This window comes from Spinacia oleracea, chromosome 3 (genome assembly GCF_020520425.1).
Source record: "Spinacia oleracea cultivar Varoflay chromosome 3, BTI_SOV_V1, whole genome shotgun sequence".
NCBI lineage: Eukaryota > Viridiplantae > Streptophyta > Magnoliopsida > Caryophyllales > Amaranthaceae > Spinacia > Spinacia oleracea.
In genome coordinates this window covers 50,101,659-50,173,747 of record NC_079489.1, presented here as the reverse complement: position 1 = coordinate 50,173,747, position 72,089 = coordinate 50,101,659, and the positions used below count along the sequence as shown (strand labels likewise).

At 42.0% G+C, this 72,089-nt stretch overlaps 1 protein-coding gene and 1 pseudogene across 1 annotated transcript; one reads left to right on the top strand and one right to left on the bottom strand.

Moving 5' to 3' along the window:
- Nucleotides 1–45,418: 45,418 nt before the first annotated feature.
- LOC110801984 (uncharacterized) lies at nucleotides 45,419–69,601 on the bottom strand. The gene is made up of 3 exons (XM_022007399.2): nucleotides 69,348–69,601; nucleotides 46,768–48,023; nucleotides 45,419–46,320 (listed from the first exon to the last, which is right to left on the bottom strand). The coding sequence occupies exons 1-3, from the start codon at nucleotides 69,599–69,601 to the stop codon at nucleotides 45,419–45,421; spliced, it is 2,412 nt and encodes an 803-aa protein (XP_021863091.2).
- Nucleotides 47,385–47,485, top strand: LOC130470959 (uncharacterized; annotated as a pseudogene).
- Nucleotides 69,602–72,089: the final 2,488 nt, after the last annotated feature.

Here is a 72,089-nt window from a genome sequence, read left to right as displayed (position 1 = left end):
GCATCATAGGATGGGAGTGTTGGTTGACCCTCCGGCTCCGCATCTTTTAGGTCCTCCAATTAATAGGAGTATGTCAGTTGTAGGGAAATTTCATAGTCCAAGCTCTCCTCCTTTGTCGGTGGTGCAACACGTAGCAGATACTCAATGGGTTAAGAGGGGACCAATTTGTGTAAAGAAAATAGGGTTGTTTTTTGTGTTTATATGTTCGAATATGGTGGATAGAGAAGCTTTGTTACAAATTCAAACTGCTGTTATGGATGGTTCTTTGATATCCTTTTGGCGAGGTCATGATGAAGTTGTTCCAGAATTGCTGAATTTTGATAAGGCCAAGCTATGGGTTAGGGTGCATGGTCTTCCCCTTCGTTTTCTTGATATTCAATGGGGAGTTCAAGCACTCCGTCATGTTGGAGTGATAGAGCAGATTGGTGGTGGCAATGAGGATATTCCACCAGGAACGGAGATTAGAGCTTTGTTGACAGTCGACCTCTCTAATCCTCTTATCCCAGGTTGTTTTTTACCTCTCTCTTCTAATCAAGCTATGTGGGTGAATTTTTGTTATGAAGGGATTTTTAAATTTTGTAAAAAATGTGGAGGGGTGGGGCATTATACTAGCAAGTGTTTGTTAACTGACTATGCTGCTAGTAGAAAAGTTGGAGATTTCTTTGATAGATTAGAGGCTACTGGTGCTACTATTATGCATGGTTCTTTATACCAACCTCTTTATTCGAACATGATTCAAGGGCTTTCAGATCGTTTTTCTCATCGAAATACTAGGCTTAATTTGCTAAACTATCATTGGATTGATGACTTTGACCCTAACCAGTTTAATGGGGATGATGGAGATGATGGGGATGAAGATTTAGGGGGTAATGGGAATGATCACTACTACAAAAATGACATAAGAAACCGAGCGAAATAAGGCAAAGAAACCGTGTATTATGTGGTGCCTGCTAAGAGACCAAAATTTTGGCCTGGTTTCTTTGGTGCATCTAAGAAACCGCTGATTTTATATAACTGGTTTCCTAGACCCGTTATTGTTAATTTAAATACAACGGGTAAGAGACTGGGTTTATGAGATATTCGGTTTCTTAGATTGCTCTAAGAGACCAATTTTTTTTTATAAAGTGTGGTTCCTAAGATTCGTTTAAGAGACTGTAGTTTTAACATATGTGGTTTCTCTGATATTCTTTGGATGTCCGGCATGTATATTAAATTGAAATGTATATTAAAACGATCTCGGCTCTTGATCACGGAGGTTCATCTATCGCTGTCGATCTTATTAAATTGAAATGAACTCCTTCGCAACTGGTCAACTGCGAACGCATCGCTCACCTTATCACGAGTCTTAACTCTCTCATTGCCGATTCCGTCAAAATTTGAATTCTTAGGAGTACCAACCATTCTCGCCATCACCGTCGATCAACTTCATCAATGACTTGTTATCTCGCCAGCCATAAAGAAAAGTTAATCATAATAATCAAAAGTTAATCCTAAAGAATTTCAGCAAATAATTTCGGTTTCTTCACCAGAATTTCTGGTGTTCTTGAGGTTCAACCTCTTTCTATATTTCAGTGTTTGTGTTGTTCCAAGAAAACGGCAGCAAGCCTCATGCTGTCTTATATACAAAGGCTACAACTAAAACCTAGTGACAGCTGTACAAAAGGACAAGTAGTCACATGTATTATCTACCTAGGATCAATACAAGAAAGCAGCCTTTTACCAACTCCCATGTGATGATTGCTGAGAGCACACAACTACATATACAACTACACAACAACATTCTCAATACCCCCTCCTCAAGTTGGAACTGTGGGAACCATTCCCAACTTGGATGATAACTGCTTGTGTTGTTGTTCACTCAAAGATTTTGTCATTAAATCTGCCAATTGAAGAAAAGATCGAATATGAAGCACATTCAAGGTGCCATCTTGTAAGTGATCTCTTACATAATGACAATCCACATTGAGGTGCTTTGTTCTTTCATGAAAACCTGGGTTGTGAGCCAAGTGAATGGTTGACTTGTTGTCACAGAAAAGATCAATAGGTTTAGGGATAGTGAACCCAAGATCTTCAAGAATCCCATTTAACCAAACAATCTCACTTGTGGTGTGAGACATGCATATGTATTCTGCTTCTGTTGATGATTTGGAGGTGGTTTTCTGCTTCTTTGTCTTCCATGAGATCAAAGAATCTCCCAAGAAAATGCAATATCCAGTTAGGGATTTGGCACTAAAAGCACAACTACCCCAATCTGAATCACAGAAAGCTGTTAACTTAATCTCAGAGTGTGCAGGATAATACAAACCCCAATCCAAGGTTCCAACCAAGTATCTCACCACATGCATAGCAGCTTGCAGGTGTGGCTTTCTTGGCTCATTCATGAACTGGCTTAGCTGTTGTACACTGTATGAAATTTCAGGCCTGGTTAAATTCAAGTAGAGAAGTTTTCCAATGATTCTTCTGTATATCTCAGGGTCTTCCAACAACTCTCCTTGTTCAATAGACAATTTGATTCCTTTAGGAAATGGGAATTTAGCAGGCTTGTAGTCTTGTGTTCCAGTGGACCTCATAATGTCTAGAATAAATTTTCTTTGGTTCAGCATAGTTCCTTTTGAGTTCCTAGCAACTTCAATTCCAAGGAAATACCTTATATCACCAAGGTCCTTCACAGTGAAAGCTTTGTCCAGTTCTTTCTTTATCAATCCCACTTCTGCTTCATCATTTCCAGTCACCAATAGATCATCAACATACACAAGAACAATGGTCTCCTTTCCATTCACAGATTTGGAGAACATTGAATAATCTCTCTTGGATTGAGTGTACCCATGTTCAATGAAAAACTTGGTCAATTCAAGATTCCATAGCCTTGAAGCTTGCTTCAAACCATACAGACTCTTTTTTAATCTGCAAACTTGACCTTCTCTTCCCTTTTTGTATCCTTTTGGAGGTTTCATGTACACCTCCTCATCTAGGTAGCCATTCAAAAATGCATTGTTGATGTCAAGTTGGTGAATGTCCCAATTGAGAGCTGTGGCCAAAGAAATTAAAGTTCTCATAGTGGTGAATTTTGCCACTGGTGAGAAGGTGTGCTTATAATCTTTTCCTTCTATCTGTTTGTCACCTCTTGCCACCAATCTTGCTTTCAGTTTATTAATGTCTCCCTTCTGAAGAAACTTGATCTTATAAACCCATTTTGAGTCTATAGCCTTCTTTCCTTCTGGTAGATCTGTCATCTCCCAAGTGTCATTCTCTTCTAGAGCTCTCAACTCATCCTCCATAGCTGCTACCCAACCTTCATCCTCACAAGCTTCACCATAATGCAATGGTTCTTTAATACTCAGTACATTATTCAGAGAAGCTAGATATTCATCTGAGTAGTATTCTGATTCCATCAATCTTGCTATGATCATGTTAGCTGAGTGCCTTTCTTTCTTCCCTGGTAGATCAATGATGAAATCATTGAACTTGTTGGGAACACCTCTCTCCCTTGTTGACCTTCTCAAACTCTGCTGCTCAGCTTCATGGTTTTGCTCAGTTTCAGTGATTGTCTCAGCAATTTCTTCATTCTCCTCTGTCTCCATTTCTCCTTGATCAATGTTTTCTTCTTCAATTTCTGCTTCCTGTTCAGCTAACTCAGGAAGAAAGTTAGCAACATCAGAATCTAAATTATCAACTTCTTGGTTAAGGTCTCTCAAGATATTTCTTAACCCTATGCTCTCATCATCTTTCCCTTTCTTCAACAAGAAGGGGAAAATGTTTTCTTTAAAGACAACATCCCTGCTGACAAATATTTTTCTGGTTTCCAAATTTAACAGTTTATATCCCTTTTGACAATAAGGGTAACCCAACATGATGCACCTGATCCCTCTTGGGGCAAATTTGTCTGTGGGTTTCTTATGGGGACTTGCATAACATAAACTCCCAACTACTCTCAGATGTTCATAATCTGGATTCTTTTTCATCAACCTGAAATATGGTGTTTCCCAGTTAATGCACTGGGCAACATGTTTATCAAATGGGTGGCAGCCAAAATGCATTCACCCCATAGGTAACTTGGCAAACCAGCATGCAGTTTCAAAGCTCTTGCAGTCTCAAGTAAGAATCTATGTTTTCTTTCCACCCTAGCATTTTGCTGTGGAACCCCTTGCACACTTCTTTGGTGTATGATTCCTCTTTCTGTAAACATCTTACCACATTTAGACTGAAATATTTCAGTTCCATTGTCACTTCTGAGTATCTTTACTCTAGTGTTGAATTGGTTCTCTACATGACATAGAAAACCATTTAGGATTTCCTTCACCTATTCTTTGTTGGACAAGAGATGTGTCCAAGTTGCCCTGCTAAAATCATCTACTATTGTTAAAAAATAAGTTGCACCTGTTAGTGCCTTAGTCCTATAAGGACCCCACAGATCAACATGCAACAAATCAAACACCTTTTCTGCAATGGATTTACTAGCTGTAAAAGGAAGTTTGTGATGTTTAGCAACACAACAGATGTCACAGAAATACTCTTTAAGGTCTTTACATTTGCAAAAATCCAAATGTTTCATTTTTGACACTGAAGCATGACCTAGTCTAGCATGTGTCAAATTCAAAAATCCTAACTTATTACAATTTCTTCCTTCTTGACATCTCTTCTCTCCTGCAGCTGCTAACACCTTCTTTCCTTTCTGTTTCTCCCTTCTACTCTCATCTTCTTCATTCCTACTAATCAGTGTGTAAAGATCATTCACATTCTTCCCAAACTTCAGATTCTGTTCAGTGGAGAGGCCCTGTAACAAACACCCATCTTTATCAAATAAAAGCTTCAAGTCACTTCTCTGTAGAAGCTTGCTGACTGATAGCAGATTATGCTTGAAATCACTGATGTAAAAAACATCATTCAGCACTAGTTTATCTTTCAGTTGGACATTTCCAGCTTCATTCACAGTCTTAATGCTCCCATTAGGCAACCCTACCCTAACTTTACTTTTTAGGGTCCTAAGATTACTTAACATGTTTCTATTTCCTGTCATATGGTCACTAGCACCTGAATCTATCAACCAAGTATTGAAAAAGCAAGCATTAGTATCATCTACAGCATTGGAAGCTTTCATATTACCTGCAAAGTTGCTTTGGCTGCTTGATCCTGCATTCTGTTTCTCACCCATGGCCTTCAGCATCTCTTGGAGTAGAGTTGTGAGTTTCTCACCACTGCTCTCAGTCTTGTGTTCAACAAAGCTCAGTGGTTCATCAGCAGCATAGTTTTCCGAGTTCTTTGTGACATTTGCTGCTTGCCTCATACTTCCCTTTCCTTTGGGGTTGTTCTTGAACCATTCTGGGTATCCCACAAGCTTGAAACATTCCTCCCTCAAGTGACCTTTCATTCCACAGTGCTCACACCTTTTGGCATCCTTTTCAATCTTCTCTATTCTCATCTTCTTGTATTCCTTCTTGTTGAAATTCAGGAGAGGTCCCAAGCTTTGGGGTTGTCTGTTTGCAGCCATTGCACTCATCTCATTTCCAAGGCTTATCTCACCAGTTATCTGCTTCTGTTTCTCAACTTGGAGCACCAAGTTGTATACTTTGTTGACTGGCAACAAAGGGTCCATCCCCAAGAAGTTTGTTTTCATTTGGTCATATCCTGTGTTTAAACTCATCAGAAATTTCATCAACCTGTTGTTATTCTCAATCTCCACCATTCTTTTCATCACACCGCATACACATTTTGCCATTGCACCACATGCGCATTCAGGAATCTCTTCCAACTCAGCAATCTGATCCTAAAGCTCCTTCAACTTACAGTAGTATTCACCTACTGACAGATTGTTCTGTTGAAACTCAGAAAGTTCCTTCTTGAGAGCAAACAGTTGAGGTGCATTTGTCTGTCCATGCCTCTCAACTATTTCTTCCCAACGTCTCTTGGTAGACTGCATGCACACAAGACTGCTTGCAATTTCAGGTTTCATGGTGGCCAGTAGCCAAGACCTAACCATGTAGTCACATCTGGTCCATTTTTGGATCTCATCAGCTCCAGTAGATGGCTTGGGATGCTTTCCTTCTAAGAATGCTAGCTTGTTCTTTGCTCCTAGAGCAATGCGTATGCTTCTACTCCAGTTGAGAAAATTGTTCCCATAAAAAATGATGCTTCCCAATGGTGTTGCAGCATTCTCATTTATAGCAATAAAAAGGGGATCTTTGTAAGGGTTAAGGTTTGTGTTTTGTTCTGTCATGATTTTAGAGGAAAGATTCAAACTTTCTCAGGGATTTTGGGTTTAGTTTGTTTGCAAAGCTCGAGTTTCTTTAGGATCTTACAATTCCTGCTCTGATACCATAAAGAATTTCAACAAATAATTTCGGTTTCTTCACCATAATTTCTGGTGTTCTTGAGGTTCAACCTCTTTCTATATTTCACTGTTTGTGTTGTTCCAAGAAAACGGCAGCAAGCCTCATGCTGTCTTATATAAAAAGGCTACAACTAAAACCTAGTGACAGCTGTACAAAAGGACAAGTAGTCACATGTATTATCTACCTAGGATCAATACAAGAAAGAAGCCTTTTACCAACTCACATGTGATGATTGCTGAGAGCACACAACTACATATACAACTACACAGCAACATTCTCAATAAATCCCCATATAGATAAAAAAGTAAGATCAACTACCGTTGATTAAAACCGCAACCAGAATTTTTAAGAAAATGCATGTGATATATAATTAACATTAGTTAGAAAATAACAATAGAATGTTAATAATAAAGAGAAAGATGATTGATAATGTGATGAATGTTTGTAGTTGTCTTACTTTCAAGAAGATGATTAGCGTGTAAAAAGAATAGAGAAAAATGTTGATGGAGCAAATGAAACAATGAGAGGTATCAAAGTAAATGAGTAAAATGGGAGTTCCTGTAAAAAAAAAAAAAGGGAGTTAAGTTACGAATTATTTTTGGGCGTTCCTAATAATAATTTTTACTCATAATACGAATTATTTTTGGGCTTCATAATAATAATTATACGAAGTAATTAAAATTCCAATAAAATAAAACGGCCTATGGAGTGATGGGGCTGCGTGCGGTTTACGGAAATTCGAACTGGCCATTATGTTTCCCTTATAGTTTAAAGTATAGTAATAAGAGACTAAATTTCAAACAAATTCGGTGCCTTTGATTTCTACATAAAATTATTATATCTAAGGAACCAAATATTTCAAGTTCTGGTCTCCTATATTTTTTCTAAGAAACCACACTTCTTAGATAATTGGTTTCTTTATATAAAAAACCTAATAAGTGAGTTATGCGGTGCTCAAGAATTGGTTCCTTAGCCCATTTTTGTAGTAGTGGATGGAGGAAATGGAGGGAATGGGGGAGGTAGTAATGGTAATAATCAGTTTCCTCACGGGTCTTCTGATGGGTCAGATAACTCCTACCACCCTGCTTCAGATCAGTTTTTCGAGAATGATGAGGATACTAATGATACTGGTAATCAAGGTGAAAATTCTTCCCCTAGGAAAAATGGGTTCTTTGACCCACGAATGATTCACAATACAGGACGCGTTTTCAGTGGTTCAGTTCGAAGGCAGGAGGACACTTATTTTCCTGATCAAATTAGGAACTATTTGGAACCAATTCCACCAACTAATTTCTTAAATGAAAATAGAAGAGGTACCTTTAGAGTGTCTGCTCCAGAGTTTGATGAGCCTGCATCAACCATTCAACACGGCTTTACCTTTTGTTTTGGAAGGAATAACGCAAAGTATGAAACAGGTGGTCCTTCGAGACAACCTGTTGTTGAGCATGTTCCATCATCCGTGTTCTGTTCTGAGCAAGTTGTAGAGAACTATCAATCGTTTCCAGTTGTAACTGTTGTTCCTAATGCTGTTATTACTCCTGTAATGGCTGCTATGAGTGAGCCAGTTTCTACCTCTGTAGCTGCTACTGTTGTGATGAATGTGGCTGTGCCTGCTGTTCTGAATTCTCCTGCTTTTCAGCGTACTTCGTAGAGGTTAACTGATAATAGTCAAGGGTTCGTTGAAGGCAGACCTCAAGTACTCTATGAAGGTGTTTTTTCTGCTACTTCTAGCCCGCAAAGAGGTTTCATTCACTCTCCACCTCTATCAGTTACTTCTAATCAGCCTCGTATGTTTTCTGAAAGTTTAGAGCTTCGAAGTGTTCATGTAATGATTCCACCTCCTTTAATGATACCTAAACCCTCCTCTGTAATTTTTAGCACTAGTTTGTTTGATAAGAAAGTGCACAATGATACACTCAGTAGCTCCAAGGATCCTTCGACACCAACTGATCCTAAGAATCTAGTGTATTCTCCAACTGATAGTTTGACTTCAAAGTTTGAAGCTAGTTGGCCAAAGAAACGGTCGAGGCCACAAGGATGTGAAAGTGAGAGGGGAAGTTCTGTCAAGGAGTTACCATCTCAACGTCTCTACTGTGAGACAAATTGGTATCTCAAGCGTAGGAAGCTCAGGCTTAAAAGACTAGAACTTAAAGGGGGCTTCAACCGGTGGATAAAGCGTAATGATAAGTGTGTGTTACAATCAAAGTGTGTGTCTGATGTAGATATGGCTAGAGATTTGGGAGTGAAGGTTCAAGAGAACTTGTTGTCTGTTTGTTCTCGTGGCAACAGGGCTGGCAAAGGGAAAAGAGGAAACGAACAAATTCCTTCTGGTTTTTGTAAGAAAATTTGTACTGAAGCAGTGGGAGGCAACTACAGTGGTAGCAGATCAGAAGCTTTTGTTCAGCATTGCATCTCCTCTTCTGATCATTCCTCATCGGTTAATCAAGCGAAGGCTATGCCTTCTTCTCCTATATGAAAGCTATAAGCTGGAATAGTAGGGGGTTAAATGGCATCGACTCTCCTAAATTACCGTATGTTTTTTGGCTTTTACAGGTTCACTCGCCAATGCTTTTGTTTTTGTGTGAGACTAAGATGTCTGTCTCAAATGCTGTAAATCTTTTTAGTTGTACAAAACCAACCTTTTGTAATGGTGTAGATGCAGTAGGTAGCAGTGGGGGTTTGCTAGTTCTGGGGTGGAGTAGCCTTGTTATCACTTGTATTGCAAGTTCCCCTAATTTTGTACTTTGTAAAATCGTTGAAGTTAATGGAAATGTTTGGTATGTGGTTTTACTTTATGGAGCTCCTCTCATTGATGATAGGAAGAGAGTTTGGGATCAATTGTTGCAAATTCTTTCTTGTTATCCTAAAACTTTAATTCTAGGTGACATAAATCAGGTTGAACATTTTGAGGATAAATTAGGGGGAAGAAATTTAATTGAAGGTTGGGATATGTTTAACCAATTTCGCTTAGATAGTAATCTCCTTGAAATTCCTTTTTCGGGACCAAGATTTACATGGAGTAATAAAAGAGAGATTGACCATCTTATTATGGAACGTCTTGATCGAGGTTATATGTCGAATGACTGGTTTGTCGATTTTCCAGATAGTAAAATTTCCAACCAACCACTTGTTGCCTCAGACCATTCTGCAATCGTTTTCAATAACGATGTTGTTTCATTTAAAAAATCGAGACCCTTTCAAATTGAAAATTGGTGTCTTCAATTTGCGGAAGTTTGTAAGCTAGTTGATGAGGTTGGGAGAATCAATATTCAAGGTTCACCCATGTTTTTGCTATCTCGAAAATTGGTTAACCTTCGTCTAAAAATTAAATCCTGGTGTCTTAGAAATAAAAAATCTTGGGGTGTTAATTAGAGGGAGATGAATGACAAACTTTCAACTAGTGGCACAAATGTGGGAAATTTACATCAAGGGGAAGAGTACATTGGCAAAGTTGACAAGGCGTTCTCAGAAGCTTCTATCAAAGTACTTTTTTGGAAGCAAAGAATGAAGGAACACTGGCTGACTGAAGGGGATTTACCAACCTCGCTGCTTTATTCTAGAGTCAAGGTCAGACAGAAAAATAATGAAATTTTAACTCTTAAAGATCAAAATGGGGTATGGGTCGAGGGTCAACAGCAAGTTCAGGGTTTAGTTGTTGATTCCCTTAAGGATGTTTTCAAAAGTGATCATGTTCTCCTGCAAAATGATGCTATTGAAATGGTTATTAGGGAGTTAGATTTACCTCGGCTTTCAGCTTCACATGTTTCTATGCTGGAACATGCCTTTACTGATAAGGAAATCAAGGATGTCATGTTTGCTATGAATGATTCGAAATCTCCAGGTCCGGATGGGTTTACTGCTGGTTTCTTCAAAAAACACTGGGTCACGGTAGGGTTTTCGGTGTGTGATGCGGTTCGTAGTTTCTTGACCATAAGTTACCTCCTTAAAGAGTGGAATCATTCCTTGTTGGTTATGATTCCAAAGCGGGATATTCCAGAGGATACTGGGCATCTAAGACCGATAAGCCTATGTAATACGGTGTATAAGTATGCTTCAAAATGTTTAGTTGCAAGGTTGAAATTGGTTCTGCCAAGCATCATTTCTCCTTCTCAGCATGCTTTTATTTCTGGTATATTCATGACGGACAATATTCTTCTGAGTCATGAGGTTATCGAAAAAATTAATGGTCACCGCAGAGGTGGAAGCTACCTTACCTCATTAAAAATTGATATGAGCAAGGCCTATGATAGGGTGTATTGGGATTTTCTTCTTCGTATCCTTAGAGCGTATGGTTTTCCGCAGCATTGGATCAACCTGATCTACCAGTGTATTTCAACAGTTTCTTACAAAGTCTTAATCAATGGTCATACGTCAGAGCAGTTCAAGCCTAAGTGCGGAATTCGTCAAGGTGATCCCTTATCACCCTTTTTGTTTCTCTTCTGCATGGACATCTTGTCTCGAATGCTTCAATTAGGGAATGATTTAAAGCAATTTAAAGGTATCATCCGTACTAGGGGAACTCCACAAATGACTCATCTTTTCTTTGCGGATGACGCCCTATTATTCTTCTCGCCTACTAAAGATAGTTGTTCAGCAGTTTCCAAAATTCTCCATCGTTTTTGCGGGATTTCGGGGCAACAGCTTAATTTACAAAAATCCTTTTTCAAAGTAAGTCCCAATACCCCGTCAGCTGAACGACAACAATTCAAAGATATTCTGAGAATGGATCTGGTCCAAAATTTTGGTACACATCTTGGGGCTCCAATAGACCTAACGGGGAAAAAACATTCTAATTTCCAATTTTTAGTGGACAAGGTTGCGGGGAAAATCTCAGCTTGGAATTCTTGTCCCCTGTCTCAATGCCAAAAATTAATCTTGATTAATTATGTTCTTATAGCCATGGCCTCTCATGTTTTTAGCTGTATGGAGGTTCCTGCGTCCATTTCTTCGAAATTGGATTCAATTATTACAAGATTTTTCTGGGCAGGTAAAGCAGGTAAAGGTATGCATTGGGTTAACAGAGGTATTCTGCATTTACCTAGGGGGCTTGGGGGCTTAGTAATTCGGAGTACTTCATGCCTAAACAAAGCTTTACTTATGAAATTAGTTTGGAGGTTAAACAGTAAACCCAATTCCATGTTGGCCGAATTTGTTGATAAAAAGTTTAAAAAGCCACTAAGGACTGGAGTTCAGGCTTCTCTGGTAGGACGTAGGTTTTCTTGGGGTATGCGAGGAATAGGAAGGGCTAGCAACCTCATTCTCCGAGGATGCAACTGGAAAGTTGGTAATGGGAGAACAATTGTGGCAGGTAGAGATAGATGGTTGGATGGTGATACGCCTGTTTTTAGCTCTACGGTAACTTTGAGGCACGCAAAATATTGGAAGGTTCATCATTTCATCCATCCGTCGGGTACAGAGTGGAAGCATAGGGAGATTAGGTCTTGTTTTGAATTCTCTGATGCTAGAAGAATAGTGGCTATGGAACTTCCATTTAATGGGGCTGAGGATTTTCTTTATTGGAAGTTTCATAAATCTGGGGTTTTGACAGTTAAAACAGCCTACGCCATGCTTGCAGTAGAAGATGCAAATGATCGGTGCAGTGATTCAGGAAATGAATTTTTCAAAACTTTATGGTCTATGAACATTCTTCCTAAATGGAAATTGTTCCTCTGGAAACTTCTTCATAACGGCATCGCTACTAAGGTTAATCTCGGGCGAAGAGGAATTCAACTCTCTATGAGGTGTGATCTTTGTGATGCAGGGGATGAAGATATTCAACATCTTTTTCGTTTTTGTGACATTGCTCAACGAGTTCGGAGGAATAGAGCTTTAGGTATCCATTCAGAAATCAATGAAACCATGTCCTTCAAAGAATGGTTTCTTTTTTATATCCGACTATTCCAACGCCTGGATGGTAAGAATAGCCCAAGATGTATTTACTTTATTAGTACTCTTTGGGGTTTGTGGCTTGCTAGGAACAATCGCATTTTTAGAAGTGAAGCTACTTCTACTTCCGTTGTTCTCGCCTTCATTAAGATTGGCTTGGATCAGCATGAAATCTTGCAACAACATCATATGCCTTTTCTAAGATTTCTGCACCCACCAGAGGTTTGTTCTGTGTTCCCGCCAGGTTTCTTTAGGGTCATTTTAACTGGTATTGAAGATCAAGGATCTATTACCACAATTGTGATTGATGGCTCATAGCACAAGAGTACTAGGAATGCAGGTATGGGTTGGTTCCTTGAGGGACAACATCTTCCGAGTAATAGAATTTTAGGAGGGGCCCAAGCGGGTGCTACAGATTCTGCTTTTCATACCGAGGTTATGGCTTGTCTTCTTAGTTTACGTTGGGCGTCTCAGGCGGGTTTCGGTAGAGTTACAATTTTGTCAGATTCTCAACGACTGGTCCAACTGCTTAGATCGGATCTTGAGACAGACATTCAACTCATCTGGACCTTTGCTGAAATAAGGAGGATCGGTAAAACCTTTAATTGGTGTTGCATCAATAAGGTAGATCGGGACCGTGTTCGACATGCTCATGACCTGGCAACAGCAGCTTCTACTTCTCTTTTGTCTTTTATTAATTTTCCGTCTTCTTCTTGTTGTACTTAGTTTCCTTCCTTTAGCTCATGTCAAAAAAAAAAAAAACATTTACGAAATCAAAAATAATTCCAGAATTTGATGTCGAAAAGAATTTGAATTACGAAAACACGATTGAATTTGGAAAACAATCATAAGCGGTGTTGAATTCAAATGCTAAACTAAATCCTATTCCTGGCCCAATTGGGTGAAGCCCAAAATAATAAACCCAAAACCCTCTCCTTTCCTCTCCTTCAATTTTACGTAAAAAAACAAAAAAACAACAAACACTCTCTCCTTCAACAATTTACGTGAATCAGCAAACCCTCAAACCTTGCAGCCGCCAGCCACCGCACATCGCCGGACCACCACCATCCTCGCCGCCGGTAATTCTTTCTCTTCCTCCTCTCCTTCGTTCTCCTTCTCCTCTTATTCGTTCTCCTTTTCTTGATTCGTTGTCCCTTTTCTTCCTCTCCTCCTTAATGCTCGTGGTTCTGTTGCAGCAACCACCACCCACCTGCGAAACCGGTCGCGACGACCACCAGTTCCCGTGTCGTCGCCGACGAACCAACACCAATCTTCGCAACCCTTCCACACGCAAGCAGTCCTCCCTTTGGCTTGCTTCTTGCTCACGACACCGCCACCAGCCGTAGCAACCGCCGCTAGCCACCAACAACCAGCCGCGCCGCCGCCGACTGCCCAGAACCAGTCCCTGTTGCCGCGCCGCCAGCTACCTCTGGCCATCCACCTCTCATTCTCTCTTTTGGTTAATTCTTAACCCTTAAAACTAATTAATTGTTTTAATTACGTTTTATTAATATAATTCGTGTTTTTATTGAATTAAATTATAGTTTTATTATTAAGTTATGAATTTCAGATTATATATTTTGCATAATTAATAATTTAATTTTCAGATTTATATAATTGAATTAAAATAAGGGTTTTAATTATTAAAAACATGAATTTTAAGGTTTTAATAGTTTTAAAATCATAGTAGGATGATTATAAATTATGAAAGTTATTATTTTTATGATTTTAAGAATGTTGGATATATTTTGGAGTAGTTTGAAACTATTTTATATTGCTGGAAATTGTAAATTGCGTGTTATATTGGAATTTATGATAATTTGTGATCGTTAGTGAAGTAATCAATATGCTAGGAGATTTAGTAGTTAAGTTTGGATATTGAGGAATGTTCTAAATATGTTTAGGATGTATTTAGAATACTTGATTATTGCTGTGAATTATTGGAAGTTGATTGGGAACTTTTATTGGTTGTTTTAGGCGGAAAATTATGTGTAGACGACTTTTGAAATCGTTAAAGTGGCCTCTCAATTTGTTTACACAAGGTACGTACATACCTGTGTGCTTGGCGATATGTGTTATTATTGAAACCATGTTGAATTTGTCGATGAACTTGGTTATGTTGGAATTTACATGTTTAATGTTGTTGGATGAACATGTTGAACATATATTTTGTTATGAGAATTATAACATGTTAGTATGGATGATTGATGCAAACATGTTGGTTGGGAACACTAGATTATTCTATATATATTGGTTTAGATCAATTGATCGTTATTCCCTTTTAGCTTTTCACTACTTTATGAGGGCCGAGGACCTTGTTTAGTAAGTTGAAACCTTATACCCATATACAGGGGTTGATCATTGTTAAAGGAAAGTTTGAATTAATTGGAATGAGTCTTGATTGATACTTTTGTGATCACTTACTTAATTCCAAGATAAAAACAGTTGTGAATAATTGTTGATTGTATGACTTATGTGATTGTTGAGTCATAACAGAGTTTTAATCTGTAACCATGTAAAGTGAAACTGGGTAGCAATAGCTTTAGATTGTGCACGTCTGAAGTAACGGACAAACATGAGTTGGGGTTCATGGTGGTAGCCCATGGCCTTTTCTGGGACCGGATTGATCACCGTGTTATATTTTTATTCAAAAGTTCCTCGATATCGCAGGTCACTGAGTTTACGGAGTCGCGCCCGTACCTCGTCTTCCTTAGTGAAGTTTCTAGCTAGACAACTCGGTCCATTGAATATTTCAATTAAAGTAATATTAATGTTATAAAAGTCTAGTCCAGCCTAGTCTAGTCTAGTCAAGTGTGGTATTCAAGTTAATATATTTTTGTTGTCCTTACTTATGTTTTATTAGTATCATGTTAGGATTGTTCGGCTAATAGAATCATGTTAGGATTATTATTGATTTAGTATGTAGTACTCAGCTTTGCTGATTGCGTGCTTTGTTTGTGTGTGTTGATCATGGCTATGCCTTATATATCCTGTGATGACCCATTTTGGTGAGCAATCTCTAAGGATCAATAAGAATTGTCCATCTACAGGTTTGAAGATGATGCATCATTGGGATCGGGATTAGAGAACTTGTATTTAGTTTGCTTTGCTAAGTTGACTTTGATTTGTTAAATTGGACTTTAAACTTGTCGCACTAGCTACATTACTTTATTTTCGTTAATTGGTTTTAGAATTAAATCTATAGTTGATTATTTATAAACTTAAAGTTAGTTTTATGTTTTTCGCTGCAAAATTCTGAATAAGCCGATACGTTTTCACACGGGCGATAATGCCTTGATAATTCTCTACGTTTTATATTAAAAAGGTTATTTTAGAAAAGAGAGAATTGTTGGGGTGTTACAGACTCGGACGGAGAGCAGGTGGAGGTTACTGTTCCGGTGGTTTCTCCTCCACATCGGATGGCGTACAATATTGTACCAGAGTATTGTGCGGCTGTAAGTAACTTTGTATTTTCTTGAAATTGATTGTAATCTTGTATCTGGGAATTGATTTTGAATCTTGTATGCAGGCGCCTGAGGTGAGAGTGCATCGCTGGATGCTTGTGATTGACTCCCTAAAGAGGCATTGCGTCAATCTGACCAAGAAGCTTACTGGCTTGGGTGGAGAGGTGCGTTCATTGACTGTGAGGGTTTTGTATTCTTGAAACTTGCACGTAGATATCTGATGCTTGAATTTTGAATTTTGTATAGGAGCGTCGTCGAGGCCGCAGGGATTCCGTGGACAGGGGTTCCCGGTGGGTACTTCGAGAGAGCAGGCCGGGCATAGCTTAGGTCTGGGCCCGGGTCCTAGTACTGGTGCCCGTCAGAGGCATTCTGATGTTGATAGGGGAGCTGTTCCGCGATCCCTTAATTTATGCTGAGCCTACCAGGCATTCTGTTGGAGGTACGGGCAACCCGATGCCTTTTATGCCTCCTCCTGGTGCTTATTTCGGAGCGAGTGTTTTGGGCAAATTCGACTTAGAGACGAGCTTGCCTTGATGATGGTGCTAACAATCGTTCGAGCTAGATAATTGAAAATGGTGAGAGCAAGTTGTAATAGCATGGAATGATAGTGTGTCTATTGCTTTAGAAATCGTATATGTAAATAGACAAGATTAAGCCATTTATAGGCATTTACAATGAAAGCGTAACGTTTGTGCTTAATTGCACATAATTAGACAATAAATACGTAATGAAGGCCGGCTTCATCAAGGGTTTGTAACGGCTGTTTTGATCCCAACCGTTAAGAGTGAGTTCGAACGATGCCACCACGTGCCTTGCTGGCAGCCACGTATGCAATGCTTGCCACGTTTGCCTACGTCACCAAGAGGGTATTTTCCCCCCTAACAATTGTCCCCAAACCCATTTTGAATTTATTCCGGGAAGTTCAAAAGGAAAAATGGGTTTCACGGAAGGAAGGGTGGAAACTGCCCCTTTAACCTCCCCAATGCTGACGGCGTTAGAGCAATGATGATTTTGCCTTGGAAAGATCAACCGCTCAATCTGCGCCAATAAATAGGGCTGTGCACCCAACCACCCGTACTCCTGCAATCTCTCTCTCTCCTTTCCCAGAAAAAGCAATCGACGCTCTTTCTCTCTCCTTTCTTCAGGTAACTGCTCGGCTTCCATCTTCTTCCCTTCTTCTTTCTTTCTTCAATTCTTTCTATGTCGCAACGAATGGGAACGAAATCCACCCGTGCGAAGAACAAGAGAGCGGTGGTGGAGTGCGATCTGGTTGAGGGACCAATCTTCAGCCCTACCCACATTCTGGACAGAAAGAATACTCGGCAGGCCACTTGGGGGAAGCAAGATGTGGAGGCGCTCAAGGAGGAGTGTGGTTTCCCTCCGTCGGCGGTAATTCGGTTGCCGCAGCCCGATGAACGGGCCGATTGGGTATCGGACGGTTGGGTGTGCTTTTATGAGTACCCCTTCAGAATTGGGTACACTTATCCTTTCTCGCCACTGGTGCGAAGAGTTCTGAGGGCACTGGCGGTGCCGCCGGCGCAACTGATGCCGCAGGTCTGGAGGGTAATGCACCTGGTCGACTATTTGGCCGGCAAACTGGATATGCAATTCCGGGTTGAGGACCTGGGTAAACCTACAAGGTCCTGAATTATGGGGCTGGTAGATACTTGTTGCATGTCAAGGATGACAGGGAGGCTCTTCTTGGTGCGGACAAATCGAACGACCGCGGGTGGATGGGTCGGTTCTTTTTTGTGGAGTTGGCTAGTTTAGGGCCCGACTCTGACTTCTTGATGGGGGAATGGATGGCTAGAGGTATTTTGTTTGTTTTTTGTGTTTTTTGGGCTTGTTGATTTGACTTTGTTTCATTTTCTTGTTTTTGTAGGTGCATCCTTTGACATAGTTGGAGTCGGTGCCGAAGCTGTAGAAAAGACTGCCATGCAGTTGGGAGTCCCTCTAAAGGACAGAGCTTTCATCGGCATCAAGTTCGATCGTGAGGAGACCTCTCAAGAAGAAGAAACTTCTGAGCCTGCAAACATGTCGACGTCAACAGGTAAACATAGGTTAGGGTTAGTTTACAGCTTTGGGTTCGTTGCCCTTTTCAAAACAAATATAGATTACAACTGTTGTGACGAGACTGAGTCGTAAAAAAATGTTGTCAACAGGAACTGGCCCATCGACACGCTCTGACAAGGCCCCGTCTGCGGACGCGTTGCTGAGGAAGAGGCTGGAGTCATTGGGGAGAGTGTCTCAAGCCAAACCCATCACTGTGCTGTCACCTCCGAAGCCGCCAAAGGCTTCAATTGACGCCACGGTGACGGGGGAGACCAACTCGCTCATGCCTGCTGAGAAAAAACTGCCGCCTCCATCTCGGAAGAGGAAGCTCGCAGTGGAGTTTCCTGACGACTACGGGTCGGCAGATGCGCCACGGGTCCAGCTTTGGCCTGAGGTCGACCGTCTATGGATGCCGTCAAGCCGGGAGCGTCAGGAATCGTTGTCCCCAGTTGCTGCAACTGTTGAGATCGTCTCGGATGCATGAAGGGTATGTTTTTGCTTCTCTTTTTTTTTTTTTTTTAATTCTTCGTCTCCTTATTTTGCTGCATGCCATCTTCATCTCGTCATTTTAGTGACTTAGAATTATTTTCTTTCCCTGTTCAAATAGGCCCTGCAATCTTCTTTAGCCACACGTCATCATGTCATAATGTTAGAAGATCAAATAGTAAAACTGAAAAACGACATGAAGAAGGCAAAGCAGGAAGCTGGTCGTCTTGGCGGTGTGGCCAAGGAGGCGACGGCCAGAGCTGAGGCGCTGCAAGTGGCGCAAGAAAAGGGGGCTGCTGAGGTTGCACAGTTGAATGCCGAGAAGGAGACGCTGGTTGCTGAGGTTGACGAGCTGAAGACGTCTCTCTCCAAAGTCAAGGCGAGGATTTATGAGTGTGCTGGTTATTACATTTGGAAGATGAAGGCCGAGATGATGGAGGAATTCAAGGCGGGCAAACATGTGAACTGGACTCCTGACGAAGACATTGCTCAGTTCAACACTGCATTCCCCGAGGACTATATCCCCCCTGGTGCCGTTAGCGATGAAAAAGACGTTGAGGAGGGTGCAACTGCAAACAACCCCAATGCCGAGACGGTGGCGGCACCAGGCGATGGCGAACAAGGGGAGAATGCAGGCCCAGCAGATCCTCAGGAGTAGATCTGTCCCCCCTCCTCAAAAATTTAAAATTTTAATGGTGTGTGTTTGAAACAATGGTTTGTATTAAACAATATTTTGTGTGTTCGGCCTTTGGAAAGGTCGAAAAGATATTGTGGCTGTGTTTCGCCTTGATGGCGACAGTCTTTTGGATGTTCTTGTCCAAGGGGGCAAGTCATGTAAATATTTTGTGGGTTTTTAATCCTGTGTTGCTTTCTTGTGTTTGGAAAAAATATGTTTTGGTTTGGTGTTTTGTTTTGCAGGTTGGGCACATACCTCGAGTTCGACTTTGGAGACGTCTCCAGCCTGTCAGAGGAGAACCTGCAAAATGTATACTGTAGGAAATGTAGATCTGTATTCCATTGTGTATGTAACGTACATTCTAGTGTACCAGGCGTTTTTGTAATGGCCTAAATTGTGTTTTGTAGTTTGTAAAATTGTAATGTGTGATGTATACAATCATGTTTGAATAAAATTAACAATGTTTCCTTTCACTTCGTTTCTTTAAACATGTGTGCTCCATTTCGAATTTTGTTTTCCTGTATGCTGTGTTGTATACTTCACTTCATCCGTTCTCCCCTTGTCGAATTCGTCATCACGTGGGCATCATACTGTCAACATAGCAGAGCATGAGGATTGGCTGTTGGTGGAGCCAACGGCCCTCCGATGCTTAAGTCAGTACAGAGCGACATGAAAATGAGAGGAAATTACGACAAGGAGAAAAAAGAAAGAAAAGGTTAAGGAGAGATACTGGACGAAGTCTAGTCGAGTGCTTTATGTTTGTCAGTCCTTCTAAGTGTATACTTATGTTTGCGTCGTGTTATTGTCTGCAAAACAGAACGATGGCGTGAGGATTGGCCGTTGGTGGAGCCAACGGCCCTCCGATGCCTAAGTCAGTAATGGTAATAACATGTAGAGAGGAAAAGAAGTAAGAAAGATAGAGGAGAGGGACTTAACTTCTTGTCCCTTGTAAGTGCATACTGTCCGAGATATTCTCGGTTTCATGATACGTTGTGCCCACTCTGTGTTGGGGGCGTCGACACAATGGCGACAAATGCTAGAGTGCCTGTGTGTTAGGAAAAAACTAAAAAGCAAGAAAAAAGGTTTGGGTGTTCAGAAATGGTACAATTTTAGGTGTGTTGCGTTCCAACTTCTTGGGATGGATGTGCCATCTTTGTCAACCAACTCGTACACGCCATGACCTGCTCGTCTTACGATCTGGTAAGGACCTTCCCATGCCGGGGCCAGTTTGTCGTATCGAGGATTCTTTTTGTTTGGGAAGACTTTGCGCAGAACCCAATCTCCCTGCTGAAATACTCGAACCCTCACATTCTTGTTGTAGCTGTTTGCAACTGCTTGTTGGTAGGACGCCATCCTGACCAATGCTGCTTCTCTGAGTTTGTCGACAGTATCGATGTCGTAAGCCAAGACTGAGTCGTTCATTCCTGGAGCCATGAAACTGCTTTTTGCTGTGGGGAGCTCGACTTCGGAAGGGATGACTGCCTCACAACCGAAGCCTAAGGAGAAAGGAGTGTGATTGGTCGCCGTCTTGGGTGTCGTCCTGTCGGCCCAAAGAATCATAGGTAATTCGTCTGCCCATCTTCCTTTGGCGTCGTCGAGGCGCTTCTTGAGGTTGTTGATGATGATTTTGTTGCTTGACTCGGCTTGGCCATTTGCTTGAGGGTATCTTGGTGTTGAGGTATGCAAGGTGATGTTATATCTACTGCAGAATTCCTTGGTTTTGTTGCTGATAAACCGAGAACCATTGTCGCAGACGATCTCGGAAGGGATACCGAACCGACTAAGGATATTTCGTTTGATAACGAGATGACCTCAGTATCTCAAACTCGTTTGAATGCTTCTGCTTCGATCCATTTGGAGAAGTAATCAGTCATTGCCAACATGAAGACGCGCTGCCCGAATGCTTGTGGTAAGGGTCCCACTATGTCCATCCCCCACTTCATGAAGGGCCAAGGGGACAGGATGGGGTGGAGTACTTCACAAGGTTGGTGAGAGATAGATGCGAACCGCTGGCAAGAGTCGCATTTCTTAGCAAAGGTGGTTGCGTCTTTCTTCATGGTGGGCCAAAAATATCCCATGGTATGAGTGTTGTGAGCTAAGCTTCTTCCTCCGGCGTGATTTCCACATTCTCCATCATGTATATTGCGCAGTGACGACTCGATCTCGTCATGATCTAGGCATCTCAGGTACGGTCCTGCAACTGATTTTCTGAACAATACTCCATGGATTAGGATGTATCTGGAGGCTTTCATGCGGAAGGATTTCTCGTGGGTGACTCCAGGTGGGGTGGTGTTGTGTTTGAGCCAGTGTATGTAGGGGTCGCGCCATGAAGGCGTTTGAGTAGGTTGGGACTGTTCGGTGATGGGTAGGTTATCTTTGGTGATGGCTGGATACATTAAGTGGACTACGGGGATGGAAGTGAGTTTAGGTTTGATGTTTGAGCCGAGGTTGGCTAAGGCGTCAACCTGAGTGTTTTGATCTCTTGGTATTTGTTGTAAGGTGCATGAGTGGAACTTGTTCACGAGCCTTTTTGTTATTTCCAAGTAGGCCTTCATCTTTGAGTCCTTCGCTGCATACGAACCGTTAATCTGACTGATAATCAATAAAGAATCACAACGTACCTCAAGTCGGCGGATATTCATGTCGAGTGCTAATGATAATCCCAGGATCAAGGCTTCGTATTCCGCTTCGTTGTTGGTAGCTTTGAACTCGCAACAGACAGACTGTACTATGGTGTCCCCTTGTGGCGACTTTAGCACGATGCCGAGGCCTGTCCCCCGTAAATTGGAGGAATCGTTAGTATGTAGAGTCCATGTTGACGAGGATCCATTGTCGGTAAATATGTTGATTTCTTGATCGACTTCATGTTGGAGGCTCGGGCTGAAGTCAGCCACAAAATCAGCCAGAGCTTGCGACTTGATGGCTGTGCGAGGTTCGTACCTGATGTCATAACAACCTAATTGTATTTCCCATTTGGACATCCTGCCAGACAACTCAGGCTTCCTCATGATTGACTTCATGGGATAGTTAGTTCTAACAGTGATATGATGACATTCAAAATAAGGGCGTAATTTAACAGAAGCGACGACTAGTGCAAGGACAAGTTTTTCGAGATGAGAGTACCTTGTTTCGGCGCTAAGTAAAGACTTACTGACGTAATAAACAGGTAGCTGCTTTCCGTCTTCATCTCGTGCTAGTACTGCACTGATGGTCGACTACGTAACTGCAAGGTATATCTGTAGTTCTTCATTGTCTTTTGGTTTGGATAGTAGCGGAGGGTTTGACAGGTACTGCTTGAGTTGCTGCAATGCGGCTTCGTGTCGGTCGGTCCAGCTGAACTTCTCGTTTTTTCTAAGGATGTCGTAGAACAATTTGCATTTGTCGGACGACCTGGAGATAAAGCGGTTGAGGGCGGCCACTCTGCCTGCTAACTTCTGTACGTCCTTTTGATTTCGAGGTGATTGTAGGTTGATGATTGCGCGGATCTGATCAGGACTAGCTTCGATGCCTCTTTGAGTAACCATATAACCCAAGAATTTCCCGGAGGAGACTCTGAATGAGCACTTGGTGGGGTTGAGCTTCATGCTGTACTCCCGTAGTACGCCGAAGGCTTGTTGGAGATGCGAGATGTGTTCTAAGGATTTCTTGGATTTTACTAACATGTCGTCGATGTAGACTTCCATTGTGTCGCCTAGCTGTTTTCTGAACATTTTGTTGACTAGGCGCTGATAGGTGGCGCCTGCATTTCTCAAACCGAATGGCATGACCTTATAACAATAACTTCCCCGCTCCGTGATGAAGGCGGTTTTCTCTTGGTCTTCTGGGTGCATCAAAATCTGGTTGTATCCACTGAACGCATCCATGAATGTGAGCATCTCATGCCCCGCAGTAGCATCAACCATGGCGTCGATGTGGGGTAAAGGAAAAGAATCTTTGGGGCACGCCTTGTTGATGTCGGTGAAGTCTATGCAAACACGCCATTTCCCATTCTTCTTTCTGACTACGACGACATTGGCCAGCCAGTCTGGGTATGTTACTTCCCTAATCTTTCCCGTATCTAATAGTTGCTGAACTTTATCATTGATAATTTGGTTGCGTTCTGGAGCGAACTTCCGCCGTTTTTGTTTGACGGGCTTATGACGGGGGTCAACACTGAGTCTGTGAGTAATGACGTCTGGGCTGATGCCTGTAGGGGAATACAGTTAAACATAATAACATGTGCGGAACAATCCCCAAAGCCAGGAAACATGTATAAAGCACAGATTAAGCAAACTTACATTCGAAGCGTGTTTTCCACAATAATCTGTCAACGAACACGAACAAAGAACTCCACTTGTCGTTCCTCTACTTGGTTCACCGACACGATCAGATCCGTCTTGATAATCGTAGCTTAGACAATTGATCAAGATACTTTGGTTTTTGGGAAGAACTCACTTTGGAGGCACAGAGAGAATTAGGGTTCTCTGTGTCTCTAGGGTTTGAGTAATGAATTGTGTGTGTGTTGGAAACTAGGTTGTAAGGTTATATCATTAACCTTACTAACCGACCAAGCAAGAAGCAAGGCCGGCTAGCAAGCCGTGCGAGCCAAGCAACACGGACACACGCCCGCGCCCAGCGACACATTGCAGGCCGAAGCCCACAGCGCGCGCGCCGAGCAGCTGGGCCGTGGGCCTTGCTCGCTCGTCGCTGCTGTGCGCTAATGCTTGCTGTTGCGTGCTCGCGCCCAATGGGCTTGCCTTGCTTGCTCGCGAGCTTGCTGGCTCGTTGGGCCTTGCAAGCGTGCTTGGCTCGACGGGCTGGCAACTCCGATGCCCTTCGTATTCGCGATTTAATATATTTCCGATATATTATTTATCGTTTAGTATACGAAGAATCACCGTCGTACGATACGATTTATTCGTGTCGCCCAGCTTACGAATATTCGCGATACGATATACGATTCCGACAAAGGTCTTATCGTATAATACGTTTCCACCTAATTCCCGAAAAGCTATTAAATGAATTTCCGATTCATTTAATCCGGTGATCTGTTACGTGTCATTGGTGTGACCTTGTAGGTTCAGTCAAGAGTAAGTTGTGAGTTCAATATCCATTAGAACTCACTGATCGGAAGCATTGCTCTAGCTAGCTGTTCCGATCACTTGATCTTACTGAATTAATTGTTCGCAATTAATCTGAACCTTGGTATTAGACTTAATGCACCTTGGGTGAAGGACATATTTCCTTCAATCTCCCACGTACTTGTCATTCTGACAAGTGTGCATCCACATTCCTTTGTCACTTAGTGTTACTTACTGAACATAAGGTAAGATCCAAGCCATCCTTATTAGGTCCAGAAGTGTTTCTCGGATTACCGAGTTCAACTGTCAAACTTTTGCAGAAGGTTAAGCCTAACCATTCTGAGCACGGCCATGCATTTTACAGTATCTAACTCTCCGAGAGGCCTTGTTACACAACAACACCATATCCTATCAAAGATAGGAGGACAATCCATTCTTGCAATCTATGAACACTCACTTTGATTCATAGTACGCCCAATAACTGCTTTTATAGCCTCCTTTTACGGTGCGATGTTTAGCTAGTATCAAAGCGAACTAATTCTCAAACGAGCAGACATAATCGCTCATGTTCTGAGGAACGGTTTCTAATCACCATTAATGAGAACTACCTATGACATGACTTTAATCTCTTAAAGCGTTCTCATGGTCAATCCGATACAAGATCCAATAAGTATCTATGCAAAAGATTCTGACATCCAGTCAATCTAGTTCAAGAAACAGAACTAAGTAATATATCTACTTGCAATCTAATCTTCATTAGTCATGGGTCGTCCACCTTTCAATGACCTGGATTAGGGATCCTTTGTGACTTCAATATTCAAGTTCACTTATGGGTGTTTCTTTGTCAAAGAATCCATCTTGACATCCCATTTGAATGATTTGAATCACATGGACTTATCATTTAATTCTAAACATAGATCTAACAGATGTTCTAAAACAATACATAGAAAATCAAAGCCATTCTCCAACATGCTTGATTCCCATGGTTGCTACATGTGCGTTGTGTTTCACTTGTTGCAACGGTTTAGTCAATGGATCCGCGACGTTGTCGTCAGTTCCAACCTTGCAAATCTCGATTTCCTTTCTTTCAACGATCTCTCCAAGTATATGAAATCGCCGCAGTACGTGCTTGGACTTCTGGTGGCTCCTACGCTCCTTTGCCTGGGCAATGGCTCCGCTATTGTCGCAATATAAAGCCATTGGTCCTTTAATGGAGGGGACAACACCAAGTTCTTCGATGAACTTCCGAATCCAAACAGCTTCCTTTGCTGCTTCTGAGGCAGTAATGTACTCGGCTTCAGTTGTAGAATCCGCAATAGTGCTTTGCTTAGCACTTTTCCAGCTTACTGCTCCGCCGTTGAGGCAGAACACAAACCCAGACTGTGATCTGAAATCATATCTGTCGGTTTGAAAGCTTGCGTCCGTATAGCCCTTAACAATCAACTCATCTGTACCACCATAAACCAGAAACTGATCCTTAGTCCTTCTCAGGTACTTTAGGATGTTCTTGGCAGCAGTCCAATGCGCCTCACCTGGTTCTGACTGGTACCTGCTCGTTGCACTGAGTGCGAACGAAACATCCGGCCTTGTACAAATCATAGCATACATGATGGATCCAATAGCCGAAGCTTATGGAATTCCACTCATCTTTCTACGCTCATCAGCTGTTTTGGGACACTGATTCTTGCTTAGATATACGCCATGTGACATGGGTAGATGGCCTCTCTTGGCTTCCATCATATTGAACCTAGCTAGCACTTTGTCAATGTAAGTGCTTTGGCTTAGTCCAATCATCCTCTTAGATCTATCCCTATAGATCTTGATGCCCAATATGTACTGTGCCTCTCCTAAGTCCTTCATTGAGAAACACTTCCCGAGCCAAGCCTTTATAGACTCCAACATAGGAATGTCGTTTCCAATAAGCAGTATGTCGTCAACATACAAGACTATGAATGCAATTTTACTCCCACTGACCTTCTTGTATACACAAGATTCGTCCTGATTCTTGATGAAGCCAAACTTATTGACTGCTTCATCAAATCGTTTATTCCAACTCCTTGATGCCTACTTTAGTCTGTAGATGGACTTCTTAAGCTTGCATACCTTTCCTTGGTTCTTTTGATCGACAAAACTCTCCGGTTGTGTCATGAACACAGTCTCTTCAAGAACACCGTTCAAGAAGGCAGTTTTGACATCCATTTGCCATATTTCATAGTCATGAAAAGCGGCAATCGCAAGGATTATCCGAATAGACTTAAGCATCGCGACTAGAGAAAAGGTTTCATCGTAGTCAACGCCGTGAACTAGCCTTGTATATGTATACAATTCCATCTTTGTCTTTCTTCAATTTGAAGACCCATTTGCATCCGATAGGTGTGAACCCATCCGGCAAATCAACCAAATCCCATACTTGATTTTCAGACATGGAGTCTATTTCAGATTGCATGGCCTCTAACCATTTAATGGAGCTTGGGCTCGTCATAGCTTGCTTGTAAGTCAAAGGTTCATCACTATCCAATATGAGAACGTCTGATTTTTCAGTCAAGAGGACGCATGTCCATCTGTCCGGCTGAAAAATAGTTCTATTTGACCTACAGGGGCAACAACGTTTTGAGGAACTACTCCCACTGGCTCTTCTAAAGACCTTGGAGGTTCATCAACTTGAACTGCTTCTAAAGAGTTCTGAGTTCGTTGTTCGTCTCGAATCTCTTCGAGGTCTATTATTCTCCCACTTGTCAATTTGGAAATATGACTTCTTTCCAAAAAGACACCGTCACGAGCAACGAATACCTTGTTGTCTGACTTGTTGTAGAAGTAATACCCCATAGTTTCTTTTGGATACCCAACGAAGAAACATTTGTCAGATTTAGGTTGTAGCTTGTCCGAAATTAATCGCTTGACATATGCTTCGCAACCCCAAATCTTCAGAAAAGACAACTTTGGAAGTTTCCCAGTCCATAATTCGTATGGAGTCTTTTCAACAGCTTTTGACGGAGCACGATTCAGTGTGAGTGCTGCAGTTTGCAACGCATGTCCCCAGAACTGTAAAGGAAGTTCGGCCTGACCCATCATTGACCTGACCATATCGAGTAAGGTCCTGTTTCTCCGTTCTGACACTCTATTCCATTGAGGTGTCCCCGGAGCAGTTAATTCAGAAAGAATACCGCATTCTTTTAGATGGTCATCAAACTCGTGGCTAAGATATTCACCTCCTCGATCCGATCTTAGAGCTTTGATTTTCTTGCCATGTTGATTCTCTACTTCATTTTGAAATTCTCGGAATTTCTCAAACGATTCAGACTTGTGCTTCATTAAGTAAATATAGCCATATCTACTGAAGTCGTCCGTAAACGTTATGAAATAGCTGAACTCACCTCTAGCTTTCGTACTCACAGGCCCACATACGTTCGTATGTATTAGCCCTAGTAGTTCGCTTGCTCTTTCTCCCACCTTTGAGAAAGGTTGCTTTGTCATTTTGCCAAGTAAACAAGATTCGCATTGATCAATCTTCTCCAAGTCGAATGATTCTAGAATTCCTTTCCGTTGAAGTAATTCCATGCGCTTTATGTTTATATGGCCTAATCGACAATGCCATAGAAATGTGAGATCCGAATCACCAGTTTTAGCCTTTTTGGTATTTATGTTATAAATGTGTTTTCTCGTATCTAGCACATAAAGACCGTTTTCTTGTTGTGCTGAACCATAAAACATTCCATTCAAAGAAAAAGAACAACTATTGTCTTTAAATTGAAAACTAAAACCTTTAGAATCCAAACTTGAAACGGAAATGATGTTTCTGGTGATACTAGGAATATAGTAACAGTTTTCTAGTTCCAAAACAAACCCACTAGGCAAAGAAATAAAATAAGATCCTACAGCTAATGCAGCAATCCGTGCTCCATTTCCCACGCGTAGATCCATCTCGCCTTTATCAAGCTTTCTACTTCTCCTTAGTCCCTGTGAATTGGAACATAAGTGTGAGCCACAACCAGTATCTAATACCCAAGAAGTAGAATTAGCAAGATTACAATGTATAACATACATACCTGAAGGAGAAGCAACGTTTCCGTCCTTCTTCTCTTCCTTTAGTTTGGGGCAATCTCGTTTCCAATGCCCCTTCTTCTTGCAGTAGAAGCATTCAGAGTCGGCAGGAGAACGAGTTGCCCTTTTCTGTTTACTAGAACCGGCGCCATTGGACTTGGATGAGGGCGAAGCCTTGCCCTTACCCTTCATGCCCTTGTTCTTGCCTGATTTCTTGAAGTTCTTGCCCTTACGCACCATAAGCATATCATGCTTATTCTCTTGCTTGAGCGTCTTTTCAGCGGTTTTCAGCATACCGTGAAGCTCAGTAAGAGATTTCTCCATGCTGTTCATGTTGTAATTCAACTTGAACTGATCATAGCCATTATGAAGAGAATGGAGAATGATGTCAATAGCCATTTCATTTGAGGCGTCCGAATCTAGAGCTCTCATGTTCTCAAAGAGTCCAATCATTTTAAGAACATGTGGGCTCACTGGTTCTCCTTTCTTGAGCTTAGTCTCAAGGATCAACCTCTGAGTCTCGAATCTTTCGATTCTGGCTTGGTCCTGAAACATGTTCTTCAACTCGGAGATGATTTGGTAAGCATCCGAGTTAATGAACGTTTTCTGAAGTTCAGGACTCATGGATGCAAGCATCACACATTTGACATCCTTGTTCGCCTGAATCCAACGATTAAGGGCAGCTTGAGTTACCTCCGGCCCAGCCTCTTCTGGTAACTCTTCCTCAAGGACATATTATTTTTCCTCATGCATAAGAACTATTTGTAAGTTCCTTTGCCAGTCGAGGAAATTGTTGCTATTCAACTTCTCTTTGTCGAGAATTGAACGCAAGTTGAAAGTGTTATTGTTTGCGGCCATTTTTGATTACTACAATCGAAAAGAATTTGCAATAAATAACCATTCATACAATTTAATAACTTTGAAATAAAAGCAAAAACATGCAATCATTAAAGCTATTAAAACATTTCATTCATGCAAAAAGCAAAAACATGGTCCAAAATGAATGAAACGATTCCAAGACCCCAAAAGTCCTAAATCCTTAAGCAGCTTTAGCATGTCTTAAGTAGTTTAAGATTTTAGGTAAGCAAAACCTATTGCTAGTAATCTCCAAATTACTCTTGGTTAATAAATTAATGCCATAATTTATCCCATTGCCACAACTTAATGCCATTGTTGTTTGAGTTGCAACCACAATCAACGTGCTCCTTTAGGACGCCTTACCACCTAAGTCAACTAAAATAGCACATCGCTTTAGCGTAAACCTACTATCTTAGATCCCTAGATTTTTGTAAGTGTTGATTTGGAAGGAAATTTTTAAAACTCAATATTACTTGAACCTAGTTGTTTCTATGTTGGTTCGATTATTTAGTGAACTTAAAACTAATCGATTCATAGGAAATAACCTGTTCATGCAAAGCATACATACATTCATACATTCACGCATAATATATATATTAAATTGCATAAATAAATGGTGATCTAGTATGGCCCAAAACTTCTTGTCTTGAAGCATTCAATCTTCATCACCTCGTTGTTAGTTTGGCATCGTCTTGAATCTTCGTTCAAATGCTAACTTAAAGTTCTAAACTTAGAAATACTTGAAATAATAAAATTACATCAAAATTTCCATGGTACGCAGACCATATTTAAAACTTTACATTCAAAGATAGAACGGTACGCAGACCGTATTTAACTATCCTAAATTGGCCATACTAGTCACTTGGAGTACCTGCATTGCATAAAATATATATTCTACGCATTCATCCATTCGTATGCTAAAACGAATGGCCCATGTAAATATGCAAGTATTTACGTGAATTAATTAAAATTCACGTTCACATAAAAGCGTCCTAAAAGATTAATCAATTTCCAAATTATTAATCCTTAGACTTTATTCTAATTAAAATTGAATTTAATTAAAATAATGCGACCTACGAAATAATTAAAATAATTATTTCATTTTAATTTCATTTAGTGGCTCCCACTCAAACCAATAATTATTCCGGATAATTAATTATGAAATATTAAATTAAAACTCGCGGCCCGGCCCAAGCAAATAAAATATTAAATTAAATATCCCGTTAGCCCAAATTAATGCAAATATACGAAGCCCAACGAATTAAACGATTTAAATAAAAAGTCCAATTGCTTGATTGGGCTAGGCTTGCGCCCAGCCCCGCCTCGCGTGAGGCCCAAGAGCACACGAGCAAGAGCTCGCGCACCCCGCCCCATCGCTCGCGCGCGCGCGTCCCTGCAGCGATGCTGCCCTGCGCTGCGTGTTGTGCATCGTGAGCGCTCGACGTCGCAAGGCTTGCGCCTCGCTTCGTCGCAGCCCCGCAAGCTACCTCGCCCAGCGTGCACGAGGCACGCAGCATCGTTGCTGCTGCCCGTGTCGCATGGCTCGGTCGCGCACAATGGCCTCGTATGGCTCGACGAGCCATACTTCCACCATGCTCATGTTCGTGTTTTTGGTTCGTAAAACGGACCAACTTAATTAAAATTAAATTTAATTCACGAACTTGCATTAATTTTATTTTTCAAAAAAAAAAGTTACGATTTAATTTTCGAAAAACAACGATTTTTAACGATTTAATAAACTTTAACGACAATCCAATTTCGTAAAATTAATAAATCAATGGCTAACAATATTCAAACTTTCAAGAACGATCGAATCAACTTTAAAGTTTAAACTTTTAATTAATAAAATCCGAAAATTTATATTGTTCATAAACAATTAAAATTCAGATTATTAATAATTTGGTTTAAGTGCGATTAAAATTAACGAAACCATTCAAAATTGTAATCCAATAATTTTTAAAATTATCCACTGACCCATGAAATTATACCCCCTTCCCCAATTAACCGAATTATTAAACCAAAATTAATTAAAATTCAATTAGGGTTGTAAATTTTACGAATTGGGGAAAGGCAAAATTAGGGTTTTTACTTATCGGGAAAATCTGAAATGTTTACCATAGATCAAGCATGTACCCAGCAACATTTTGTAAAAATTTCAAGCAATTCCGAGTACTTTAGGTCGACATTTTAATTGAATTACTGTCCGACACTTTTAATTTTTAATGAAAAATTAACAAAAACGCCCAAAAAACGATACTTCGAGACCTGTTTTCGCAATTCTATTCCCATGAGTTGATCTTAGAAAATTGTTTTCCATCATCTTAGGGTTTTTAAAATCGAAAAAGCGAATATTTTTTATTTCAGAACTGTCAATTTCGCAATTAATCCCATAATTCGAAAAAAATTCCGAAAAATCAACAAAAGTTTCAAAACATTCGACAATGCAAATACAATAATAATCATGCTAATTCATGCTTTGAATACATAAGGCTCATGATACCACTGTAGGGGAATACAGTTAAACATAATAACATGTGCGGAACAATCCCCAAATCCAGGAAACATGTATAAAGCACAGATTAAGCAAACTTACATTCGAAGCGTGTTTTCCACAATAATCTGTCAACGAACACGAACAAAGAAATCCACTTGTCGTTCCTCTACTTGGTTCACCGACACGATCAGATCCGTCTTGATAATCGTAGCTTAGAAAATTGATCAAGATACTTTGCTTTTTGGGAAGAACTGACTTTGGAGGCACAGAGAGAATTAGGGTTCTCTGTGTCTCTAGGGTTTGAGTAATGAATTTTGTGTGTGTTGGAAACTAGGTTGTAAGGTTATATCATTAACCTTACTAACCGACCAAGCAAGAAGCAAGGCCGACTAGCAAGCCGTGCGAGCCAAGCAACACGGACACGCGCCAGCGCCCAGCGACACACTGTAGGCCGAAGCCCACAGCGCGCGCGCCGAGCAGCTGGGCCGTGGGCCTTTCTCGCTCGTCGCTGCTGTGCGCTAATGCTTGCGGTTGCGTGCTCGCGCCCAATGGGCTTGCCTTGCTTGCTCGCGAGCTTGCTGGCTCGTTGGGCCTTGCACGCTTACGTGCTTGGCTCCACGGGCCGGCAACTCCGATGCCCTTCGTATTTGCTATTTAATATATTTCCGATATATTATTTATCGTTTCGTATATGACGAATCATCGTCATACGATACGATTTATTCGTGTCGCCCAGCTTACGAATGTTCGCGATACGATATACGATTCCGACAAAGGTCGTATCGTATAATACGTTTCCAACTAATTCCCGAAAAGCTATTAAATGAATTTCCGATTCATTTAATCCAGTGATCTGTTACGTGTCATTGGTGTGACCTTGTAGGTTCAGTCAAGAGTAAGTTGTGAGTTCAATATCCATTAGAACTCACTGATCGGAAGCATTGCTCCAGCTAGCTGTTCCGATCACTTGATCTTACTGAATTAATTGTTCGCAATTAATCTGAACCTTGGTATTAGACTTAATGCACTTTGGGTGAAGGACATATTTCCTTCAATGCCTGTCATATCTTCATGGGACCACGCGAAGCAATCTGCATTGGCTTTGAGAAACGTGACAAGTTCCGACCTGATGTCGTCGGGTACGTCACATCTAATAAAAACAACTTGTTCCGGCTTTGTGGGATCTAAGACGACCTCTTCGAGTTGCTCGGACTTGGGCTCCTTGTAGTTTGCTGGTTAGGAACTGGACTGTAATTGCTATAATGAGGATATATTGGTGGCTGAGGGCTTTAGGGCTGCCTTGTAACACTCTTTGGACTCTTGATGATCTCCCTTGATTTCCTGAACCCCCCATCGAGTTGGGAACTTGATTGTTTGGTGGTACGTCGAAGGGATGGCCTTCATGTCATGGATCCATGGCCTGCCCAAGATAATGTTTTAAAATGAAGGGCAGTCAATAACACAAAATTTTACCTGTTGGTTGATTCCTTGAGCGTAAACACGTAGAGTGACTTCTCCGAAGGTGGTCTTTGCTTCACCGCTGAACCCTATTAGCACGGTGGACTTTTTGACGACATCTGTAACCGGGTTGAGCTCCATCTCTTTGAGGGCGTCGAGCATCATCACGTTAGTTAAGCTACCGTTGTCGACAAGGACTCGTTTGATCATGCAGTTCCCAACAGGAATGGATATTACCAAGCCGTCATGATGTTTATCCGAGATGTCCCCTGCATCAGATTCATCAAAGGATATAGGGGTTAGATATTTTTCGGCTACGGCTCGGGCCAGTCTATCTATCTCATTTCCTCGGGCGTGCCTCTTCGTTGCATAATAAGTTAAACCACAAATGTCAGAACCTCCAGCAATAAAATTCACAGTTTTAGTATGAGGGGGAGATGGAGGAGGTCGAGATGGAGATTTAGAGTTGTCTTTGTTGACGACACCACGAGCTTTGTCTGACATGACGTCCTTGAGGTAACCATTTTTCAACAGATAGGCTACTTCTCTTCTCAACGCATCGCAGTCGTTGGTGGTGTGACCGATGTCGGCATGGAAATCACACCATTTTGACGGATCCTTCTTCGACTCGGGTTTCCTGGACTTCGGTGGCCACTGCACTGCTTTCCCCATCTTCGAGAGGTGGTTCATCAGACCTACAGTGTCAACACAGAAAGAATATTCGTTAATTTTCGGAGGCAGATCCGGGCTGTTCTTCCAGTCGGAGTCGTCGTCATCTTCCACCACTGCTACGTGTTGAGGTCGGAAATAAGGAGCAGGACGATCATTGCTTCTCTTGGAATAGGGCAATCGTCTTTCCGTCTTTGAGTAGTCGTTACCCCCTTTTCGGGAATAGAGAGTTTCTTCCAACCTTACTTGGGCCATTGCTTTGGCTTGAGCATCTTCGAACGTTTTGCAGGGGTATTTGATCAGATCCCTCCAGAGGTCGGTTTCGCCATACAATCCTTGCCTGAACGCTTCGATAGCTGTCAGGACATCACATTCAGGAACAGTTACCCTCTCCCTGATAAACCGGGCTATATAATCCTTCAGGGGTTTGTCAGGGCGTTGGATCACACGGTATAGGTCGCTCGTCTACTTCTCCAGCACCTGCTGCTAGCGAACTGCTGATTGAACATGTTGTCGAGATGAGCAAAAGAGGTGATGCATCCATTTGGCAGGCTAGTTAACCACTTCAAGGCGGGTCCAACCAGTGTCGAACCGAACCCCTTGCAAAGGCTGGCCTCTCTCATGTGTTTGGGGACTGGAATGGTCATCATCCGTTGTTTGTAGGTTAAGATATGCTCCCTTGGATCGGTCGTCCCGTCATACATGGGCATGTTGGGTGGGCTAAATCGCTTCGGGATGTCGATTGCATCAATGGGGTCAGCATATGGGGAGTCGGCATAACTGTCTAGGCTGGCCTCTTTGATTGGTGTTGGCACACCTGGGATTTTGTTTATCATAGTCATGATTTGTTGAAGTTGGTGATTGGTGTTTTCACAGATGCTGTTGAGCACCAGGACGATGGGGCTGAATGTTTCAGGAAGGCTAGCTTGGAGATGTTGATAATAGGTGTTTTGTGGATATACACCATGAGGTTGGTGAGGAGTGAATTGCGGTACCACTTGTTGCATGTAAGGGGGCGTTCCTTGAGTAGCGTGGGTACCTGCAACATAAGGGAAAGGAGTTACGAAACCGTGACTAACTGGAACGACTGACCTGTTAAGAGGAGTGTATGGAGAATAGTATCGAGAAGAGTCAGGGCGCATTAGGGCATTTGGAAATGCTGCTTGTGGCGCCTAGCTGGCCAAGGGAACCGCCATCAACTGGGGGGGTGCTCCTGGCGCCGAAGTGACTAGGTTGACGACACGTTGGACGACTTGCTGAGAGAAGAGTTGGTCCAACGGCATTTGAGCCACTGGCGCTGATCCTTGTGCTGGAATTGTAACGGGCAGAGGCATCGACATGGTTACCATTGGGGGTGGTAACGGACAAGACGTCGGAACAGAGGCGGGAGCCGACACCACGGTGGATGTCGTCATACGGACCTGAGATGGGGAGACCCGGGCGGCTGTCGTGGCGACGACGGTCGCCGATGTACCTGCAGAAGATGGTCGAGTTGGAGGCGGGGGAAGCCAACTCGGGTTAGAGCGGGGTTGATTTGGTAGCGGATCGAACTCGCGGATCTGATCGAGAACAGGACCCCCAGGCTCGCCAAAGGGTATATGGAGGGGATGATCTGGGGCGGCGTCAAGATCCAAGCGGCGGTTTAGCCCGGAGGTGTCTCGCCGGTACTGGTACCTGGATCCGGTGGCGATGGAGGCGGTGGACCTGACTTGGGAGTGCAATGCTTCATTTTCCTTTTGGAGGATGTTGATGCGCTGCTCCATGGCTTCAAAGCGACGAGTAATATCGTCGGATAAGCTAGCATTTCCGGCCATGGTGATTGGAATGGTATTATCAAGCTATTTTTGATTGTCAGCCCCACGGTGGGCGCCAAATTGTTTTGGGCAAATTCGACTTAGAGACGAGCTTGCCTTGATGATGGTGCTAACCATCGATCGAGCTAGATAATTGAAAATGGTGAGAGCAAGTTGTAATAGCATGAAATGATAGTGTGTCTATTGCTTTAGAAATCGTATATGTACGTACATAGACAAGATTAAGCCATTTTATAGGCATTTACAATGAAAGCGTAACGTTTGTGCTTAATTGCACATAATTAGACAATAAACACGTAATGAAGGCCGGCTTCATCAAGGGTTTGTAACGGTTGTTTTGATCCCAACCGTTGAGAGTGAGTTCGAACGATGCCACCACGTGCCTTGCTGGCAGCCACGTATGCAATGCTTGCCACGTTTGCCTACGTCACCAAGAGGGTATTTCCCCCCCTAACAGCGAGTAGCTCCCAGCCTTGGAGTGCAGAATCTTGGGCTTACTGGTATGAGGCAGAGAGGATGCGCCAAGCCCATTGAATTCCGTTATAAATTGGATGAACCACATATTTATAGGGTGGAAATAGAGGAGTTTGAATTCTACTAGGAATTGATTAACTAAATCTATTAGGATTCTAATTAATTAATTACATTTGAATTTTAGGGATAATCAAATACTAAGTATTTCAGATTCACCTAAAACATCTTATTTCAGTAGAATTAGTAAAACACGATTACTTGACTCGCAAGCAATCCTAACCGGCCAAGGCTTTGCACGTGTGGCCTTGAGCCCACGTTGCTTGGTCTTGCAACACGCAGCCCGCAGCCCACGAATGAGCGCTGGTGCCTTGCTCGGCCCATGCGCGCTAGGCGTGGGAGCAAGCAGCATGCGACCCACTCGATGGGCGCTACTGCCTTTGCTCGGCCCATGCGTCGCTGCTCCGCGTAGGCTTGCTTGGCGCTGGGCCTTGCGTCTCGCAAGCTCGTTCGTCGAGCGTTAGCACGTCGCGCTTCCGATTCATTTTCTGATTCCGGAATTCATTTCCGATTCGAACAAATATTTACGTTTCCGTTAATATTTTCGATTCCGGAATTTATTTCCGATTCCGGTAATATTTCCGTTTCCGGCAACATTTCCGATTCCGGCAATATTTCTATTTCCGATAATATTTTCCGATACGATCCATGTTTCCGTTTCCGGCAACATCTACGACTTGGATAATATTTATATTTTAGTCATGATCCATATTTCCGTTTCCGGCAATATCATCATTTCCGGAGCATTCTATATTTTGCCTTTTGACGATTTCAGCTCCCACTGGAACCGAGATCCGTCGTTTCCGAATGATCATAAATGGAGTATTTATGAAAAATATATTCACTTAAATACTTGATCCGTTCACGTACTATTTGTGTAACCCTACGGGTTCAGTCAAGAGTAAGCTGTGGATTAATATTATTAATTCCACTTGAACTGAAGCGGCCTCTAGCTAGGCATTCAGCTCACTTGATATAACTGAATTTATTAACTTGTTTAATTAATACTGAACCGCATTTATTAGACTTAGCATTGAATGCATTCTTGGACCAAGGGCATTATTTCCTTCAGTCTCCCACTTTTCCTTAGGGACAAGTGTGCATTGCCTAATTCCTTTGTCTCTTGATGCCTGCTCATGAACATAAGGTAAGAGTAGTCATCCTTATTATGTCCAGAGGTATTTCTCGGTTTCAGAGTTCAACTGATCAAATAAACAGATAATAATAGCCTATGATTGATCTGAGCACGGCCATGCATTTTTCAGTTTCTAGCTCTCCGAGTGGCCTTGTACAACTTTCAGCATCTCATCCCGATTTATCGGAGGACAATCCCAATCTTGTGATCTTGAGGTTAGACTTCGTTTGATAGGTGATTACCTTAGCCTTGTCGTTATAGTCTCCTTTTACGGTGCGATGCTTGACAACGTCAAAGTAACCAGTTCTCAAACAAGTAATCTCAAATCACTCAGGTATTGAGGATTAGTGTCTAATAATGTAATGAAATTTACTTATGACAGATTTTCATCTCTTACGGTAAAGTTTCATAGGTTTGTCCGATACTAATCTTCTCAAGTAAGTATCTACGCAAATGATTGCGACATTGCCATGTCCACATAGTTCAAGAAACAGAACTACTAGTCATCTTGCATTCTAGTCGTCTAGCGTTTTCTATGCTTCCATCTTAATAGAAAACTTCCGACCAGGGACCATTTTCAACTTTTGACATTCAAGTTCACTTGAAAGACATTTCTTAGTCACATGACTGGTCCTGACAGTCTATCTTGAATATATCGTCAAATTGAAAGGACTCATCATTTAATAAACCACAAAATTAAATGGAAAAATGAATTCTATTCATTTATATGAATGGTTAACCAAAACGTTTTACAAAGTATTAACCTCTAAAACTTTAAAACATTTATTAAGGACATCAAAGCCATTCTCCAACATGCTTGATTCCCATAGCTGCAGTGTGCGAGTTCTGCTTCGCTTGCGGCAGAGGTTTAGTTAATGGATCTGAGATATTGTCGTCAGTTCCAATCATGCTTATCTCGACTTCTTTTCTTTCAACGAACTCTCGTAGAAGGTGAAATCTACGAAGTACATGCTTGACTCTCTGGTGGTGTCTAGGCTCCTTTGCCTGTGAAATAGCTCCGTTATTGTCACAATATAGAGCTATTGGTCCTTTAATGGAGGGGACTACACCTATGAACTTTTTTAGCCAAATATCTACCTTTGCTGCTTCATGTGCAACAATGTACTCCGCTTCGGTTGTAGAATCCGCAATGGTGCTCTGTTTAGCACTTTTCCAGCTTACCTCACCTCCGTTGAGGCAGAAGACAAACCCAGACTGTGATCTGAAATCATCTTTGTCGGTTTGGAAACTTGCGTCCGTATAGCCTTTAACAATTAATTCAGCATCTTCACCATAGACCAGGAAATCATCTTTGTGCCTTTTCAGGTACTTTCAGAATATTCTTGGCAGCAATCCAATGTGCCTCTCTTGGGTCTGACTTGTATCTGCTTGTAGCACTGATAGGGCGATTTTCCGTCGTTGAAAAGAAAGCCACCCGACCAAACAAAATTTATAAACCACTAACTAACCGGCTATATTGCTATGGCGGCAAGTATAGGGATCGTCCCATAGAAACGGTGTGCATTGAGTCAAGACGTTAAGCTAGTTTAGACAAGAGTTGGTTTGAATTAATTTCTAAGGAAACTAAGCTAATCAATCAAGGAATTAAACAATATAGGGAAATTCTAGGGAGTCGGGGATAGCCTAGGGAATTGGGGGAAACGATCTAAACAATCAAGCAATCATGATGATGCAACGACTTAGTGCATAGGGGAATGAAATCGGATGACGTGCGCGCCACCTCTCGGATGGAGCACGCGAAGCATCTAATCTATGGAAGAGCTTTCGCCTAATCCTAGACTAGATAAACTTGCATATAATAGGAACCACCATTCACTTGCATATAATAGGAACCACCATTCACTTGCATAAAATAGGCTCACAATGTCTTGCCAAACCTAAGCTATGCAATCCAATCAATTCCAATGAACTAGTATTTGGAACTACTACTCAATTAGTCATGGATATCCTATCACTAAATCAAATTTAATTACACCAATCAATCAACATTCAACCATCAATTTCCCCTAATTAAGCCCTTAGATTCTCCCCTTTCCCTAACCTAAATCTACTCACTACACATACTTGAAACTAGGAAATTCATGAGTTCTAGGCAAGCAATTATGTAATTAAAGGAGTAGAAGGAAAGAATCAAGAATTTGAACATTCAATTGCAAAATCAATTAAAGAATTGAGAATCAATGAAACTAAAATCAAAGCAAAGAGGAATTCAAGAAGTTGAAGAACAATCAAAGAACAATAACAAAATAGCATGAACAAAGAACTAAGAACTTGAATTAAAATTGCAAGGAATTGAGAAGAGTTGAAGAAATTACAACTTGAAGCTTCAAAGCAATGGAGTTTCTCTCTCTAGAAAACTAAGCTTGAGGAGCAAACTTTCTAAAACTTCTTAAAATTCTATTTCTGAAATTAATTCCTAATAATAAAAAATGAAAATTCTATTTATACAACCCCTAAGAAAATAGAAATTTAAACTCGAAAAGGTTAGCCCGCGCAGCGATGCGATCGCGGAGACCCAGGTGCGATCGCATCGGTGCGAACGTGCCCCAGATCTGTGCGATCGTTTTCAGCGACGATTCTCTTCTTCGCATGGTGCGAACGAGCTCATAATCCGTGCGATCGCACGGTCTTGACTTAGCCAAAATATTCAAAATTCTTCATGTGCTCGCACGGAAATTCTGTGCGAGCACACAAAAAATCAGTGCGAGCGGGCTAAAACCTGGTGCGATCGCACGAAACTCTGAAAAGTTCATGCATCGTTTTTGCGATTTCGTGCGACCACACACTTCTGGAACTCGATCGCACGGCCTGGTTGACTTTAAGGCCAAGTTTGCTGACCCGTGCGATCGCACGGGCCTGATTCGAGCATATTTCCACTCCTTTCCATCATTCTCCAACATTTTTCCTGAAAAGTGCAAAGATGGTATAAGGGCATAAAAATGAATCAAAAACCATACAAAACTACCAAAAAGCATAATAAAATTCTATAAAATCTTATGTTTGGTTATCAAACTCCCCCAAGCTAGGCGTTTGCTAGTCTCTAGCAAACTAAGCACGAAATAGGGAAGAATGAGCATACTATTCAAATTCTAAAAACTACAAAAATAAGAACTACAAGAATATACAACCTAACTCACTTTCGTAGGAATCACGGTTGCATTTAAGCGCATGCAACAAGCTCTTTAAACCCCACAATCGCTCATGAGGGCGAGTAGGATCTCGCAAGGGTTTCCAAAGAGAACCACCCATAACTCTTTCAAAAACACAATCAAGGCAAGACCTAAAATGAAAACCAAACCAAGAAAAAGGAAGAAACGAAAAAGAAAGGAAAAGAAAATAGAAAAGAAAGAAAAATGAAAGTACAAAATTCAAGATAAGGGCCTTTATTATGGAACAAGTATGAGAGATTGCTAATATTACTAACCAAATAAACGAATGCACGCTAACCAATGTCCTAAGTCGAGTGAAAGATTCAAATGCCAAGCAAAGAGAACTAAGGGTAAGCACTTATCAATTCCCCTTCAACCGAGCATACCACGTCAAATCTCTAGATCTCATCCACCCTTAAGAATAGTGTCTCAGGACGCCGCGAAGGCGCCGAAAAACAAGATTTGCAAGGGAGAAGAGAAGGTTACCTGACATCTTAGCATGACAATCTCATTCCATAAATTTGACCAAATCCTCCCTCCACCGACAAAGACTCAACTCAAAAGGGTCAAGAGGACTTTTTAGGGTGTAACGTAGGCTAGGGGTAAGGTGTGGAACAAATTTGGTAATTGGTGCTCATACCTAAAGTGAAGCGCAAAGAATAAACTCAACTCAAGAAAATCGAACCAAAACAAACTCATACCACTTATTTGGGGTACCCCCAAGCTTATTCAACAACAAAACTAAACTAAAACTCTTTTTGAACTTTTCTTGATTTGATTTTCTCTTTTTTTTGTGTTTCAAATGAAGCTTTTCTCATTGCCTTGTTTTCTCTATTTTTGGCTTTTGCAAAACTTTCCTTTCTCTTTTTGCTTTTGCTTATTTATTCACTGTATACAACATAATTCCCAAAACTTGCCATTCAATCCAACAACAATCATTCCTCAACTTTGCATAATCATTCAAAACCATCAAGCATCATAACACAAAGCTTCACTATCACTTCTAAGGGTGAAAAATAAAACAAAGGCTATTAGGCTTGTAATGTGCTTATAAGAAATGAAGGGGAAAGGCTCAAATGGCTAGCAAAGGGGGAAATGCAAACAAAAATATATGGAAAATAGAAAATAAAGTCCTAACTAAAAAGAAAAATAGTCACCGAAAGGAAATGCCTATATCGTCCCCTAAAGTTGTTCGGTCGCGGTCTCGGGAAGGAAATAGTCAAACTCGAGAGATAAGAAAGTCAATGCCAAGGATCCATGCCACTCAATATGTGTAAAAAATGTTTGGGCTAATGTGAACATGATCCTCACATGGGAGAAAATACTACTCTCTCCGGTTTCAAGTCACTAGAGAGATCGACACCATCTTACCACAAGCCAAGGGTTCAAGACGCATGCTACCCAAAGTTCAACCGACTTTCTTAACACCTAAATCCTATATTCGACCCAAGACATTGAAAACCGTGCAAACATCTACCAATTAGGAATAAAAGCATTCTAACCTACAAGTTCCAATTTTATTTGCCCAAATCAAGAATATTGCCTAAGAAACCTAGAAAAAATTGCCTTGACAAAAGGAAAGGAAAACAAAGAAAAAAGAAGAAAAGAAGAAATCACACCAAAAGGAAAACAAAAAGAATCAAAAGAAAAGAAAAGGAAACAAAAGAAAACTAAAATCAAACTAAAAACAAAGAAACTAATATATACAAGAGCACACAAGGTATGATTTCAAAAAAATGAGCATCACAAATTGGCAACCACACAACAAAACTCCCCCCAAGCTTGAATTAGGCCATGTCCCCAAGGCCTAAAACAAAACTATGGAGGGGCACAGCTACCCATCCAACCAAATTCCCCACAAGAAATATTCCCGTCCCAAAGAATGCATGTGAGATAGAAGGATATTACCAGACATGCCGTGGGAGCAAGTCCAGCAAAGAACCGGTAAAAACCGAACCAAACTCACCGAAAAATCGACGGACAAGGAAATGGTGGAAAGTGTGAACCCACCGCAATGAAACCACACCAAGAATATGCATAAAGGCCGCGGGGTGCCTCCCGATAGCGCTCGTTTAACGTCATTAGCTTGACGAATTCCCCCAAATTCATGGGGGGTCTTTGACGTTCAAGGAAGAAAAGGAGCCAATAGGATCACCCATGTAATAGTGTTTTAGGCGATGACCATTCACTTTGAAGGAACCGGAATCATCATTCTGAATCTCGATTGCACCATGCGGGGAGACCCGAACAACATCGAATGGACCGCTCCACCGGGACTTACGTTTTCCCAGGAACAACTTCAACCGGGAGTTATAAAGGAGGACTTTCTCCCCCTCCTTGAACTCTCTCTTTTCAATCCTAGCGTCATGATATTGTTTAGAACGGGCTTTGTAGATGCTCGCCGAGTCATAGGCATTCATGCGGAGCTCCTCTAGCTCATGGAGGTCAAGCAAGCGCCGCTCACCCGCACTAGTTAGTTCAAAATTCAGAGTTTTAATGGCCCACATGTCTTTGTGCTCAATATCTACCGGCAAGTGGCAATTCATGCCATAAACAAGCTTGTAAGGAGTCATCCCTATCGGCGTTTTGAAAGCCGTTCTATACGTCCATAAGGCATCATCAAGCTTGATGGACCAATCCTTGCGGTTCTGGGCAACCGACTTTTCGAGAATAGACTTGATTTCCCGATTGGTAACTTCCACTTGGCCCCTAGTTTGAGGGTGGTAACCTACGCCCACTTTGTGATGAACACCATACTTCCGCAAGAGGGTCTTGAACTTCCCATGGGCAAAGTGGGATCCTCCATCACTAATCAAGACTCCCTCTATCCTTATGTAATGCATGATTTTCCGATGCCTGGAGGTGAGCCGCGGAAAGATGATCTTCTTGAAGAGATTGATAACCACTTTGTGATCATTGGTGGGAGAGGCAATGGCTTCTGCCCATTTTGAAACATAGTCAACCGCCACAAGAATATAGAGATTGCCATAAGAAGAGGGGAAAGGACCCATGAAGTTGATACCCCACACATCGAACACCTCCAACTCCAAGATAGAATTTTGTGGCATCTCATGTCTCTTGGAAATATTTCCCGTTCTTTGACAACGATCACAAGACTTGACAAATGCCCAAGCATCCCGAAAAAGGGTGGGCCACCACAACATACTTTGAAGGATCTTGGAAATGGTTCTATCACCTCCCATATTCCCACCACAAGGGGAAGAGTGGCACATACGAAGAACATTAGTGAACTCCTCATCCGTAACACACCTCCTTAAAAGGCCATCCGGAACATTAATGTGGGCTCATCCCAAATATAGCGCCTAGCTTCATACTTCAACTTGCGACGCTCTTGAGTTGTGAGATCTTCGGGGATCGCCCCACAAGCCAAATAATTCACTATGTCAACAAACCAAGGAAGAGATGAACTCCCAACCATGTACAAGGTATCATCTCGCAAAGCATCTTCAATTGGCACATCATCCGTAGCCTCACCCCCAAGTTCTAGCCTAGATAGGTGTTCGTCCATCACATTTTCGGCTCCTTTTTTATCTCGAATTTCGATGTCGAATTCTTGGAGGAGGAGCACCCAACGAATGAGTCTAGGTTTAGCCTCTTTCTTTGCCATAAGATATCGAATTTCCGCGTGATCCGTGTACACAATAGTCTTCGACCCCAACAAATAAGTCCTAAACTTTTCAAAGGCATGCACAATGGCGAGAAATTCCTTCTCGATCGTGGTGTAGTTGGCTTGTGCTTGTTTAAGAGTCTTAGAAATATAGTAGATCACATGAAGCTTTTTGTCCTTTCGTTGACCAAGGACTCCCCCAACCGAGAAATCACTTGCGTCACACATCAACTCGAAAGGAAGAGACCAATCCGGAGCTTGAACTATAGGAGTAGAAATAAGGGCACTCTTGATTGTGTTGAAGGCCTTGAGATACGCGGCATCAAAGTGAAAGTCATACTCCTTTTGGAGGAGGTTGGTGAGAGGCCGAGCAATCAATGAAAAATCTTTAATGAACCGCCTATAGAATCCGGCATGCCCAAGAAAGGACCGAATCCCCTTAACATTGACCGGGGGGAGGTAGCTTCTCTATGACCTCGATTTTTGCTCTATCTACCTCAATACCACGGTGAGAGACCTTGTGCCCGAGAACAATTCCTTCCTCCACCATGAAGTGGCATTTTTCCCAATTGAGCACCAAGTTAACCTTTTCACACCTCTCAAGACACTTTTCGAGATTGATGAGGCACTCATCATAACAAGCACCCCCCACCGAAAAGTCGTCCATGAAAACTTCCATTTCTTCCTCGAGCATGTCACCAAAAATACTCATCATGCACCTTTGGAACGTCCCGGGGGCATTGCAAAGCCCGAAAGGCATCCTCCTATAGGCAAATGTCCCATAAGGGCAAGTAAATGTAGTTTTCTCTTGGTCTTCCGGGTTTATGGGGATTTGGAAGAACCCGGAATAGCCATCAAGAAAACTAAAATACTTATGTTTGGTTAGTCTTTCAAGCATTTGATCTGGTAAAGGGAAGTGGTCTTTTTTTAGTAGAAAGATTGAGTTGGCGGTAGTCGATACACATGCGCCACCCGGTTACCGTCCGGGTGGAAATGATCTCTCCATGTGAATTCTTTACTACCTTCATCCCACCCTTCTTGGGGATAACATGGACCGGGGAAACCCATCGACTATTTGAAATAGGATAAATGATCGCGGCCGCCAAAAGTTTCATGATTTCCTTCTTAACCACCTCTCCCACAGGTGGATTAAGTTTTCTTTGCCTTTCACGATGTGGGACGGCATTGTCCTCAAGCTCGATATGATGCATGCAAAGTGTTGGGGGTGTAGCCCAAAGCCCTTTGATGATGTTTCAAAATATTAGTGAGCTTGAGCACTTGCTCGTCGTCCAAAGAAGAGTTGATAATAACGGGGTAAGAAGAATTTGGACCGAGAAAGACGTACCTTAAGCTCGAAGGTAGAGGTTTGAGCTCTACCTTGGGAGCTTCCTTACCGATTCGGCATTCATGATTATCCGAAGCTTCATTTCGATCAAGCACAATCAAGCATTGCTCCGATTGAGCGCAAGGTGAGGTAGAATCCAATAGTTCCTTGTAGTTGGCCTCTTCAACCCCTAAATCACCTAAGCCTTGTCTATTCAAAAGAGCAAACTCAAGTGGATCGTTAGTAGTGAGCAGGTTCTCATGCATGTCATTCACTAAGGGATCAAAAGAGTCGACCAAGAAACATTTCTCATTAGTAGAACTAGGATAACTCATGGCCTTATTCAAGTCAAAAAAAAACTATCCTTCCCAACTTTCAAAGTAAATTTCCCTTGCTTGACATCAATAATGGCCCCCGCCGTGGCCAAAAATGGGCGACCAAGAATAATAGGGACATGCACGTCCTCATCTATGTCTAGGACCACAAAATCGACGGGGATCACAAATCCACCAACTCTCAAGGGTACATCCTCAATCTTGCCAATAGGGTATTTGACCGAACGGTCGACAAGTTGCAATGTAATGTTGGTTGGGACAAGATCACCAACTTCAAGCTTGGTAAACACCAAATAAGGCATTAGACTAACACTAGCACCCAAATCACACAAGGCATTGCTTATTTCAAGCTTCTTAATAGCATAAGGGATAGAGAAACTACCCGGGTCTTTGAGTTTGGGTGGCGTTTGGTTAAGAATAATAGCACTATAATTTTCGGTGAGGTTCACCGTCTCCTTTACATCACAATCTCGCTTCCCACTCAATATTTCCTTAAGAAATCTTGAGTAGGTTGGAATTTGTTTTAACACATCCGTAAAGGGGATAGTGATATGCAATTTTCGAAGAACATCAAGGAATTTTGAGAATTGCACATCTAACTTGTGCCTTATGAATCTTTGGGGATAGGGATGTTTAGGAGTGGGGAGAGGTAGAAGAGTTGCCTCTTTTGGTATAGGAGTATCACCCACATCATCGATGGGAGGCTCCTCTTCTACCACATCATTGTCGCTAGACTCAACGACTCCCTCTTGATCCTTCGCATTGGACTTAGAAACCTTATTAGCTCTAGGAACATCATCTAAAATCCTCCCACTCCTTGTCACTATGGCATTCATTTGCTTTGGAACTTGACTTTGGGGTGGGAGACTAGTATGCGCATGATGTTCCTTAATGGTATTAGCAAGTTGAGCTAATTGGGTTTCAATCATCTTCAAGTGAGTGTTGGATTGCTTAAATCCATCCTCAAACTGAACATTTTTCTTGACTTGCGCCCCCACGAACGACTCCATGAGAGCCTCAAGGTTAGACTTGAGAGGCGGGAGCGGTGGAGGTGCATTGTCATAACCACTAAGGTTTTGTTGGAATTGGTTGCCATAGGTCCTTGGTCCATTGAATCCGGGAGGTGGAAATTGAGAAACACCATATGGACCTCCCGAGTTCAACGGATAACCCCCACTAGAGGCACCCCTAAATTTCCCATAAGAGTAGTTGTAACCCCCTCCACCTTGGTGGTTAGGATTATAACTACCTTGATTGTATTGGGCTTGATTGCCAAGACCATGAGATTGACCATAGGGTGCTTGGCTTTGATAGCCTTACGCTCTATAGCCACCTCGGCCTTGACTATCATACCCACCTCCTTGGCCATAGCCTTGGTAGGATCCATACATAGGGGGGCCTCTAGGTGCTTGCCTAGCAAAGTTTTGATTATTGGGGTTATCATTTCTAGACCTCTCATTCAAAGCATGGGCATATTCCATATCAAAATCACCTTCACAAGAAGGGTTGTAATCCACATAAGACACATTATGCACCAAAGGACAATCATTGGGGAAATGACCAAAATCTTGATAATTATCACAAAAAGATGTGCCCGGAGGCATAGTGTCATAGGAACTCACCTTGCTCTTCCCCTTGGTGAGAAGAGTAGCCGAAGGCGGTGGAATTATTGATGGTGATGGTGGTTGACTTGGTGTGCTCTCTAGCTTTTCCAATCTCGAGCTAAGCTTCTCAATGATCCTAGCTTGCTCCATAGCATATACCGACCCTTTACCATCATCATTCCTACCCTTGCTATCATAGTCCCTTGCACCAACGTGCCAAGCTTGATAATTTTGGACCACATACTCAATTATCTGTTCGATTTGATCTTCGGTCTTGTTCATTATGGGACCACCCGCCCCCGCATCTAGACTCGTCTTGGAGGTTGGGCTCAATCCCAAGTAGAAGGTTTGAAGTAGCAACCACTTAGGGATCCCATGGTGAGGGCACTCCCTTTGGTATTCTTTGAATCGGTCCCAAGCTTCAAAAACCGATTCATCACGCTTTTGCTCAAATGATTGAATTTTGTGGCGATACTCCGCCGTCTTGCCATGAGAGTAGAACTTGCTCGAAAATACGCTAGTCACTTCATTCCAAGTGCGAAGTGAATTTGGCTTGACCTCCTTGTCAAGCCAATCGCTAGCTCGCCCAAGGAGAGAGAAACGAAATTGCGTCAACCGCACATAATCTGAGGTCACACCATTGTGTTTGATTGTATCACAATAATGTTCGTATTGCTTTAGGTGCTCGTGTGGTGACTCGTTGCTCTTCCCACAAAAAGGATGGCTTTGAACCAAGTTAATCAAAGCGGGTTTGATTTCGAAGTTATTATTATTGGTTGTGGGAGCTTGGATACCACATGTGGCCTCAAATGCTCCCGGTATACCCAAATTCTTGACCGGGAGCGCCATGGTTCCAAAGGTTTGCTCACTTTCTTCTTGTTCCACGCCTACACTCAAGGATTCAAACCGGTTGTGGCTTGACGAGCGAGTTCGAACGCGCCTTAATCTCCTTAGTGTCCTCTCCAATTCAAGGTCAAGAGGATGGAGAGACCTTTGACGTGATCGACCTCTATCAAGCATACAAACTCAAAGAAACACGTGAGTATTGGAAAGGAAAAGAAAGCAAACAAGAATGCAATATTTTTGTATTTTTCTAATGGTAAACTAGTCTCAACAAAACTCAATAACAAATACCGTGCCCCGGCAACGGTGCCATTTTGATAAGGTGTTTTTCCGTCGTTGAAAAGAAAACCACCCGACCAAACAAAATTTATAAAACTCCTAACTAACCGGCTATATTGCTATAGCGGCAAGTATAGGGATCGTCCCAAGAGAATGAATATGTTTGACTTTTCAATCTAATGCGTTCAAAAGCTAGTTCGGATGGAAATTGAGTTTTTGAATTAATCTAAAAAGCACGAAACACAAACAAATAAAGAAATTCTAGAGATTTCGGGAATCGGCAATGGAAATTGAATCAAAGGAAGAACAAGGTTAAAACAAACATGAATATGCAACGACTTAGCACATAGGGGAATAGAATCACATGACGTGCTCGCCACCTCTCGGATGGAGCACGCGAAGCATCTAATCTAAGGAAGAGCTTTCGCCTAATCCTAAACTAGATAACTTGCATATAATAGGAACCACTATTCACTTGCATAAAATAGGCTCACAATGTCTTGCCAAACCTAGACTACACATTCCAATAAAATCCAATCAAATAGTATTTGCAACTACCACTCAATTAGTCATGGATGTCCTATCACCAAATCACATTTAATCACAACATCAATCATGAATTTCCCAAAAATTCCCCAAATTCAATCCCAAGGCTTCAACCCTAACCTCTAGACTAAAACTACTCAACTAGTATGATTAACATCAAAATTAAACTAACATTAATCCTAATCATGAAACTAATTGAATTAATGAAGCTAATTGAATCAACAAAAATCAGAAAATTCAAACATCCAAAATTGGGGGAAAATTCAAGAAAATTCAAAATATGAAACTAATTCTAGAATTCAAGCATGAAATCAAAGCATAAACGAAATTAATGAAGCAATTAAAGAATGAAAGAACAAATCAAAAAGAAAAGTAGAATTATACCTTGAATTGTAGAAATTGCATCAAACTTGAAGAACAAAAATGAAGAACAAAGCTCAAAGGAAAGAGAAAAGAAATCTGGAATTTGATGATTGAATTCACTAAGAATTGAAGAATTTGAAGCAATGAATCTTAATCATAACCTCTAATCTAAGCCCTAATCTAATTCTCTATCTATAATTCTAAGCTAATCCTAAAATATGAAAACTAAAAAATGAAATTACGTAAAAACTAATCCTCCAAACAAAGCTGCGATTTTCTATTTATATTAGCAATCCCGCGTAGTCGTGTGTTCGCACGAAAGAAGTTGTGCGTTCGCACCAAATATCATGAGCCACTGCATCAATGGTAATTAATCCAATGGTTACGTAATCAATACAGATTCCCGTAACAATGACTTAACCAAAACGGTCCAGTTACCAAAAAGAATAGGGTTGACCCACAAAACCCACCCCACGCCCGCGAACCGCATTCCCAAGTACCAAGTACCAAGTACCAAGGCCCAAGGCCCACGGCCCGAGCCCGGCCCGGCCCGGCGCGCGCGCGCGTGTGTGATGTGTCCACCCATACCACTCTCACGCTTTCTTAAACAAGAGTTACACTCATTCCCCAATTAATAAACAAGGAGAATACGAAGAGTTTTTTCCATGTGGGACTCTTTTATTTTCACTCACTTTTTTCCCTTTGTGTTTCCCAATGAGAATTTCCAACAGAGTTGTGTGCTCGCACAGAAGCTGCTCGATCGCACAGCCTGACCTGTTCGATCGCACAGACCATGGCTGCTGTTCTGATTGCGCTATTCTGCTGCACTGCTTGGCTTCTGTTTCTTGCGTGATGTTGCTGCTGGTCTTGCTAATGTACAGTTGCCTATTGTGCTAATGCATAGCTGCTGGGTATACACTTCAAAACAGCCAAGTGAAGAGTCCACGAAGCTGCTGCAAAGGTGAGTGCACAAGGCTGCTATACTGTGGTTGTTTGCGTGTGTAGCGACTGTTCTGCTGTGGCTGATGTGCCTTGGATTTTGCGTGCAATACTCAGGGTTGCTGATGCTATCAAGAGGCTGCAAGGGAGCTCATGGGAGGGCACATGAGGCTGTTGTAAAGAGCTCGAATTTGGGCTGCAACGAAGCTGAGTGCACAGCTACTGTGTGTGCCTTGTTGTTGTGGTTGTGCTGCTATTGCTAAGCTGTTGCTGTGACAGTTCGTGCACCTTGGAGGGAAGCAATCAAGTTAAATGCTTTTCCTAGCACATTCAACAAAATCGTAAAGCATTTTATTAAAAATCGAAAATCGTATTATTAATTCGTTTAACATTTTTTACAAATCGCAAAACATATAACTCGTCTACAAGCATAATGACACAATATTAACACGTTAATACTCAAAACGACTCTTACGCAATGAGAATGCGCACAAAAGGCATATTTAGAGCAAAAACGACTAAAATATACGCAAGACGAGAAAATGTTACGATAAATGCAAAAATGTGATAAACAAACTAAAAACGATAAAACTAAGCAAAAATAATAATAAAATGAACTAAAATCCTAAGCTAAGAGCGACATAAATGTCGCTCATCAAGCACTGAGTGCATACGCAACATCCGGGCGTGTACATATCATAGCATACATTATTGAACCAATCAATGATGCATATGGAATCCCACTCATTCGTCTACGCTTATCCAGTGTTTTTGGGCGTTGAGTCTTGCTTAGAGTCATTCCATGAGACATGGGTAGGTAGCCTCGCTTAGAGTCTGCCATCTTGAACCTTTCAAGCACCTTATTGATATAAGTGCTTTGACTAAGTCCAATCATCCTTTTAGATCTATCTCTGTAGATCTTGATGCCCAGTATGTACTGTGCTTATCCTAGATCCTTCATAGAAAAACATTTCCCAAGCCAAATCTTGACAGAGTTCAACATATGAATGTCATTTCTGATAAGTAATATGTCGTCGACATATAATACTAGAAAAGCAGTTTTGCTCCCACTGACCTTCTTGTATACACAAGATTCGTCTGCGTTCTTGATGAAGCCAAAGTCACTGACTGCTTCATCAAAACGTATATTCCAGCTCCTTGATGCTTGCTTCAATCCATAAATGGATTTCTTAAGCTTTCATACCTTTTTAGCATTCTTTGGATCTTCAAAACTCTTAGGTTGTGTCATAAACACAGTTTCTGTTAAAATGCCGTTTAAGAAAGCGGTTTTGACATCCATCTGCCATATTTCGTAATCGTAATATGCAGCGATTGCTAACATGATCCGAATAGACTTTAGCATTGCAACTGGTGAAAAGGTTTCATTGTAATCCACACCGTGGACTTGCCTGTAACCTTTTGCAACCAATCTAGCTTTGAAAACTTCTAGTTTCCCATCCTTGTCCTTTTTCAGTTTGGAAACCCATTTGCTTCCTATGGCTTGGTAGCCATCTGGCAAATCGACCAAATCCCAAACTTGGTTTTCAGACATGAAGTCTAATTCAGATTGCATGGCTTCTTGCCATTGCTTGGAGCTAGGGCTCGTCATAGCTTTTTTGTAAATCGCACGTTCATCGCTTTCCAGCAATAGAATTTCATGGCTCTCGTTCCTCAAAATACCTAAGTATCTTTTCGGTTGAGACCTATATCTCTGCAATCTACGCGGGGTTACATTTCTAGATGGTTCTTGATTCTCACCAGATACTTCTAAAGATGTTTGAGTTTCAACCTGAATGTCATCTTGAGCATTCTCTAGAGTTTGTTGTTCGAATCGAATTTCTTCGAGGTTTACTTTTCTCCCACTTGTCATTTTGGAAATGTGATTTCTTTCCAAAAAGATACCATCTCGAGCAAAAAACACCTTGTTCTTAGATGTATTGTAGAAGTAATACCCCTTTGTTTTCTTTCGGTAGCCCACAAGGATACATTTGTCAGATTTCGGTTGCAATTTTTTTGAATTTAATCGTTTGACGTATACTTCACAACCCCAAATCTTAAGAAAAGACACATTTGGAGGCTTTCCCAACCATAACTCATATGGAGTCTTTTCGACAGCTCTAGACGGAGCTCTATTTAGTGTGAGTGCAGCTGTGTTTAGTGCATGTCTTCAAAATTCTATTGGAAGTTCGTCCTGACCCATCATTGATCGAACCATGTCTAGCAAGGTCCTATTCCTCCGTTTTGACACACCTTTCCATTGAGGTGTTCCGGGAGGAGTCAATTCTGACAAGATTCCACATTCTTTCAGATGGTCATCAAATTCATAGCTCGGATATTCACCGCCTCTATCAGACCGCAGTGCCTTAATCTTCTTGCCTAATTGATTCTCTACTTCACTCTGAAATTACTTGAATTTGTCAAAAGATTCAGACTTATGCTTCATTAGGTAGACATAACCATATCTACTGAAGTCATCAGTGAAAGTGATAAAGTAGCTGAAACCACCTCTAGCATTTGAACTCATTGGTCCACATACATCTGTATGGATTAAACCCAATAGACCAGTTGCTCTTTCTCCAACTTTAGAGAAAGGTTGCTTTGTCATTTTACCAAGTAAGCATGATTCGCATTTACCATAATCCTCTAAGTCAAATGGTTCTAGAATTCCTCCCTTTTGAAGTCTTTCTATGCGTTTCAAGTTAATATGGCCTAATCGACAATGCCACAGATAGGTGAGATCTGAATCATTCTTTTTGGCCTTTTTGGTATTTATGTTATAAACTTGTTTGTCGTTATCTAGTAAATAAATTCCATTGACTAATCTAGCAGATCCATAAAACATCTCTTTAAAATAAAATGAGCAACTATTGTCTTTTATTAAAAAGGTGAATCCCTTAGCATCTAAGAAAGAAACAGAAGTGATGTTTTTAGTAAGACTTGGAACATGGAAACACTCTTCCAGTTCCAAAACTAGCCCAGAGGGGAACGACAAATAATAAGTTCCTACAGCTAATGCAGCCATCCTTGCTACATTTCCCACTCGTAGGTCGACTTCACCCTTGCTTAACCTTCTACTTCTTCTTAGTCCTTGTGAATTGGAACATAAGTGTGAGCCACAACTTGTATCTAATACCCAAGAAGTCGAATTTGTAAGTATAAAGTCTATAACGAAAATACCTGAAGATGGAACCACTGTTCCATTCTTCTGATCTTCCTTATATTTGGGACATTCTCTCTTGTAATGGCCAATTCCATCACAATAAAGACAGCTTGATGTGGACTTGTCCTGCTTTGTCTTCTTATTGGGAACTGACTCAGCATTGCCCTTGGAATTTCCACTTTTCTTGAAGGGTCTCCTTTTAGCCATGAGTAAATCTTTGGCTTCACAGTCGAGTACTATTTCAGCATTTTTGACTAGCCGAATAAACTCACCGATTGTCTCTTCTCTTGGTTCACTCGTGTATTATTGCCTGAAGCGCCTAAATCCTTCATGAAGTGAATTGAGTAAGATGGAGACAACCATCCTTTCGCTTATTGGTTACCCTAGCAGACTCAAGTGATCAAACAATGATAACATGTAGTTCACATGATCCCTGAGTGGCTTACCAACTGTGAGGGGGTCGAAAAAGCACGAGGCTAATGCGTGACCTTTTACCTCGTGGGTGTGACGTTTCTTTTTGTCAAATCAAGTGTAATTGGATTTCCTGTAAGTTTACACCCAATTGACTAGTAATATAGGAGTCGTCATTCAGGTTTTAACGACAATGAGAAAAACTGACAAAACCCGGTTATCGTGGCATAAAGGGAGTGCAATTCTGTTTGACCACGACGGCCGTAGGTTCCCTTGTGATCCCTGGTGTGGGGATCTCTCAACATACACCCGCAAGGTAGAGATTGAGGGTTCGGGGGATTGTAACTACCGAGAGGAGTACTCGCTCTTCGATAACTCCAGAGGCAGGATATCCTTACTAGCTCAGCATAAATAATTGAAGGGACATATGTTAACTATTAAACTAATCTGAGTTGATTTTAACAATGTGCAACATATAGTACTAGATCGAGCGCGATTATCTGATTTAGATTGTTTTAAGGGACCTAGCATGATAATCCAATTTCCCAAAAATATCATATTTATTAGGCGTGATCGAACAATCAGATTTAGTTAGTTTAACAGTTCATAAAAGGGCGAGGAAAGCAATTAAATCATAGAAAAGGGACACATTACGACGCACCCTTGAGAGGTGCGTCACGGTTCTCAGAAAACTAACCACTTTGACTTTGCTATTTCTCCTTTTATTTAACGAATCTCAAATTATGGGACAGGATACGTTCTGTTCGATTTATGGATCGATTGCGACAGAACGCGTGATCAGTTTTGCAGCGTGAGGCTTAGGCTTAGGGGTTTAGAGTCAATACTCAGAATAATAATTGTGTGTTGTGTGTTTTCACGTCGAGCTTAGGGCCCTATTTATAGAAAAGAGTTCGTGGAAAGATAGAATTGTAGAACTCTAATCCAGGAAGAATTAGCAAAAAACACGTACCTAGGTATTTTCAGCGCCCAGAGCCAGGCGTTGAAAATAGGGTCTGGGCTGTTTTCTTAGTCAGATTCGGATTCCTGAAATCCGTAGAGTTTGAGACTTAATCGAGTCTTTTAGTGCGTATCAATTTCATGACGGAATGCGTCTGGGCCCGTTACGAACTCTAGGCTCGTTAGGATTTTAATTAATACGTAACTCTTATTTCCGAATCATATTAGGAATAGGATTCTCGCAGTTTTCTATCTCATTTAGGATTTATGTTGGAGTGCAACACCTAATTCTGACAGGTTTCTATCTTTTATGACTTGCCACTTTTAGAAACTACCCTTTACGGCAGTTACTATTTTTAGCAGGTTTCCATAAATAGCAGGTTTCTATAAATAGCAGGTTTCGGGTGAAATGAAAAGGGGAATTGAGATTCGTTTATTTTATAGGAGATGCGTTGTCAAGTGGAGATTTATGTTTTCATCATCGAACCTTTCCCTTTCGGGAATGGGGACAAAAGTAGGTGTCTACAGTTAGCCCCCACTTTGACTAAGTCTTGGAGTAAGACGATGGTCAAAGTACTAGACGGAGTGCGTCACACAAGCCATGGTGTATGTGACCTGTTTTGCGAGGGTCTCACGAGCCCCCGAGTGATAACATTTGACTTAAGGGTCATCACTTGAAATGTCGACATATCCCTCACGTGTCATTGGGATTTGTCAATTAATAGTATAGAAACTTCCTCACTTTGTCATTGGAAGGATCTAAAGGTGCGTAGAAACTCCCTCACTTTGTCATTGGGAGTAGCTACAGATGTTTTCGAAATCAAAGCTATAAAGTGTAATTGGGCCTGGCCAAACCCAATCACGAGGTAAAAATGTTTTTAAAGATTCTCATTTTCAGGGCTAGCTAAACGAGAAAACCCCCTTGTTTTTATGGGACGTAAAACGAAGGAAAATCTAGCACATCGCTCTTTTTTGGAAAAACGGAAAACCAATCCTTTTAATTTTTGGAAAAGGGAAAACCAGAAAAAGTTATCGCTGCAGCGACTAAGGACCTGCGCGGTTAGTGGCGCAGACCCCGCCGGCTAAAGATGGCGAGCCTGTCCGCTAAGGGTGGACACCCCGTCTGATAGAAGCGGACGAATCTGTTTTTGAAATTTGAAAATAAGGGCCTACGCGGTTTGTGACGTAGACCCGCCGGCTAAAGATGGCGAACCTGTCCGCTAAGGGTGGACACCCCGTCCGATAGAAGTGGACGAATCTATTTTGAAATTTGTTTTGTGTTTTTTTTTTTTGAAAATAAGGACCTACGTGGTTTGCGCTGTAGACCCCGCCGGCTGAAGATGGCGAGCCTGTTTCATTTTGTTTTTTTGAAGATTCTATTTTTCGAAAACTGAGGACCTGCGCGGCTAGTGACGCAGACCCCGCCCGCTGAGGGTGGGCGAGCCCATTTTGAATTTCTTATTTTGCCTATGTAGACGGGCTTTTGTGATTACAACCTGTTGGTGGGTCGCAATATTTCCTGATCAGGTGTGTCCTATAAGTGGGTCCACACTGTGCATATTTTTAACGATATTGCAAAATACCGTTCTTAGGAAAGAAATATCAAGATAACAGATATTTTACACAGGATAGGGGATTGCGCGTGCCCGACAGCGAATATTCGCTGTCTGGGAAGTATTTTCAGCGCCCAGCTCTGGGCGCGAGAATTTCTAACGCCCAGAGCTGGGCGTTGAAAATGCGAAGGGGAGACGGGTCTTTAAATTCGCGGACCGTCTCCTTCCTTTCCCATTTCCACCATTTTCGCTCAAGCTCCTCATCTCTTTCAACTGATTTCTTGCTCGTTTCTTCACTTTTCTTTACGAATTCTACTCCAAATCATTTCCTAATCTTCCCAATGTAAGTAATCTTCAGTAATTTTGAGCTTTTTTGTCAATTTCAATATTTTTGTCAAGTATTTTTTATGCATGAAATTGATTTGGGGGTTTTTGATTTTGTGCCCCTTTCCTTCAATTAGATAGTTGGAAATGTTTCTCATAACATGTTAATTAGTTTGTGCATGTTAATTTTCGCAAGTATGTTGATTTTTGTTGAATTTGGGCATTTTCATGCTAGCCCGCAAGTATACCTACGACTCTAGTGTTTTTTTTTTACAATGTAGGTGTTCTTGGTATATTGCTTGCGTTCCTCATAATTCATGAATGACAAATTATGGAAGAATTTTCATTTTGTTGGAGTTAATTAAAAAACTTTCACTTAGGGAATTTTTTTTGCTCGATATGAACTTAGTATCATGTCTTAGGGAACAAAAATTGTATGACCCCATTTTATGAGTGGAATGCACTCCTTTAGTGATTAGTGTGAGTGCCAGTCTTGTTTAAAGGTGTAATGCCTTATTGTATTATTGATCAGCATGCCTGACGAGTCGTCACCTCCTCCTGGCGGCCACGAGGAGCATGGCATGACGCGTCAGTCTACTGGCGCGGGTCCCCTATGGGTGGGCCCTGAGCTCTACGACGGTCGTGATCTGCACTACAACCTAGAGCACCACGTGACTTCCCGCCTTCACGCGAGGAGAGAGACTACAGTTTGCGACTATGGTGCAGCGACGAGTGAGACCGTTTTTAGCTTCCTGAGCTCGGACGCCCAGGCTTTGGTGAGGGCGAGCTCACTGTTTCCGGTGGTCGAGACCTTCTGGGAGATACTGCGGCTTAACATCTCCCTGTCCTTTCTGCGGTCGTTCATGAGGTGGTGGTGGGATACCACCAACACCTTCCATTTTCCTTGGGGCGAGATGACGATCACTCCCGAGGACTACACAGCATTGACGGGCTTGACCTTTACAGGGAACCCCGTTCGTCTGAGGTCGGATGGCCCATCGCCGACTGTTGCTGAGGGTACCAGGCTCCTGGGCTCGTGGATGGGTAGGAGATTGCCTTCGTACCAGCCCCGTGGGATACCCTTCGCTGACCTGATGTGGGCCTTAGAGCATGGGGTAGAGGAGTCGCCTTCGAGACAGGCTCGGATGTTCTACCTCCATTTTATTACTTCCACTTTTCTATCGGGTCCGACTGACACCTTTGACCCGAGGTGGATAGGCATGGTGGAGGACGTGTCTACACTGGGTGACTATTGCTGGGGCGATTTGGGCTATGCGACGCTCGTCGGCCAGATGAGTTTGGCGGTGCGCGACTCGGACCCGAGTAGACGTCACTTTGTGATTACATTAGTGGGAGTGCCGCGTTTGATCTAGGTATGTGCCTAGACTTTCTTTTGTTTTCTCGCTTTTACCGGGCCTCTTTTTTGATGTTTTATTGTCTTTTCTTTTTGCAGCTGTGGGCCTTTGAGCACTTACCTTGGCTGGCTCCCCGAAAGGGGCAGAGGCCTTTGGAGTTCCCTGCCGGTCGGCGTTGGGGTTGGAAGAAGAAGCTGACAGTGCGTCCACCGCCCGATACCGTGTGGGATCTTGTTCGGGACGGGAACCCTGAGCATGTACAGAATCTTATCCTCTATCTCGTATTTCGTCATTCTTTTTATTTTCTATGTGCGAGATCTGACCGTGTTTGTATAAAAACAGGTGGTTTAGACCCCATGGCTCTCTTTTAGGGGTACTCATGCTTCGGTCAGGGATAGTTATGCCCTGAGCCAGATGCGGGTTTTGTTCGTTGGCCGCCGGGACCCTGTCTTGTACCTGGGAGAGCGGGTACGTATGCAGACGATCGGGGCTTTTTCGGTGCCTAGGCCTCCGCCTGCGACCATGTTGTCTACTCGCTCGATAGGCGAGTCGTGGAGGGTCCACTCGAGGACTGGCGTGCCGGCGACGGAGTTGGTGATAGAGGGAGCTAGCTATCATCAGTTTATCAAGGATTCTCTTCGTCTCCCGGAGCCTGGCGCTGTAAGTTGCCCTCTCTTTTCGTATTGATTTTAGTGTTTTCATGCTCGTGCCCATGTGTTTATGTCTACTGTGTTTTGTGCAGGAGTGTCCTGACCCTTCGTTGGGGGGATGGGTGCTTCCCGATGCTCGGATCTCGTATACCGGAGAGAGTGGATCCGAGATTGTGAAACTTTCCCGGAAGACCGGGTTTTCCATGCTCCGCTCCCTGAGGGAGTACAGGCGGTATGCACCTTTTATTTGTGCAATCTTCTTATATTTTTTTCTCTCTTTTTTTATTACTAACATTCCTGTTTCAGGTTCCGGCCTGTACGGCCAACGCGATGGTGGGGGTGATCAACCGGTTGAAGTCTGCGTTGGTTCGAGCCCGATCTGCTCTTTCTTGCAGGAGCCCCCACTCTACTCGGGTAATGTGCCCTCTTTTTTTTCTTTTGATCTGTACCTTTTGTTTGGCTTTCTGTTACTCACTCTCTTTTTGTCTTTTCTTGTAGACGGTTGCTGGACAGGCCGGGCCCGACGACGCGGGTCCCTCGGGCGGGGGACACGGTCGTGAGGGAGAGAGGGCACGGCACTCGCCCCTACGGCATCGTCGTTCCGACGCGGGGGTGAGTTCTTCTGGGGAGAGGTCCGAGCCGGAGCGTAGGCGACGTTCCGTGTCGGTGGCCCGAGAGCCTAGCCCCGAGTTGCAGTCACAGCCTCATTTTTGGGGTGATTCTGGCTGGGGGCCCTCATACCACGGGGAGTGGAGTGGATGGACCGGCGAGGCTTGGAGACATGGAGCCGATGACGAGTCTTAGGCTTACCTCCTGTTTTGTACATATTCATTCTTGTATTTCGCATGTATATATATTTTTTTGCGATTTTTTTTTGGTGCAAGAATGTTTTGAGCCTTCCGTGGGCTTTGCTTTAACATATTATAGTAATATTAGCTTTGTAAACCAACGACGAATTTTGAAAAGGGAAAGAATTTCGTAAAAATAATGAGTTCATACAAGAGTGCACACACATTTTTAGACTAACCGACTACTTGGGGTATTACATATGCATGTTCACTATTTTTTTTGTTTTTTGCCGACTCGTGCCATACTCCTTTGTTGGGCTTGTTCCTGAAAATTCTTGTGGCTTTGTTTTTCATTCTATTTGGTCTTGCCCGTGCATGGGTTAGGGTATAGTGCCCTTTGCAATATCTTTTCTTCTTGATGCGTTGCATGACTTTATTATTTTTTAATTTTTATTGGACCGAATCCTTGATAAGGATTGCCTACGTATCTTGTCAGAATCAGGTCGCGCGTAGTTCTAGCTTTTGAAAATTTTTGAAAGGGTGTTCATTACACGTCTGCTTTCCCCCCCAAGTGTTCGTGGTTCTTTTGATGGTTCGAAAAAGGAGTACGAACACTTGCAGAATCGGGAGGATAGGTGGCAAGAGAGAATGACGCCCGTCCAAGGGCGAAAGAAATATCGGCCCCCAGGCCTGGGCGTAAAAAATAACAGCGCCCAGCCCTGGGCGTTGAAGTTTTGTCCTTCGCTTTTTCCTACTTTATTGAGTTTTATGCCGTTTGCTTAGAGTAATGTACAGAATGCTCGCTTATGAGTCTTAACGTGTTTTATTAAATGCCTTAACTCCGGACTGGATTTTATTAAATATAGTACTTTTTCAATTGGTCTAAGTTCGTGAGGTTAGCGAATTCCGCTCCATCTATGTCAGCTAGTTGGACTGCTCCGCCAGGTAGGATGGTCTTTACAAAATATGGTCCTGTCCAGTTAGGCCGGAACTTTCCTCGAGGGTCCGTAGTAGGTGCGCAAACTTCTTTTAATACAAAATCGCCTTCTTTGATATTTCGAGGTTTGACTCTTTTGTTGAATTGCCTTGCGATGCGCTTTTGATATACTTTCACGTGATGTAAAGCTCTCAACCTCCGTTCGTCTAAAAGGACGAGCTCGTCGTACCTAGCTTGAACCCAATCAGCTTCGAGTAGCTTGCTTTCTAGGACGATCCGGAGGGAGGGAATTTCCAACTCGATCGGTTGAACTGCTTCCATTCCGTATACCAAGGAGTAGGGTGTTACTCCAATGGAGGTGCGGATTGAGGTTCTATAGCCCCATAATGCGAAGTGTAATTTGTTGGGCTAATCCTTATAATTTTCGGCCATTTTTTCGATTATGACTTTAATATTTTTGTTGGCCGCCTCTACCGCGCCGTTCATTTACGGCCTGTAGGGAGAGGATTTATGGTGTTTGACATGATATTTTTCGAGCAGGTCTTGGACTTCGGCCCTAAAGTGGGAACCTTGGTCGCTTATGATTTCATGTGGAACACCGTATCGACAGAATATGTTCTTTTCTAGGAATCGAGCGACATGTTTGGCCGTTAATTTTGCATAGGAGACTGCCTCTACCCATTTAGTGAAGTAATCAATTGCGACTAAAATGTACTCGTGTCCCCCTATGCCTGTTGGTGTTACCTTGCCGATTATATCTATACCCTAGGTGGAAAAGGGCCATGGAGAAGTGAAGGTGTATAGTTCTGAGGGAGCCAAATGGTTAAGTATACTGAAGATTTGGCATTTTGGGCAAGTTTTTACAAAGTGGTGGCAATCGGTTTCCATGGTGGTCCAATAGTACCCTGAGCGGGATATTTTTCGGGATAGCATTTTTCCGTTCATATGGGGTCCGCACACGCCGTTATGGTATTCTTCCATTAGACTTTGGGCTTGGTTTTGGTGGACACAAAGTAACTTGATTTTATTCGGCGTGTATTTGTACAGTTCTCCCAGAATTATGCTATATTGTGAAGCGAGGAGGCGTAGGGCCTTTTGTGCTCGCGGGGAGGTGTTTGGGGGGAATTCCCCACTTGTTTTGTAACAAAGGATGTCCGTGTACCATGGTTCTTCTTCGGTGTTTTCAGGTTCGGAGTCTATGGCACAGCAATAAGCCGGCTCTTTCCTTCGCTCGACCCGAAGGGTCATTCCGTCCCATTCATTCGGGATGTTGAGCATTGAAGCTAGCTTCGCTAGTGCATCCGCGAATTGGTTGTCGTCTCTTGGTAAGTACGTATACTCGATTTTTTCAAATTGCTCGACTATTTGGTCTAAGTGAGCTTGATATTTTGAGAGACTAGTGCTTCGAACCTTCCATCTTTTGGATATATAGTTGATTATTAGGGAAGAATCCCCGAAGACTTGTAGATGTTTGACTCCGAGGCTAACTGCGGCCTTTAGCCCAACTATGCAGGCCTCGTATTCGGCGGCGTTGTTTGTGGCCTCGAAGTCAAGTTTGACGGAAATTGGTATATGGGCCCCTTCGGGACTGACTAGGAGAACTCCGACGCCGCATCCTTTCTGGTTGGACACGCCATCGAAGTATAGTGTCCAATAGTCGTCTCGTATCATCAGAAGTTCCTCGTCGGGGAGGAGGTAAGCTTCCGTGGTTTCCTCATTCGTGGCATGCTCGGCCAGGAATTTGGCTACCGCTCTTCCTTTGATTGTTTTTTCTGGCATGAATTTTAGGTCGAATTCTGAGAGCATGACTAGCCACCTGGACAGGCGACCATTTAGGGCGGGCTTTTCGAACATGTATTTTAAGGGGTCTAGTTGTGATACTATATGAACAGTGTGGGCCAATAGGTAATGTCTGAGTTTTTTGGATGCCCAGACGAGGGCGAGGCAGGTTTTCTCAAGTTCTGTGTATCTCATCTCGTACTGTATGAACTTCTTGCTCAAGTAGTAAATGGCTCGCTTGGATCCATGTACACACTGTGAGAGCATAGCTCCCGCTGCAGTATCCGTGACGGTTAGGTATAGGCGTAAAGGGATTCCAGGCAAAGGCGGGGAGAGGACGGGTGGTTTGCTTAGGTATTCTTTGATTTTATCGAAGGCAGTTTGGCATTGTTCATCCCATTCGACTTTTTCTTCTTTTCTTAATTTTTTGAATATTGGCTCACAAGTCATAGTAAGCTTGGAAATGAACCTACTAATGTATTGCAGCTTTCCTAGGAAGCCCCTTATCTGTTTTTCAGTTTTTGGTGGGGGCATTTCGGTAATGGCTTTGATCTTAGATGGGTCAATCTTGATTCCTCGCGTACTAACAACATATCCTAGCAATTTTCCCGAGGTTACCCCGAACACACATTTTTGTGGATTTAGTCTCATGTTATATTTCAAGATTCGGGTGAAGAACTTTTTAAGTGCGGGGAGGTGACCGTGCCGGTCTTTAGATTTGACGATCATGTCGTCCACATAGACCTCGATTTCTTTGTGTATCATGTCATGGAGTAACGTGGTGGCTGTTCTTTGATAGGTGGCCCCCGCGTTTTTCAAACCAAAAGGCATTACAGTGTAACAATATGTACCCCAAGGGGTAATGAAAGTTGTTTTTTCCATGTCTTCTTCTGCCATGAGTATTTGGTTATATCCGGCGTACCCGTCCATAAAGGAGAGGAACGCGTGCTCTGTGGTGTTGTCTACTAGTATGTCAATGTGAGGTAGAGGGAAGTCATCTTTAGGACTGGCTTTGTTGAGGTCTCGAAAGTCTACGCACATTCGCACTCGTCCATCTTTTTTAGCTACGGGGACAATATTGGCCACCCATTCTGGGTAGTTGGAGACTTTTATAAAGCCGGCGTCTAATTGTTTAGTGACTTCTTCTTTTATTTTCAAGGCTATCTCTGGTTTGAGCCGCCGTAGCTTTTGTTTTACTGGCGTCATTTTGGGATCTAGCGGAATTTTATGCTCAGCGATTTCTCGATCTATTCCTGGCATGTCTTTGTAGGACCAAGCAAAGACACCCTCGAATTCCCGCAAAGTGGAGATTAGATCGGCCTTTTCAGTGGGAGATAAGGTGAGGCCAATTTTAATGTTTTTAGGATTTTCTTCTGTTCCAATATTTACCGATTTTGTGTCCTCAATTATAGGAGTTTTGAGTTCTTGTTCACTTACAGCTTTTATTAGTTCGGTATATTCCTCTTCTGGCTCTTTTTTGTGCTCATTAGGGGCGAGACATTCTGTATTATTACTCGGATTTTTAAGCGACATATACTCAAAAGTTTTGTTTATCTTATTAAAGTCATGAAGCATTACATCAAAAAGATCTCCCGGAGTAGAGATTTCCGGGTCTAAACTATTTTTGGGAGGGGTTACAATTTTGTTAGGTTCGGACTCGAAGTCAGACTCGGATTCAGACTCTAATTCTTCGTACATCGGACCCTCTCCCGCAGATATCTTGAACTTCATCCCACGAGCATTAGTCCATTTGAAAGTCTTGCGCCACCCTCGTTGGATTTGGTCATCTTTTGAGGGTGATGGAGCGATCAATTTAGTAGGATCGAACACTTCATCTTGGAGAGCTAATGCCATAATTTCTGTTTCATTCTTCGCTCTTTTCTTTTCTAACCCAAACAATAGCCCGAAATCATGTGAGTTGGGGAGCGTTTTTGGCATAGCACGATTCTTTGGGGCGAGTGGCCTTTGAGAACGTAAAGGGTCGTGTCCCAGAGCATGCATCTCTTGGGTTTGTGCGACCTCTAGGTACAGATGTTCGGGATATGCTTCTTCCATCGCGTTCCTTGATGGCTATCACGGGTAGGTACTCAGGGGCCCTGCATTATTGTTGTGGAGTAGGAGACACATTAGTTTGTTTCGTGAGTCGGTTTTTTTTTTAGACATTCTATGACTACCCTTAAGTCGGACTAGTATATTTGGACTGCTATGTGTGCACTTTGAACTCTTTATATTTTCGAAAATCTCTGCCCGTGTGACATTCATAATTATTTGCATGGTCGACTTTTAGTGTCGAGCATTGCCGTCGTAGGAGGCCTAACAACGACGCAAAGAGTTATTAATTTTTTTCACGAGTCGCTTTTGAAATCGAGTGCTTTTCTTACGCCCTTGTAGCAATTCTTTTTACGAACATTTTTTTGTGCTACGTATTTTCCTTTCGCGCGGGCACCGAGGCTGCTGCGCCTGACCAGAAGACCAAGCAGCAACTTCAGCGCCCAGCGAGGGGTGTGAGAAATTCTGGCGCCCAGCCAAGGGCGTTGAAAATGCGTCCCTGGCTGGTTCTCGTTTTCTGTCTTCTGTTTATGCGACTCCGATTTGCGTGCTTGCCTAATAACGTCCTTTACGCGTAGCAGCGTTTGTGGGATTCGTTACAGGTCATCCCGAGCGTCGCTTATTTTTTGTGGTGATCATTCGGGTTTGCGGAACACGTATTTCGGTATAACTCTTTGGAAAATTAGTCTATGAATGTTTGGGCAATTTTTAAGGTGGTTGGTTTTCTAGCATTATTTGTCTAGCATTATTCGTACACACAATCATAACATAGTCACATAGTTCGCTACACATAACTACATTACAAACATGGATTTGAAAATTAAATATGTCACATAGTTTATGATAGGCTTCTATGGGTAGTATTTGCGCCTGGCTTGGTACCGCTTCTATCGTAGATCCAACACATGCCCCGGTCGAGGTAGTGTCTTCAACAGACGAATTTCGCTCAAGAGGCCAACCCGCAAGTGCAAGCCAAGGGGGCATGCAGGCGAGAGGGACCTAATGAGCGAGCGATTGGGTTCGGGATAGCTGTACTACCTGCACAAGTACCGAGTGGGCAACATGCGCGGCGTATGCACCCCCCTATTGGCGAAAAAAGGTATCCTTAGTCCCAACTCCCGAGGGAGCCGAGATTCGTTATGCGGTTCTGCCCGTTCACATTAATATGCTGATTTTCAGGTCGTCCCAACTTGATGGGGAAATAAACGTAGGGTAGGATCGTTTCACCCTTCGGCTATTTTGATTACCTACAAGCACGAGTATTTCCTTCACTATCCCCAGCGGAGTCGCCACTGTGAGGGGGTCGAAAAAGCACGAGGCTAATGCGTGACCTCGTCCCTCGTGGGTGTGACGATTCTTTTATTCAATCAAGTGTAATTGGATTTCCTGTGAGTATACACCCAATTAACTAGTAATATAGGAGTCACCATTCAGTTTTTAACAACAATGACAAAAACTGACAAAACCCGGTTATCGTGACATAAAGGGAGTGCAATTATGTTTGACCACGATGGCCGTAGGTTCCCTTGTGATCCCTGGTGTGGGGATCTCTCAACATACACCCGCAAGGTAGAGATTGAGGGTTCGGGGGACTGTAACTACCGAGAGGAGTACTTCGCTCGTCGATAACTCCAGAGGCAGGATATCCTTACTAGCTCAGCATAAATAATTGAAGGGACATGCGTTAACTATTAAACTAATCTGAGTTGATTTTAGCAATATGCAACATATAATACTAGATCGATCGTGATTATCTGATTTAAATAGTATTAAGGGACCTAGCATGATAATCCAATTTCCCAAAAATATTATATTTGTTAGGCGTGGTAGAACAATCAGATTTAGTTAGTTTAACAGTTCATAAAAAGGGCGAGGAAAGCAATTAAATCATCGAGAAGGGGCACATTACGACGCACCCTTGAGAGGTGCGTCACGGTTCTCAGAAAACTAACCACTTTGACTTTTCTATTTCTCCTTTTTATTTAACGAATCTCAGATTATGGGACAGGATACGTTCTGTTCGATTTATGGATCGATTGCGACAGAACGCGTGAACAGTTTCGCAGCGTGAGGCTTAGGCTAAGGGTTGGAGTCAATACTCAGAATATAATTGTGTGTTGTCCCCTTTTCACGTCGAATTTGGGATGTATTTATAGGGGAGAGTTCGTTGGAAGATAGAATTGCAGAGTTCTAATCCACAAAGAATTAGGAAAAAAACACGTACCCAGGTATTTTTAGCGCCCAGGCCTGGGCGCCGAAGATTTCGGCGCCCAGAGCCAGGCGTTGAAAATAGGGTTTGGGTTGTTTTCTTAGTCAGATTCGGATTCCTGAAATCCGTAGAGTTTGAGACTTAATCGAGTCATTTAGTGCGTATCAATTTCATGACGGAATGCGTCTAGGCCCGTTACGAACTCTAGGCTCGTTAGGATTTTAATTAATACGTAACTCTTATTTCCGAATCATATTAGGAATAGGATTCTCGCAGTTTTCTATCTCATTTAGGATTTATGTTGGAGTGCAACACCTAATTCTGACAGGTTTCTATCTTTTATGACTTGCCACTTTTAGAAACTACCCTTTACGGCAGTTACTATTTTTAGCAGGTTTCCATAAATAGCAGGTTTCTATAAATAGCAGGTTTCGGGTGAAATGAAAAGGGGAATTGAGATTCGTTTATTTTATAGGAGATGCGTTGTCAAGTGGAGATTTATGTTTTCATCATCGAACCTTTCCCTTTCGGGAATGGGGACAAAAGTAGGTGTCTACAGAGTGCCATTTCATACGCCCTCGCAGCAAAAAAAATTGTTTTACGAAAAGTTTTTTTTTTTTGCTTTGTATTTTCTTCATGCGCGGGCACCAAGGCTGCTGTGCCTGACCAAAAGGCCAGGCAGCAACTTCAGCGCCCAGCCAGGGGCGTTGGAAATATTGGCGCCCAGCCACGGGCGTTGAAAATGCGTCCCTGGCTGGTGCTCGTTTTATGTTTGCTTCTACTTTTTGTTTATGCGACTTTAATTTTGCGTGCTTGCCTTATAACGTCCTTTACGCGTTGTGCAACGTTTGTGGGATTCGTTACAGGCCGTCCCGAGCGTCGCTTATTTTTGTGGCGATCGTTCGGGTTTGCGGAACACGTGTTTTGGTATAACTCTTTGGCCAATTGGTTTATGAATGTTTGGGCAATTTTTAAGGTCGTCGGTTTTCTAGCATTTATTTGTCACACACAATCACATAATTCGCTACACATAACTAACATTACATCATGAGGCAAAATAATAATATGTCATGTAGTTTATGATAGGCTTCTATGGGTAGTATTTGCGCCTGGCTTGGTACCGCTTCTATCGCAGATCCAACACATGCCCCGGTCGAGGTAGTGCCTTCAACAGACGAATTTCGCCCAAGAGGCCAATCACGATGTCAGCCAAGGGGGCATGCACCAATGAGAGGGACCTAATGGGCGAGCGATTGGGTTTGGGACGGGTGTACTACTAGCGAAAGTGCCAAGTGGACAACATTCGAAGCGTATGCACCCCCCGGTTGGCTATGGGTATCCTTAGTCCCAACTCCCTAGATGAAACACCAAGGGAGCCAAGATTCGTTATGCGGTTCTGTCCGTTCACATTAATATGCTGATTTTCAGGTCGTCCCAACTTGATGGGGAAATAAACGCGGGGTAGAATCATTTCACCCTTCGGCTATTTTGATTACCTACGAGCACGAGTATTTCCTTCACTGTCCCCAGCGGAGTCGCCATTGTGAGGGGGTCGAAAAAGCACGAGGCTAATGCGTGACCTTGTCCCTCGTGGGTGTGACGTTTCTTTTTGTCAAATCAAGTGTAATTGGATTTCCTGTGAGTTTACACCCAATTGACTAGTAATATAGGAGTTGCCATTCAGTTTTTAACGACAATGAGAAAAACTGACAAAACCCGGTTATCGTGACATAAAGGGAGTGCAATTATGTTTGACCACGACGGCCGTAGGTTCCCTTGTGATCCCTGGTGTGGGGATCTCTCAACATACACCCGCAAGGTAGAGATTGAGGGTTCGGGGGACTGTAACTACCGAGAGGAGTACTCGCTCTTCGATAACTCCAGAGGCAGGATATCCTTACTAGCTCAGCATAAATAATTGAAGGGACATGTGTTAACTATTAAACTAATCTGAGTTGATTTTAACAATGTGCAACATATAGTACTAGATCGAGCGTGATTATCTGATTTAGATTGTTTTAAGGGACTTAGCATGATAATCCAATTTCCCAAAAATATCATATTTATTAGGCGTGATCGAACAATCAGATTTAGTTAGTTTAACAGTTCATAAAAGGGCGAGGAAAGCAATTAAATCATAGAAAAGGGACACATTACGACGCACCCTTGAGAGGTGCGTCACGGTTCTCAGAAAACTAACCACTTTGACTTTGCTATTTCTCCTTTTATTTAACGAATCTCAAATTATGGGACAGGATACGTTCTGTTCGATTTATGGATCGATTGCGACAGAACGCGTGATCAGTTTTGCAGCGTGAGGCTTAGGCTTAGGGGTTTAGAGTCAATACTCAGAATAATAATTGTGTGTTGTGTGTTTTCACGTCGAGCTTAGGGCCCTATTTATAGAAAAGAGTTCGTGGAAAGATATAATTGTAGAACTCTAATCCACGAAGAATTAGGAAAGAACACGTCCCAGGTATTTTCAGCGCCCAGGGCTGGGCGCTGAAGATTTCGGCGCCCAGATCCAGGCGTTGAAAATAGGGTCTGGGCCGTTTCTTTGTCAGATTAGGATTCTTAGAATCCGGAGTGTATGAGACTTTAATCGAGTCTTTTAGTGCGTATTAATTTTATGATGGAATGCATCTGGGCCCGTTACGAACTCTAGGCTCGTTAGGATTTTAATTAATACGTAACTCTTATTTTCGAATCGTATTAGGAATAGGATTCTCTCGCAATTTCTATCTCATTTAGGATTTATGTTGGAGTGCAACACCTAATTCTGAAAGGTTTCTATCTTTTATGACTTGCCACTTTTAACAACTACCCATTACGGCAGTTACTATTTTTAGCAGGTTTCCATAAATAGCAGGTTTCGGGTGAAATGAAAAGGGGAATTGAGATTCGTTATTTTATAGGAGATGCGTTGTCAAGTGGAGATTTATGTTCTCATCATCGAACCTTCCCTTTCGGGAATGGGGACAAAAGTAGGTGTCTACACCAACTCTTTGTTTAGTGCGAAGGACTTGAGCATGTGTTTTCTGGACTTCTTGCCTGAAACATCTGCTATGAAGATCAACCTTCAGCCCTTTCATCGATTCAATCAACTCATGGACATTTAGGTCTCTTTCGTGCTTCCACGGCAGATATCCCTTAGATGCCCGAGAAGCATATATGGTTCGTAAGCTACAAACCTTCTATGACAATCGTTAGGGATGTTGCTCAGCATGAGACTCATGACCTTCTGGAGATTCGCATCACAGGCGGCGTGTCTTTCAGGAGTCATGTCTCTTGCATAATAGCTTGGCAAGGGGTAGAACAGTGCATACTCAATGCCATTGAGTTTCACTACTTCAACCAGCTTGTCTTGCCATTCAAGAAAATTTGTTAGGTTTAACTTGACCATAAGTTCAGAACCCTTAATGATGTTTTCATTGTTGTTTTCCATAGTTAAAACTACAATTGAAAAGAATAAACAAATAAATAACCATTCATAGTTTCTCTTAATAAACTTAAATTCTAGCATTCATGCATAATTCAATATGTATTAAGCATTTTATTCGAGTTTTTGTGTTCCGACAGGTGTGAATTAAATGAATCCAAGATCCTAAAATCATTGAAGAATTAAGCACATTATGTATTTAGACTCAATTCTAAAATATTTTAGGTAAGCAAATCCTTTGCTAATAGTCTATAAACTACTCTTGGTTGATAGGTACGTCTAAGAACTTATTAGGTAAACCTATCTCATTTGCCACGACATAAAAGGACTCCTTACTTATATCGTTGAGTTTCCCCAAAACTAACATGTAATCACAATTATTTGTGTACCTTACCCCTTTAAGATCAACAAGTAACACCTCGCTATGGCGGAAAACTATTACTTAGATTGATGTAAAAATTATCCAAGTAAGTGTTATTTTGGCATGGCACCTTTTAACTGAATTTTTAAAGTTTGGAACTTAAGGCTCTTTCTATGTTGGTTAGATTTTAAGTGAACTAAAATCCTTAATCATGCAACATAATCAAGCCATAATCTCATGCATAATTAAGACATATTTAAAGCAATAAATAACTTAAAGCATGCATAAGATTTAAATGTGATCTAGTATGGCCCGACTTCATCTTGAAGCTTCAACTTCAAACTCCGTCTTTGAAAATGGATTGGAAACTCCATCTTGAATTTCACCATGGGAGGCGCCATTTTCTTCAAATAGGATATGCTATAATTAAAACTAATTACAACTATTTGATGGTACGCATACCATATTTAAAATAAAAACTTTGGTGCTTTAGACCAATTTTACATTCAAATTAATGGTACGCATACCATATTTTCTATCCTATTTGGGTCATACTAGTCACTTTCCATAACCTGCAAAACAGTACATTTACAATATACCATTCACCCATTCATTTATCAATGAATGGCCCACATAGCAAGTTAGTAGAAAAAATCATGCATCACATAAACATTTGCAGCAACTAATTAAAGGTTCCAACAATCCACAAATTATTCAACCTTATTAGTTCTAATCGAGTTGTTTTAACCTTAAAGGAATGTAGACCTAATCAAGAGTTTAATGACTAAAATCTCCCACTAACACCAAGAAATTTACATGCTTTACAAATTTCAAACATAAAATTGTATTTCCTAGTCCAACCGGAAACTTACAAATTTAATTAAAATTTAAAGCTCATATAAAATTAATATTTAAATCCATTAATTTTATTTTCAGTTGATTAAAATTAATTAATTTAAATTTTATAAAGGTCTTAATTTTAGTAAAATAATTAGTATAAAATAATTTATAATAATTAAATTAATCAAAATTAAATTCCGAGAAAAAATTAAATTACGAAATTATAATAATTAAAATCTTTTTCAACCGAAACATAAACAAAACGGCCCAAACGTACAAAGGAAAGGCCATAGGCCGAAGCCCATGCCTCGCCAGCGCCCAGGGCCTGCATTGCTGCTAGCCGAGTGATGCACCACAGCAGCGCACCAGCCTTGTGTTGTGCCTGCTGCCTGCTGCTCGCTGGCTGCGGGCTGGGCAGGGGCTTGCGCAGCGGCACGCGAGCTCCCTTGCTTGTTGAGCTGCTGCCTTGCCTCGTGCCTTGCGCTACGATGCATTGTCGCCCTTTTTGTTGACCACCCGCACAACACACAACGCACAGGGCCTAGCCTGCCGCGCATGCTCGTGCTTGCTCATTGCTTCGTACCGCATGGGCGACGAGCTCCCTTGCTCGTTGTCGCATGGCCGCACTATGTAACACCCTTAAGGGTAACACTTAGCTTCCATTGCTTTGTGCGTGCAAGATTGGTGATCGTTCTATAAAAATTAATAATTTTATATTTTAAATTTAACGACAAACCAATAAATCATATTATTTTCACTAAATTTAGGCGAAAAATCGAAAATTTATTATTCAAATTAATTTCCGATTACATGTATGTTTAGGGATTAAAATCTTGGTCATAAAATTTTAAAACTTATCAATTTTAACAAATTTTATGGTGGTGTTTAATCATAGGATCCTAATTAAATTATCAATTAATTATGAAATTCAAATCAAATTCTAAATTATTTGAAATTCAACAAATTAATTACAATTACAAATTAGGTTGTATAATTAACAAGATTAGGCTTTAAAATTGTTAAACATATACAGTAGGTCAATCATAGATTCAAGATTTACATACAAGATTCGCAAATATTTAATTTAACATCATAAAAAATACAAATTTTGCATTCGTAAAACTAAAACCTCAGAAAAGTCATAGTTAGGCTTCGAATTTGGGAATTCTGGATTCGGCATCAAATCTTTGATTTTTGTCAAAATTTTAAAACGTCGTTTACATGCGAAATTCACTATAAAAAACATAAAGATTTCGACCATTATTGACAAAACTGCCGAAAAATCCTGCGAAC

Coding starts and splice junctions, on each gene's coding strand:
- LOC110801984 (XM_022007399.2), bottom strand. CDS start 69,601: ATGGAAAACAACAATGAAAACATCATTAAGGGTTCTGAACTTATGGTC. Junction 48,024..69,347: donor CCTAACGATTGTCATAGAAG/GTTTGTAGCTTA, acceptor TATGCTTGATAG/AGGTCGATCACGTCAAAGGT. Junction 46,321..46,767: donor CCAAGGCTATGGCCAAGGAG/GTGGGTATGATA, acceptor AAACCCAATTAG/CTCAACTTGCTAATACCATT.